Source organism: Schistocerca gregaria, unplaced genomic scaffold (assembly GCF_023897955.1).
Source record: "Schistocerca gregaria isolate iqSchGreg1 unplaced genomic scaffold, iqSchGreg1.2 ptg000362l, whole genome shotgun sequence".
Taxonomy (NCBI): Eukaryota; Metazoa; Arthropoda; class Insecta; order Orthoptera; family Acrididae; genus Schistocerca; species Schistocerca gregaria.
Genome location: NW_026061819.1, coordinates 2,451,506 through 2,523,594, shown reverse-complemented (window position 1 = coordinate 2,523,594; position 72,089 = coordinate 2,451,506).

The following is a 72,089-nucleotide window of genomic DNA, read 5'->3' as shown; positions in this document are numbered from 1 at the left end:
GACAAAAATGTTGCAAGAGTTTGTTTTACATCTTGAGGTTGCTTCCTGACTACCACATCAAATTAATAAACACTGCCAGAGATGAAATAAGTTATATGTGAGATATCCTTAGGGAGATGAATTAAAATACCTATACATGTCAAACATATTTTTATTTCTTTCTGGGTGAAGGCATAGCCGCTTACACTATAATCCAACAACATTGTTAACATCCACTTTCCGCAACAGGCAATAAAGATATAAAAATAGATGATGTATATAAATCAAGAATTTGCTTTTATAAGAGATCAGTAACAAAATAATGGTAAGTGGCCATAAAATTGTAAATCAGCGTCAACATATTACAATGACTTACAAAAAACACTGCGAGTGACAGTAGGGGATAACTTTAATAATGTATTTCAGGATAGTTAGTAATATTCTTTAATGTTCAGAACATACTAACAGTGAAACAACATACTAAACTTAAACAACATATTAAACACAAACAACTTTTTTTTTTACAATTATAACTTTGAAAACTAAATTACAAACAAGTGTTAGGCAATGCTATACATAAATTCGAGATAAAAATGGCTATACTGACAAGGATTCAGATGAGGCATTAAAGAAATGATACACTGGTGTATTTAGCATCCAAATGAATACAGAATTCCATCAAATGAACAATTCAATCATATCATTTAATTTTACTTTATTGTTGCAGCAACATATGTGCACACCAAAAATTTAATGAATAAAGCAGAAATTTGTATTAAGCAGTCTTGCTTCAGGTGGTAATGCAGTCATCATTGCACTGATTAACAATCAACTTATCTAACAGAATAAATAAATAATTACAAATTTACTGTCCAGTGAATAGACTATTATAATAGTTGTTCATGTCATCGACATCGTTATCATCGCCATTAATACTGTTCACTGTGCTGTGTGTTATTTATATAATGTTATAACTTAACTGGGTCAAAGAGCACTTTGTGACACATTTGATGCTGTAGAATTAAATACTCTGAAACCCTTGATGGATGTTCTCAAAAAGAAGTACATGCCACATATGCACAGCCTTTATTGCCACTACTTTAGAGGCAGTCTTGGATAAGGTAGTGGTAAGCTGTCAAGTTACAGTTCACAGTGCCGCAAACGTATGTTGGCTACCCATGTCTTGTGCTGCATAAGAAGGGCTTTGATGCACATACAGATTCATATCCATATAAAATTTGAGAACTGTTGTTCATGGGTGGAGTGAGGATGGGTCTGTGTAGGACCAATTTTCTCTTGGAAAGGAAACTGAAGCCTCTTCACAAGTGACATGTTACCCACTGCACCTGCAAAGGGAGGTACAAAGAACAGGGTGTGGTAGACAGCGTGATAGCAGTACAGATTGATCCAGGAGTCTAAGAAATATGGAATGTCCAGTACAGCTAGGAACAGAGCGTAATCCTGGTGGCTGCACACCTATCAAGAGAAATTCTTGCACCCCAGAGATGGTCATCCACTCAAGAATGTTTTCATCTCCACGCCAGTCCCATTGTAGCACTAGTCCCATCGTCAAATCAGCCCCATCGTAGCACTAGTTATGCTGTTACATCCAGAAACATCATAGAAATGACGTTTCTGATTATCACAGAATGTCATTAGCTCTGATAGTATTGTTAACATGCGAATACAGAGCTCATTTGTTTTACACAAAAGTAGTATTGTTTTGACTTCTCCTATATGATGCATACAAATATAAAGTAACCAAGCAAAACTGAAGCTAACACAGCTAACATTTACAGCATTAAGTATCAGGTACCAGCAAGGCATCTTTACACTTAAAAATGCCTGCAGAAATCAGTGTACAGTATGAAAGGAAAGAATGTCTTTAAACATTAATCTGAATGTTACTAAGTTTACATTTAATTTTGAATATTTTAAGATAATTGTGCATCAACTATTTTAATTATTATCATAAATTATAACTGTCTGTTTGGAATTGTGTTGACCCAAACTTAAGTTTCCTAGCGAACAATAAACATTTACATACATAATGTATAAACAGGTTACTATATAACATGAATAAAAGTACTTACGTAACTAGAAACATTCTAGATTAAGGAATAATCATTATGTCAACATGACAAATTACTATCAAGCAGTTACAACTTTTACAAGCAGCATAATGGCAGATTTCTATAGTGATGTTTGCTACATACAGAATGTAAACATCAAAGGTAATTATAAGTTTAAGGTAGAAGATCAATTTTCAACATTTGGTAAATACAACTTCAGTTATAGCTGAGCAGTCTAAATATGCACATAGTGCAAACTTCACATCATCCTCTGTAAGTCATTCATTTTACATTATTGTTTGCACAACATACTAATATGTAGCATCTCTGTCCCAAATAATCCCACCACAAACCTCATAGTTTGGGCAATTACATAATATCAGACTAAATAACAATATTTTTGGCTTATACAGAACAAAGCAGTTATCTCACAAACAGCTGTATTCACATGATCTGAGTAAATGTCAGTTTTGTCCGACTCATGTTTCAAGATAAACAAAACAACAGCCAGTATTTTCTACAAAGGAATAAAACTGCACCATAAATTTTTTGAATGCATTAAAACCCTAATATTAAAAAAAATGAAGCATACCTCTCAAATAGTTAATACTAAAAAGTCCATGATTATTTATGTAACATCAAGCAGGCATTGAAAAAATTATTATTATTTAATTAGAAATAATGTGAAATTCTGCACCCAGGGTCTGTGATGGGTAATTTCCATACTTCATCCAATTTTGTCATCTTAACATTGTGGTGAGCTGATGACTCTGCTTTTTCAAATGGGCTAAAGAGACAACACAAAGAATACAAGGGGATGCTAAAAGTATTGTCAAGGTACTTAAGACAGCTGAAATGCAGTGCCCAAACTACAAATATTTGCTCACCCAGTGTGTATTTATCCGACACAAACTGTATTTTTTTTTTTACGTAAATTGTAAACTTGTTTGGCAATGTGTATAAAAAATTGTACAAAACACTTCAAAATTAACAGCAGATCATCATCATCTACAACTGTAAAAGATGTTATTGCTGTATGTATGGATTAGTTAATTAAAACACTGTTTCCTCTTTCAATTAACATGACATATGTAATATTTCATAAACATTCTATGGTTGAATAAAGTAACTTACTAATATTTTCTGCACAATTTCGACTTTAAGCCCATAGATGCACACTAAATACTGCAACATAACATAGTACATAAAACCAAAACCATTGGGCTGGATCTCTAAAAACTGAGGAGTACACAGTACTGATTGTGACAATTGCATCAGATTTTATCTTGGTCTGACTGGCAGCAACTTCAAGATATCTTAAATAAAAGGATGCTTTTAGACTAAAAACATTTAACTACATCTGCAACTGCCACTCACATGGCTCAATATAGATACAGCATTTCAAACACTAAAGATAATCTACAAACAAAATATACAACTAACTTATGGAGGAAAATGGGTACCTTAAAATAACTAGAAATATGCATTCACACCTTCAATTCATCTCAGTAAATTCTAAATGAGCAACTACAGCTGGCTAACAAACAATCCTGAAAATGTTCATTGCACTTTTCACACAAATTAAACATGATTGGTCTGTGTTAGGACTCTGAACAAGGGTATCCTTATTCCACTAGCTGCCCAACTTAACATCCATTGAAGAATATTGTCAGGGACCAAAATCAAAACACATGCCATTGCTTCTCGAGAGTAGCCTGATAAATCTTCTTGTTAATTTCTCCTATGACATGCTACAATTAGAGTTCCTCACTTGTAAGAAGTGCACTTTTCTGGACAAAGCATTTTTCTGTTATTTAGATTTGTATCATCCACACATTCTTTACTTAACATACAGTAGATGAGATGTTTCCTTGTTGAGAAATGAGTGATATCGTTGGTCAGTGGATAGACTTTTCACTGTAAGCAAAATCATTACATGTGAAGTACTTGTCAAAGGCTGCAACTGATGAAAAATACTGTGAAGTGTGTGCACAACACAGTGGATTGTTTAGAATAAGTGCATTGTCTATAATTCTTAACTCTTCGTGTGTCATGCTGAAAATGCTTAAGGACCAAAGAAAGCCTAAATGATACCGACAAAACAAATCGAGGGTATGTAAGTATTTCATTTTATATTTTATCAAATACACGTATATTAGCACATTGTTGCAATTACTTAAAAAAAGTAAGTAAATAAAATAAAAACCTGTAGACAGACATAATAGCTTGAGACTGGTAATGGCATTTAAATAAATACTTTTAGAAGTACTCATGGTTGGTTGCATTCTTAATCAACATTTGTTCACAGCTGATGAGTTCAGAAAGATCCAGAATGGATAATAGACCATTAAAATTATATGCTAAGCTGACAACAGCCAATGATTCAACATTACATATTTATAAAAGCATTTCAACCCTCAGAGAAATTTTGAAGTGAAATTATCTATAAAACATGATAAACTGAACTGTACATTTAACTATGTGGGCCCGAATAGTATGGAAACAAATGTGTACCCAGTAACTCAGATCCATAAGGGAATGCATCACATATCCTGTGACTATCTACATACTGCAAATAATAATGGTGTACAGGCATTTTTCCATATTATAAAAAGTTTTTACATCTATTTATCATGTTTTATGTTATTAAATTACAGGAAAATTGAAAATAACTCTGTGGGCAGCTACTGACAGGTTATGTATACAGAGATGCATGCTGAACTGATTACAAAAAATGCATTATTAAATACTTTTTATTGTATGCAGGCCTGCAAGGGACTGCAAGTGCTTTATGTGGATCAACTCAGTTTCATATAAGCATCATTTCATTATTCTGGAAGAAAAAAACATCGGGACAGTGGAAGTTTTATAAAACTTAACGAAACAAACCAGGACCAGAAATGAGAAAAATCAGTAAAAAGTAGTAAATAGTGTTATGATGATGAAACTTTCCAAAATCTTACTAATGTTAACAGTTTAATTCCATTACCCACAGACATTCTTGAATTCATTCACAAATTACTGTAACTATTGTCACTGATAAGCTTATTAAGCAAACGACTTCATTGACATGAATGTTCATAAATATCCAGAAGCTTATTAGCAAGAAAAACAGATATAAAAGACTGAAGGTGACACTGTCAAAAGGGTGCAACAGTAAAGAACTGACTTATTTGTAACTACAGATTCTTTAATTTTTTGTATTTTCATTAAATACGCCACCAGCTTGTTCCCCTATCCAGGCGTTTTGCTATTTCATACTTCAAATATCTGTATCTGTGCTTACAAACATATCAATTCTTTACCATTGGATCGTTTTGACAACTTCACTTTCAGTTCTTTATATCAATTTTTCCCATGGATAATAAGTTTCAGGGCTACTCAAAATTCATGCAGGTTCAAGATCCGTGCCAACATAGTTGAGGGCAAAAGCTAGTGGATATTAAGAGAAGAATTGGAATGCCCAAGCCTTCAGAAATAAGAGTAAATTATTTACAGACAGACACCTTAGTATACAAAGAGGAAGGACAGTGACTTGGATCATTTTAAATTATAGTTGCCAGGAATGGACTTTGTAGAAACAGGAAAAAATATACAGAAGCATTAGGAATGTGAAGTTGCAGAAAATCTGCTACAACATCCTGGGTCGGAAGAAGATATTTTTCCCATTTGGTTGCAGTTGCTGCTCACTGTTAACCCATTGTGATACAGATTTTCTGGACACACAACTTGGTGTTTTTTCAGGCTTTTTCACTTTAAATGTGTTTTTAGTGACACTTTTACATTTCATTACGTCTCTAATAGTTTTACGTCTCTATATCATGCTAATTTTCTTTCAGCCCAAGATGTTCATAAACACTGCCCGGCTAAGAAATTGAAATTCACAGAAAGAAAAGAAATGCCATGGGTTCAGTCGGTATGTGATGTTACTTTAGTGATTACAAAATTGAGTCAGATTTACAAAGAACTTGGCAGTATGAGCTCACTTATCAATATGACATGCACCCAATTGCCCTTCTTGCATACACTTGTTTGTTTGGGAGGGTGTCATAAGGCCACTAGATTCCTTCCTTGGGCAAGCTGGCCTCAAACTGTTGTAATGGTCCACAATATTCTGGATACTGACACTGGGGCAGAGTTTACGTCCAAGCTCGTGCCACATATGCTCTGCAGGGAATATATCTAAGGATTTTGCTGACTATGGGAGCAGCTAATACCATGCATACAATTGATACATACACATGTCACTATGTGGATGAGCACTGTTGTGTTGGAAATAACATCACGATACTGTCATACAAGATGTAACACGAGGATTATCGACATCTGAATGATTGTTGTTCCGTCACAGTTCCCTCAATCACTATCAACTGCAACCTACATTCATAACCATTTGCTGGCCATACTGTGCCTTTCCAAAACATTGGAAGAATGGAATGTCCCCCAAGCTGCCGCCACACGTGCTGACAGTGGTCATCGGGGATAGTGCAGAACCGTGATTCAACACTGAACACAATGTGACACCTCTCATCAGTAGTCTACCCGATGGTGCTCACACCTCTTGTATACCCTCCACCATCAACACTAGTGGCCTTTCTACTTTTGCTGAGAACCACTGCTCTAATTGTTTACATGCCCGCTAATAGTTTGTACTTGTACAAAGTTACACTGTTATGGGTGCTTTATTTCCTTTTTCCAGACACTGCATACGAGGTGTGATCAAAAAGTTACAGGAATTTAATTCTGTCGGCTGTATACATTTTTGTTCTTTTCTTGTTAGTACACGTGTTCCTGATGTACCGTACATATATTTACATCTATTTTCAGTATTTAGTTCATTGTTGACAGTGGAAAAGGAGGTCTTTGTTTTTGAGTGCTCAGAGAATTTTTACTTTCGAAAAAGATGGATCTAAGATTCTAAATAAAATTTTGTTTAAAAATGGAACAAAGTGCAGTATCGCATTGGAAACATCGAATGTGGCTTTTGGCAACTCTACTACGAGTACAAGAGTTTACAAGTGGTACAAATGTTTCAAAGATGGTTGAGAAGATGTTGAAAATGACTACTGCAATTACTGGCGACAATGTGGTAGGAGCGAAGTAAATTGTGGTAACCACAACCAACAGCAAGAATGGCTTGGGCTGTGGATAGGAGCCGCCAGGCAGGGAAGACGCCAGCGGTGGAGCACGCACCACAAGGTAAACACAGGACAAGTCGGACGACAGACCAATGACACCTGACAACAACCAACCGCTACCGACTATAGGCGACACAAGGAGGAAGAGATAAACAACAGAGGCTTGTGGACACCAAACACCAAACGTAAATCCACTCGGAACCAGAGGCAGGCAAATGTCAACAACGAGCAACAATCAGAATGCACTACAACCGAGATAGAAACAAAACCCAGAGCGAGTACCAGACTGGCTGGACTAGGGCAGAGCGGGTCCCTATTACGAAACCGGAGAGAGCGGCTATTGGCCACTGTCTGCATGTGGCTTTCACTGTGACATAGATTAAGGCTTTCTGCCTGAAAGTGAGGAGAGATTTAATTAGGTGAAAAATGAATTAGTTACTTACATTATATCCTTTATTTCTCATCAACTGAGTTTGCACATGTTCCCCATGTGCTAAATATAATGCATAAATATGAATTATGTTCACTGGAAGCTCAGATGTAACTAAAGAAGATCTACGTAGTTAGTGTGTGTGTGTGTGTCTGTGTGTGTGTGTGTGTGTGTGTGTGTGTGTGTGTGTGTGTGTGTGAAGCTTGATTTCAACTTGCAATGGTACAGAATATAAAATACAATGGCCAAGTTGCCCTGCCTTACCACACAGACATAGGACACTCATTTACAGAAGGAAATGGCTTTCACTCAAATCATTTTTCAATGTCGGCCACTGTGGAAGACATGTTCTACAACAAACACATTATTAATGATATGCAGAAAAACCTGCATATTCATTCCAGTGGCAGGAAAATGTATCTCCTGGAGCGGATAGATATACATTTATAAATGAAAAATAACAAAATGTATACCACCAGAAAAAGAATGGTTTACCAGTCACACCTGATTCTACTGACTCTTTTAGACCTTTTGTAAAGTTACAGAATTTTTAATACTGCAGTTTACCACAATAGCATTGTCTGTGTTTTCACGTCGACTAAAGATCTTATTCTTTCCCAAACCCATAACGATTCTCAACTCTCAACTGCTTCAATCCTGTATATGAACATGAGGAATTAGAGCACAGCAGAAAGGCCTTTTGAAGTACATTACTTGACACACATTTCCTCAGACAGGTCCTATAATAATTTAAGTTAAATAGTGACAAAAGTTGGAGACTGTGGCTGAAATTCACGACATTCTAGTTCAATCCCAAGGAAACATGTACGCCAGGTTAGTGCTGTTTCCTCTAAATACACGAGCTACAACAAATACTTTCTCGATGACTAATATTCAGTGTTTTATCAAGAATGAAAACACATGTTACATGAAAGATAGAAAATACTACGAAGCTACTCACACCACAAGCATTAAATCACCTCCTACTCCTCCTTTCACAAGGTACACTTCAGGAGACAAGCACACATTTACACAACATAGGCTTTCACAGCGACTGTTCACATTAGTCAAAACTTCTGGACTGGCTTGTGGGAGGACGGCACAGTCGATGAATAAAATTATTTCTGACATTTCATCTCCGACTGAGGTAGACATCTTAGGATTGGTTGGTTTTTGGGGGTTAAAGAGACCAGACTGCTACGATCATTGGTCCCTTTTTCTAATACCAAAAACACCCACAGAGAATAAGAACAATCAACAAACGAGAGGACAGATGACACAGAATGAGAGAAACTGAGACAAAGACCAGACAAGAAGAACTAAAATCATACGGAGAGTGACGGTGGGTGGCCGACCATAGAAACAGAAAAGGAAAAGACAACCACCGAGAAACACATTAAAAAAAGCAGACTAAAATTGTAGCCCATAGGCCAGAATCAACACAAAAACACACACATTTACATTAAGCGATAAAATCCCCCTGCCCGAATAAAATGCAAAACTAAGTCTGCTATGGAACAGTCATAAGTTAAAAGCGCAGAGAGCATTTCAGCCATCGCAAAAGTCTGCCTGAGCACAGTTAAAAGGGCGCACTCCAACCGAATATGGACCACTGTCAAGGAAGCCCCACAACGACAAAGAGGTGGATCCTCACAACACAGGAAATAACTATGCATCAGTCAGGTGTGGCCAATGCGGAGACGACAAAGGATGACTGAGTCCCTGCGATGGCTCGCATGGATGACCACCACACAGTCATCGTCTCCTTGTTATGACGGAGTTTGTTTTTCATGGGCAGGTTGCGCCAATCACTGTAACATAAATCTAAAACTTTTTGGCGTAATATTGCCCGCAAATCAGTCTCCGGGAGGCTAATTTCCAGAGATGCTTTACTGGTGGCCTCTTTCGCCAGGCAGTCAACAGTTTCATTGCAAGCTATCTCAACATAGCCTGGGTTCCAAACAAAGACAACAGATCCGCCGCAACGGGCAAGATTATGCAGGGACAACTGGATAGCCATCACCAGATGAGAATGAGGGAAACACTGGTCAAGAGCTGGTAAACCGCTCAGGTAATCGCCACAGATTATGAAGGACTCACCTGAGCAGGAGCGGAGATACTCTAGAGCTCGAAAGATGGTGACCACGTCAGCAGTGTAAAAACTGCAGCCAGCCGGTAATGAAACTTGTTCACAATGGTCCACTAGAGTTAGGGCATAACCGACATGACCAGCAACCATCAAACCAACAATGTAGACAATGCCAGAGCCGTGATACGTGGCTAAGATGGAATAAAAGTGGTGGCGCAAGGCCTCCTCAATGGCATCACTTTGTTAGTATGATTAGTACACAAACACAATCATTACATTTCTTTTATGGAGTTTGTTTGTTGGAATGGTTACTACAAAGCCAAAATCATTGCATTTCATTCATTACCCTATGTATGGTTACTACAATCATTACATTTCATCCATTACCTGATGTGACATATTTCTGAGGGAAGAATCATGGCATTTCATCTATCACCCTATGTGAAATATTTATGAGAAAAGCTACAGAAAGGTCCTCCCTCATTTGCGATTGTTTTTTGGTATGGTTACTACAAAGCCAGAATCATCGCATTTCATCTATAACCCTATGTGATGTATTTAGGAGAGAAGGTGCAGAATGCTAAAGACTGATAGTTGGTATGATTAGTACGCAACGCTACGTGAAGTATTTCTGAGAGAAGGTGCAGAAAGCTCCTCCATCACTTTCTTCTGATTGTTGGTATGATTAGTACACAGACACAATCATTGCATTTCATCCATTACCTGATGTGAAGTATTTCTGACGGGAAGCTACAGCAAGCTCCTCCCTCATTTGCGTTTGATTGTTGGTATAGTTACTACAAAGCCAGAATCATCGCATTTCATATATTACCCTATGTGAAATATTACTCAGAAAAGCTACAGTAAGCTCCTCCCTGATTTGTGTTTGTTTGTTGGTATGGTTACTACAAAGATAAAATAATTGCATTTCACCTATTGTCCTATATGAAGTATTTCTGAGAGATGCTGCAAAACCCTCCTCCCTCACTTGCATCTGTTTGTTGGAATAATTAGTACACAGACACAATCCTTATATTTCATCCATTCCCTGATGTGAAGTATTTCTGAGGGAAGCTACAGAAAGCTCCTCCCTCATTTGCGTTTGTTTGTTGGTATGGTTACTAGAAAGCCAGAATCATCGCATTTCATCTATTACAATATGTTATTTATTTCAGAGAGAAGCTGCAGAAAGCTCTTCGTTCACATACATCTGTTTGTTGGTATGATTAGTACGTATACACAAACATTGCATTTCATCCACTACCTGATGTGAAGTATTTCTGAGGGAAGCTAATGAAAGCTCCTCCCTCATTTGCGTTTGATTGTTGGTATGGATACTACAAAGATAGAATCATTGGATTTCATCTATTACCCTATGTGAAATATTTCTCAGAAAAGCTACAGAAAGCTCCTCCCTCATTTGTGTTTGTTTGTTGGTATGGTTACTACAAAGCACGAATAATTGCATTTCATCTATTCCCCTATATGAAGTATTTCAGAGAGAAGCTGCAGAAAGCTACTCCCTCACATGCATCTGATTGTTTGTATGATTAGTACACAGACACAATCATTACATTTTATCCATTACTTAAAGTGAATTATTTCTGATGGAACCTGCAGAAAGCTCCTCCCACACTTGCATCTGTTTGTTGTTAAGATTAGTACACAGACACAATCATTACACTCCATCCAATACCTGACGTGAAATATTTCTGAGGGAAGCTACAGAAAGCTCCTCTCTCAGTTGCGTTTGTTTGTTGGTATGGTTACCACAAAGCCAGAATCATCGCATTTCATTTATTTCCATATAAGAAGTATTTCTGAGGTAAGCTACAGAAAGCTCAAGCGCCATTTGCGTTTGTTTGTTGGTATGGTTATTACAAAGCCAGAATCATCGTATTTCTTTTTTTACCCTATGTGATGTACTTGAGAAAAAAGCTGCAGAAAGCTCCTCCCTCACTTGCATCTGTTCTTTGGAATGATTAGTACAGAGACACAATCATTACATTCATCATTACCTGATGTGAAGTATTTCTGAGGGAGGCTGTAGAAAGCTATTCCCTCACTAGCATCTGTTTGTTGTTCTGATCAGTACACAGACACAATTTTTTCATTTCATCCATTACCTGATGTGAAGTATTTCTGAGGAAAGCTATAGAAATAACCTCCCTTAGTTGCGTTTGTTGGTTGGTATTATTACTACAAAGCCAGAATCATTGCATTCCATCTATTACCCCTTGTGATGTATTTCAGAGAGAGACTGCAGAAATCTCCTCCCTCACTTGCATCTGTTTGTTGGTACGATTAGTACACTGACACAATCATTACATTTCGTCCATTACCTGATGTGAAGTATTTCTGAGGGAAGCTACAGAAAGCTCCTCCCTCAATTTCGTTTGTTTGTTGGAATGGTTACTATAAAGCCAGAATCATCGCATTTCATCTATTATCCAATGTGAAATACTTCTGAGATTAGCTACAGAGTGCTACTCCCTCATTTGCGTTTCTTTGTTGGTATGGTTACAACAAAACCAGAATTATTGCATTATATCCATTACCCTACGTGATGTATCTCGGAGAGAAGATACAGAAAGCTCGTCCCACACTTGCACCTCTTTGTTCTTATGATTAGTACACAGACACAATCATTACATTCCATCCATTACCAGATGTGAAATATATCGGAGGGAAGCTACAGAAAGCACCTCCCTCAATTGTGTTTGTTTGTTGGTCTGGTTATTACAAAGCCAGAATTAACGCATCTCATCTATTACCCTATGTGAAGTATTTCTGAGAATAGCTAAAGAAAGCTACTCATTCATTTGCGTTTGTTTTTGGTATGGTTACTACAAAGCCAGAATCATTGCATTTCATCTATTACCCCATGTGATGTATTTCAGAGAGAAGCTGCAGAATCCTTGTACCTCACTTGCACCTGTGTTTTGTTATGATTAGTACACAGACAAAATCATTACATTTCATCCATAACCTGATGTGAAATATTTCTGAGGGAAGCTACAGAAAGCTCTTCCCTCATTTGCATTTGGATGTTGGTTTGGTTACCACAAAACCAGAATCATTGCATTTCATCTATTACTCTATGTAATGTATTTCATATCAAAGCTGCAGAAAGCTCTTCCCTCACTTGCATCTGTTTATGGTATGATTATTACACAGACACAATCACTGCATTTCCTCCATTACCTGATGTGAAGTATTTCTGAGGGGGGCTACAGGAAGCTCCTAACTCAGTTGTGTTTCTTTGTTGGTATTATTACTACAAATCCAGGATCATCGCATTTCATCCATTACCGGATGTGAAGTATTTCTGAGATAAGCTACAGAAGGCTCAAGCGTCACTTGCGTTTGTTTGTTGGTATGGTTACTACAAAGCCAGAATCATTGCATTTCATCCATTACCCTATGTATTTCAGCCGAGGAAAGCTCCTTAATCACTTGCATCTGTCTGTTGGAATGATTAGTACACAGACACAATCAGTAGATTTCACCCTTTGCTTGATGTGAAATAGTTCAAATGGAAGCTACAGAAAGCTCCTCCATGACTTGCGTTTGTTTGTTGGTGGGGTTACTACGATGCCAGAATCAACACATTTCATCTATTACCCTATGCGATTTATTTCTGAGAATAGCTACAGAAAGCTCCTGTCTTATATGCGTTTGTTTGTTGCTACCGTTACTACAAAGCCAGAATCATTGCATTTCATCCATTGGGATATGTGATGTATTTCAGCGAGGAGCAGCAGAAAGCTCCTCCCTCACTTGCATTTGTTTGTTGGTATTCTTACTACAAAACCAGAATCATTGCATTTCACTTATTACTCTATGTGATGTATTTCAGGGAGAAGTTGCAGAAAACTCTTCCCTCACTTGCATCTGTTTGTTGCTATTATTAGTACACATACACAAACATTAAATTTCATTTACTAGATGATGTGAAGTATGTCTCAGGGATGCTCTCTAAGCAGCTCCCTTATTTGCATTTGTTTGTTGGTATGGTTACTACAAAGCCAGAATCATCACATTTCATCTATTACCATATATGAGGTATTTCAGAGAGGAGCAGCAGAAAGCTCCTAACTCACTTGCTCTGTATGTTGGTATGATTAGTACACGGACACAATCGTTACATTTTATCCATTATCTGATGTGAGGAATTTCTGAGGGAAGCTACAGAAAAGCTCCTCCCTCATTTGCGTTTGTTTGTTGGTACGGTTACTGCGAAGCCAGAAACATTGTGTTTCATCCATTATCCTATGTGATGTATCTCAGAGAGAAGCTGCAGAGGGCTCGTCCCTTAGTTGCAACTGTTTGTTGTTGTGATTAATACACAGACACAATCATTACACTTCATCCATTACTTGATTTGAAATATATCTGAGGGAATCTGCAGAAAGCATCTCCCTCGTTTGCGTTTGTTTGTTGGTATGATTACTACAGAGCCATAAACATCGCATTTCGTCCATTACCCCATGTGATGTATATCAGAGAGAAGCTGCAGTATGCTCTTCCCTCACTTGCATATGTTTATGGCAATATTAGTACACAGACAAAATCATTTCATTTCATCCATTACTGGATGTGAAGTATTTCTGAGGGATGCTGTAAAAGCTCCTCGTAATTTTCGTTTGTTTGTTGGTGGGGTTACTACAAAGCCTGAATCATCGTATTTCATCTATTACCCTATGTGATGTATTTCAGAGGGAAGCTGCAGTAAGCTACTTTCTAACTTGCATCGGTTCGTTGGAATGATTACTACAGAAAGCACCTCCCTCATTTGCGTTTGATTGTTGGTATGGTTACTACGAAGCCAGAACCATCACATTTCATCTATTACCCAATGTGAAGTATTTCTGAAAAAAACTGCAGAAAACTCCTCCCTCATTTGTGTTTCTTTGTTGGTATGGTTACTACAAAGTCAGAATCATTGCATTTCATCTATTACCCCATGTGATGTATTTCAGAGAAAAGCTGCAGAAAGCTCATCCCTCATTTGCTTCTGTTTATGGTATGATTAGTACACAGACACAATCATTGCATTCTATCCATTACCTGATGTGAAATATTTCTGAGGGAAACTACAGAAAGCACAACCCTCATTTGCGTTTCATTGTTGGTATGGTTACTACAGAGCCAGAATCATCGCATTTAATCTATTAACCTATGTGATGAATTTCAGAGAAAAGCTGCAGAAAGCTCATTACTCATTTGCATCTGTTTATGGTATGATGAGTACACAGACACAATCATTACATTTCATCCATTACCTGATGTGAAATATTTCTCAGGGGAGCTACAGAAAGCTCCTCTCTCAGTTGCGTTTGTTTGTTGGTAAGGTTACTACAAATATAGTGTCATCGCATTACATCTATTACCCTATGTGAAATATTTCTAAATAAAACTAAAGGAAGCTCAAGTGTCCTTTGCGTTTGTTTGTTGGTATGGTTACTACAAAGCCAGAATCATCGCAATTCATATATTACTTTATGTGATGTATTTCAGCATGGAGCTGCAGAAACTTCCACCCTCACTTGCATCTGTTTGTTATAATTATTAATACACACACACACTCATTACATAACATCCATTACCTGATGTGAAGTATTTCTGAGGGAAGCTGCAGAAAACTCTTCCCTCACTTGCATCTGTTTATGGTATGATTAGTACACAGACACAATCATTACTTTTCATCCATTACTGGATGTGAAGTATTTATGAGGGAAACTGCAGAAAGCTCATCCCTCACCTACATCTGTTTGTTGATATGATTAGTACACAGACACAATCATTTCATTTCATCCATTACCTGATGTGAAGTATTTCTGAGGGGGGCTACAGCAAGCTCCTCAATCATTTGCGTTTGTTTGTTGGTATTATTACTACAAAGCCAGAATCATCGCATTTCATCTATCACACTATGTGAAGTATTCCTGAGAAAAGCTACAGAAGGCTCAAGTGTCATTTGCGTTTGTTTGTTTTTATGGTTACTACAAAACCAGAATCATCGCATTTCATCCATTATCCTATGTGATGTATCTCAGAGAGAAGCTGAAGAAAGCTTGTGCCTCACTTGCTCCTTTTTTGTTATGATTAGTACACAGACACAATCACTAAATTTCATCCATTACCTGTTGTGAAATATTTCAGAGGGAGGCTACAGAAAGCACAAACCTCATTTGGGTTTCATTTGTTGGTATGGTTACTACAAAGCCAAAATCATCGCATTTCATCTATTACCCCATGTGATGAATTTCTGAGAATAGCTACAGAAAGCTCCCCCCTTATTTGCTTTAGTTTGTTGGTACGGTTATTACAAAGCCAGAATCATCACAATTCATCTATTACTTTATGTGATGTATTTCAGAAAGGATCTGCAGAAAGCTCCTCCCTCACTTGCATTTGTTTGTTATAATGATTAATACACACACACACTCATTACATTACATCCATTACCTGATGTGAAGTATTTCTGCGGGAAGCTGCAGAAAGCACTTCCCTCACTTGCATCTGTTTGTTGTTCTTATCAGTACACAGACACAACCATAACATTTCATCCATTACCTGATGTGAGGTATTTCTGAGGGAATTTACAGAAAGATCTTACCTCAGTTGCATTTGTTGGTTGGTATGGTTACTACAACGCCAGAATCTTTGAATATCATCTATTACTCCATGCGATGTATTTCAGAAAGAGACTGCAGAAATTTTCTCCCTCACTTGCATCTGATTGTTGGTACGATTAGTACACAGACACAATCATTACATTTCATGCATTACCTGATATGAAGTATTTATGAGTGAAATGTGTTTGTTTGTTGGTATGGTTACTACAAATCCAGAATCATCGCATTTCATCTATTACCCTATGTGTAGTATTTCTAAAAAATGCTACAGAAAGCTCAAGTGTCATTTGCGTTTAGTTTGTTGGTATGGTTACTACAAAGCCAGAATCGTTGCATTTCATCTATTACCCTATGTGAAGTATTTCTGAGAATAGATACAAAATGCTCATCCCTCATTTGCCTTAGTTTGTTGGGCTGGTTATTACAAAGCCAGAATCATCTTATTTCATATTTTACCCTATGTGATGTATTTCAGATAGAAGCTGCAGAAAGCTCCTCCCTCATTTGCATCTGTTTGTTGGTATGATTAGTACACAGACACAATGATTACATTTCATCCATTACCTGATGTCAAATAATTCTGAGGGAAGCTACAGAAAACTCCACCCTCATTTGCATTTGTTTGTTAGTATGGCTACTTTAAATCCAGAATCATCACATTTCATCTATTACCCAATGTTAAGTATTTCTAAAGAAATCTACAGAAAGCTCCTCCCTCATTTACGTTTGTTTGATGTTATAGTTACTACAAAGCCAGAATCATTGTATTTCATCCATTACCCTATGTGATTTATTTCAGCTGATGAAAGCTCCTTCCTCACTTGTATCTGTTTGTTGGAATGATTAGTACACAGACACAATCATTACATTTCACCCATTACCTGATGTGAAGTATTTCTGAGGGAAGCTACAGAAAGCTCCTCCGTCATTTGCGTTTGTTTGTTGGTGTGGTTACTACAAAGCCAGAATCATCACATTTCATCTATTACCCTATGTGATGTATTTCAGAGGGAAGCTGCAGAAAGCTCCTCCCTCACTTGCATCTGTTTGTTGGAATGATTACTACACAGACACAATCATTACATTTCATCCATTACCTGATGTGAAATATTTCTGAGGGAAGCTGCAGAAAGCTTATAACACTATTGTCTGCTGCTGCTGAACCATAACCTTAAAGCAGGTTGTGAAGTAAAACAATATTATTAAAGCAATTATGGTATAATGCAACAGAGCAGTGTTACCCTCTGGGAGGAATTTTGTTGTGTTGACCGTGTTGTACCTAACGGAAGTGGCTTATCGGAAATGAAAGTCAGAATTACGGAAATATTTGAACAGTAATAAACAAAATTTTGCCTATCTGCACTGTTTAACAGGTAAAGAAAACGGTCGCCAGCCTAAGTAGGCAAGAGAATGATTAACATTCTCGTTCAAGAAAATAGTTATTAGTAACTTGAATGGATAAACACAACCTATACATTGTCACATGCGAGAGCAGTATACTCTTGACACATTCATGTGGGTACGGTAAGATTGAAACTAACAGTTAAAGCAGCACAAACTATTTGCAAAATTATAACAGATACTGAAACACACTATTACTTTCAGGGCTTACACAAACTGAATGGTCTTTATAACATTATTACTACTAACTGCAGAATCATTAATTGGATATAGGTTAAGTCTCTCTCAGTTAAGTGCGTTACTATTTAAAACGAAAGTTAATTTGAATCCACTTACAGGTTGCTCCTCACTATCATTTGATTAAAGAAATTAAGGTTTTCCTAATTAGTGGTCTTTCTGTTACTTGTTACCAAGCATTAACCCAATATACAAACTGTGGATCCTGTTATATTATTAATAAGCACTTCTAAAACACAGGAGAGACATACACTTAGCAGACTTGAGTATATAATGTTCCACACTGCAGTTTTCCACTTTTACTACATTGACACACAAAATTAACATATATGTAAGATACTGACTCACCTTCTGTGATTTACAACAGGTGGTAATGAGATCATTTACGAAGCAAAACTTTATAAGCCTCAGCCTCACGAACTTTTTAATTTGAAGTTGGCAACAATGCATTAATAAGCAGTATTATTAGGAAAATTACTTTCATTAACTTTCTTTTTCTATGTTCATGAGGCATTAATTAGCAAAAACACTGGTCTTTAATGTTCTTTCAGTAGGGACACTTGGAAATCTCTTTACTTCAAACGGAGAGGAACCTGATAGGTGTTATGGTAAGGAGAAAAATCAAGGTAGGTACATAAACTCAGTTATAAATTACCTTATATTTGAGCACACTAACACATCCATTTAGCTGATCCATCACTGTACATCATTATAGTACTCGATTACAGTGATTGCGCAATGTAGTGGCGACTGCATGTCAGTAGGTGGAATTGCGGGTAGAATTGCTGGACTCTGTCATTTCTTGGTGGCGATGATAGATACAAATTCCAGAATAGTTCCAGCTACTTATCATTTACCTGATGTGAAGTATTTCTGAGGGAAGCTACAGAAAGTTGCACCATCACTTACGTTTGTTTGTTAGTATTGTTACTACAAAGCCAGAATAATCGCACTTCATCTATTACCCTTAGTGAAGTATTTCTAAGAATAGCTACAGAAAGCTTCTCCCTCATTTGCGTTAGTTTGTTGGGATGGTTGTTACAAAGCCAAATTCATCGTATTTCATATTTTACCCTATGTGGTGTATTTCAGATAGAAGCCTCAGAAAGCTTATCTCTCACTTGCATCTGTTTGTTGGTATGATTGGTACACCATCACAATCATTATATTTAATCCATCACCTGATGTGAAGTATTTCTGAGGGAAGCTACAGAAAGCTCCTCAATCATTTGCGTATGTTTGTTGGTATGGTTACTACAAAGGCAGAATCATCAGAATTCATCTATTATCCAATGTAATGTATTTCAGAGAGAAGGTCAGAAAGCTCCTCCCTCACTTGCATATGGTTGTTTTTATGATTAGTACAGAGACACAGTCATTACATTTCATCCATTACCTGATGTGATGTATTTCTGAGGTAAGCTACAGAAAGCTCCTCCCTCATTTGCGTTTGGTTGTTGGTATGGTTACTACAAAGCCAGAATCATTGCATTTCATCTATTACCCTATGTGATGTATTTCAGAGAGAAGCTGCAGAAAGCTCCACCCTCCCTTTAATCTGATTGTTGGTATGGTTAGTACAAAGCCAGAATCATAGCATTTCACCTATTAAACTATGTGAAATATTTCTGAGGAAATCAACAGAAAGCTCCTCCCTCATTTGCGTTTGTTTGTTGGTATGGTTACTACAAAGCCAGAATCATCGCAATTCATCCTATACGTATATGAAGTATTTGTGAGAGAAGCTACAGAAAGCTCCTCACTCATGTGCATCTGTTTGTTGGTATGATTAGTACTCAGACACAATCACTACATTTCATCCATTACCTGATGTGGAGTATTTCTGAGGGATGCTACAGAAAGCTTGCCCATCATTTATGTTTGTTTGTTGGTATGGTTACTAAAAAGCCAGAATCAACGCATTTCATCTATTGCACTATGTGAAATATTTTCAAGAAAAGCTACAGAAAGCTCCTACCTCATTTGGTTTTGTTTTTTGGTATGGTTACTACAAAGCAAGAAACATCGTATTTCATATTTTACCATATGTGATGTATTTCAGACAGATGCTGCAGTAAGCTACTCCCTCACTTGCATTTGTTTGTTGGTATGATTAGTACACAGACACAACAATTATATTTCATTTATTACATGATGTGAAGTATTTCTGAGAGAAGCTACTGAATGCTCCTCCGTCATTTGCGGTTGTTTGTTGGTATGGTTACTACAAAACCAGATTCATTGCATTTCATCAACTACCCTTTGTGATGTATTTCAGAGTGAAGCTGCAGAAAGCTTCTCCTTCACTTGCAACTGTTTGTTGGTATGATTAGTACACAGACACAATCATTACATTTCATCCATTTCCAGATGTGAGGTATATCTGGGGGAAGCTAAAGAAAGCTCCTTCCTCAATTGCATTTGATTGTTGGTATGTCTTCTACCAAGTAAGAATCATTGCATTTCACACAATACCCTACGTGATGTGTTTCACAGAGAAGCTCCAGAAACCTCTTCCCTAATTTGCATCAGTTTGTTGGTATGATTAGTACACAGACACCATCATTACATTCCATCCATTACCTGATGTGGAGTATTTCTGAGGGAAGATGTAGAAAGCTCCTCACTCACTTGCATCTGTTGGCTGGTACGGTCACTACAAGCCAGAAACATCGCGTTTCATCTATTACACAATGTGAAGAATTTCTGAGTGAAACTACAAAAAGCTCCTCCATCACTTGCGTTTGTTTGTTTGTATGGTTACTACAAAGCCAGTATCATCGCAGTTCATCTATTACATTATGTGATGTATTTCAAAGAGAAACTGCAGTTACTTCACCCTCACTTGCATCTGTTTGTTGATATGATTAGAATACAGACTCAATCATTACATATCACACATCACCTGATGTGAAATATTTCTGATGGAAGCTACAGAACATTCCACCCTCTTTTGTGTTTGTTTGTTCTTAAGGTTACTACAAAGCCAGAATCATAGCATTTCATTTTTCACCCAATGTGAAGTATTTCTGAGAGAAGCCGCAGAAAGCTCGTCCCTCACTTACATCTGTTTGTTGGTATGTTTAGTACACACACACAATCAATACATTTCATTTATTCCATGATGTGAAGTATTTCTGAGGGAAGTTACAGAAAGCTCCTCAATCATTTGCATATGTTTGTTGGTATGGTTTCTACAAAGCCAGATTCATCGCAATTCATCTATTACCCTGTGTGAACTATTTCTGAGAATAGCTACAGAAAGCTCCTCCCACATTTGCCTTAGGTTATTGGTATGGTTATTACAAAGGCAGAATCATCGGATTTCATTTTTTACCCTTAATGATGCACTTCAGAGAGAAGCTGCAGAAAGCTCCTCCCTCACATGCATTTGTTTGTTGGTATGATTATCACACAGACACAATCTTTACTTTTCATCCATTAGCTGATGTTGAGTTCTTCTGAGGGATGCTACAGAAAGCTCGCCCCTCATTTACGTTTGTTTGTTGGTATGGTTACTACAAAGCCAGAATCAACACATTTCATCTATTGGACTTCGAGAAATATTTTTGACAAAAGCTACAGAAAGCTTTCTACCACATTTGTGTTTGATTTTTTGTATGGTTACTAGAAAGCAAGAGTCATCGTATTTCATATTTTACCCAATGCGATGTATTTATGACAGATGCTGCAGAAAGCTACAACCTAACTTGCATCTGTTTGTTGGTATGATTAGTACACAGACACAATCATTACATTTCATTCATTACCTTATGTGAAGTATTTCTGAGACAAGCTACAGAAAGCTCCCACCTCATTTTGGTTTGATTGTTGGTATGGTTAATACAAAGCCAGAATAATTGCATTTCATCCATTACTCTTTGTGATGTATTTAAGACAGAGGCTGCAGGAAGATCCTCCCTCATTTGCGTTTGATTGTTGGTATGGTTACTACAAAGCCAGAATCATTGCAATTCATCCATTACCCTCTGTGATGTATTTCAGAGAGAAGCTGCAGAAAGCTCATCCCTCACTTGCATCTGTTTGTTGGTATCATTGGTACACAGACACAATCATTACATTTCATTCATTACCTAATGTGAAGTATTTCTGAGATAAGCTACAGAAAGCTCCCCCCTCATCTGGATTTTGTTTGTCGGTATGGTTACTACCATGCCAGAAACATAGCATTTCATCTACTACCCTATGTGAAGTATTTCTGAGAAAAGCTGCAGGACGCTCCTCCCTCACTTGCATCTGTTTGTTGGTAAGATTACTATACAGACACTGTGGTTACATTTCATCCCTTACCTGATGTGAAATATTTCTGTGGGATGCTACAGAAAGCTCCACCTGCACTTGTGTTTGTTTGTTGGTATGGATACTATAAGCCCAGAATCATCGCATTTCATCTATTACCCTATGTGATGTATTTCTGAGAGAAGCTACAGAAAGATCCTCCCTCACTTGCATCTGTTGTTGGTATGATTAGGACACAGCCACAATTATTACATTTCATCCATTACCTGATGTAAAGTATTTGTGAGGGAAGCTACAGAAAGCTCCTCCCTCATTTGTGTGTGTTTGTTGGTATGGTTACTTCAAATCCAGAATCATCGCATTTCATTTTTACCCTATGTGAAGTATCTCAGTGAGAAGCTGCAGAAAGTTCCACCCTCACTTGCATATGTTTGTTGGTATGATTAGTACACAGACACAATCATTACATTTCATTCATTACCCGATGTGAATTATTTGTGACGGAAGCTACAGAAGCTCCTCCTTCATTTGTGTTTGTTTGTTGGTAAGGTTACTACAAAGCCGGAATCCTTGCATTTCATCTATTACCCTATGTGAAGTATTGCTGAGAAAAGGTACAGAAAGCTCCCACCTCATTTTGGTTTGATTGTTGGTATGGTTACTACAAAGCCACAATAATTGCATTTCATCCATTACCCTTTGTGATGTATTTCAGACAGAGGATGCAGGATTCTCCTAGCTCATTTGATTTTGATTGTTGGTATGGTCACTACAAAGCCAGAATCATTGCATTTCATCCATTACCGTGTGTGATGTTTTTCATAGAAAAAGTACAGAAAACGCCTCCTTCACTTGCATCTGTTTGTTGGTATGATAACTACACAGACACAATTATTATATTTCATTCATTACCTAATGTGAAGTATTTCTGAGGGAAGCTACAGATAGCTCCCCCCTCATTTGGATTTGTTTGTTGGTATGGTTACTACAAAGCCAGAAAAATCGCATTTCATCTACTACGCTATGTGAAGTATTTCTGAGACAAGCTGTAGTATGCCCCTCTCTCACTTGCATCTGTTTGTTCGTAAGATTACAACACAGACACTATGGTTACATTTCATCCCTTACCTGATGTGAAATATTTCTGTGGGATGCTACAGAAAACTCCACCCGCACTTGTGTTTGTTTGTTGGTACGGTTACTGCAAGCCCAGAATCATCGCATTTCATCTATTACCATATGTGAAGTATTTATGAGTGAAGCTGCAGAAAGCTCCTCCCTCACTTGCATCTGTTTGTTGGTATGATTAGTACACAGACACAATCATTACATTTCATCCATTACCTGATGTGAAGTATTTCTGAGGGAGGCTACAGAAAGCTCCACCCTCATTTGTGTTTGTTTGTTGGTATGGTTACTACAAAGCCAGACCCTCGCATTTAATCTATTACCCTATGTGAAGTATTTCTGAGAGAAGCTGCAGGACGCTCCTCCAACTCCTCCCTTGTTTACGTCTCTTTGTTGGTATGGTTACTACAAAGCCTAAATAATCTCATTTCATCCATTAGCATATGTGAAGTATTTCAGAGAGAAGCTGATGAAAGCTCCTCCCTCACTTGCATCTGTTTGTTTGTTTGATTAAACTGACACAATCATTACATTTCATCCATTTCCTGATGTGAAGTAGTTCTGAGGGACGCTACAGAATGCTCCTCCCTCACTTGCATCTGTCAGTTGGTATGATTAGTACACAGACACAATCATTACATTTCATCCATTACCTGATGTGAAGTATTTCTGAGGGAGGCTACACAAAGCTCCACCCTATTTTTGTGTTTGTTTGTTGGTATGGTTACTACAAAGCCAGACCCTCGCATTTAATCTATTACCCTATGTGAAGTATTTCTGAGAGAAGCTGCAGGACGCTCCTCCAACTCCTCCCTTGTTTACGTCTCTTTGTTGGTATGGTTACTACAAAGCCTAAATAATCTCATTTCATCCATTAGCATATGTGAAGTATTTCAGAGAGAAGTTGATGAAAGCTCCTCCCTCACTTGCATCTGTTTGTTGGTTTTATTAAACAGACACAATCATTACATTTCATCCATTTCCTGAAGTGAAGTAGTTCTGAGGGACGCTACAGAATGCTCCTCCCTCACTTGCATCTGTTAGTTGGTATGATTAGTACACAAACACAATTATTACATTTCACCCATTACCTGATATGGAGTATTTCTGAGGGAAGCTACAGAAAGCACCTCCCACATTGTCGTGCATTGGTTGGTAAGTTTACTACTAAGCCAGAATCATTGCATTTCATCTATTACCCTATTTGATGTATTTCAGAGAAAAGCTGCAGAAAGCTCATCCCTCACTTGCATCTGTTTGTTGGTATGATTAGTACACAGACACTATGGTTACTTTTCATCCCTTACCTGATGTGAAATATTTCTGTGGGATGCTACAGAAAGCTCCACCCGCACTTGTGTTTGTTTGTTGGTATGGTTACTACAAGCCCAGAATCATCCCATTTCATCTATTACCCTATGTGAAGTATTTCTGATAGAAGCTGCAGAAAGCTCCTCCCTCACTTGCATCTTTTATTGGTATAATTAGTACACAGACACAATCATTACACTTCATCCATTACCTGGTGTGAAGTATTTCTGATGGAAGCTTCAGAAAGCTCCTCCCTCATTTGCGTTTGATTGTTAGTATGTTTACTACAAAGCCAGAATCATCGCATTTCACCTATTACCCTATGTGAAGTATTTCTGAGTATAGCTACAGAAAGCTCCTCCCTCATTTGCATTAGTTTGTTGGTATGGTTATTACAAAGCCAAAATCATCGGATTTCATTTTTTACCCTATGTGGTGTATTTCAGATAAAAGCTACAGAAAGCTCCTCCCTCACTTGCGTCTCTTTGTTGGTATGGTTAGTACAAAGGCAGAATATTCGCATTCCATCTATTACCCTATTTGAAGTATATCTGAGAGATGTTGCGGAAAGCTCCTCCCTCTCTTGTATCTGTTTGTTGGTATGATTAGTACACAGACCCAATCATGACTTTTCAACTTTTACCTGATGTGAAGTATTTATGAGAGGAGCCGCAGAAGGCTCCTCCCTCATTTGTGTCTCTTTGTTGGTATGCTTACCTTAAAGCCAGAATAATCATTTTCATCCATTACCCTATGTTAAGTATTTCAGAGGGAAGCTGCAGAAAGCTCCTCCCTCATAGGCATCTATCTGTTGTTAGGGTTCCTACATAGCCAGAATCATCGTATTTCATCCATACCTTATGTGAAGCATTTCTGAGAGAAGCTACAGACAGCTCCATGTTCATTTGTGTCTCTTTGTTGGAAGGTTTACTACAGACCGCGAATCATCACATTTCATCCATTATACTATGTGAAGTATTTCAAAGAGAAGCTGGAGAAAGCTGCCCCCTCATACGCGTCTGTTTGTTGGTATGATTACTATGCAGATAGAATGATCACATTTCATCCATTACCTGATATGAAGTTTATCAGAGAAGCTACAGAAAACTCTTCCCTCATATCCGTTTCTTTGATTGGTTACTAGAAAGCCAGAATCATCACATTTTATCCATTACTGTATGTGATGTATTTCTGAGAAGAGCTTTAGAAAGCTCCTCACTCAGAGGCGTCTCTATGTTGATAACGTTACTACAAAGCCAGAATCATCACATTTAGAAAGCTTGTATCCTCTTCTTGTTCAAACTAGTTATCGTCCATGTTTCACTTCCATACATAGCTGCACTCCATACAAATACTTTCAGAAATGACTTCCTGTCACTTAAATCTATACTCGATGTTAACAAATTTATCTTCTTCAGAAATGCCTTCCTTACCATTGCCAGTCTACATATTATATCCTCTCTACTTTGACCATCATCAGTTATTTTGCTTCCCAAATAGCAAAACTCATTTACTACTTTAAGTGTCTCATTTCTAATCTAATTGCCTCAGCATCACCCAACTTAATTCGAGTACATTCCCTCATCCTCATTTTGCTTTTGTTGATATTCATCTTATATACTCCTTTCAAGACACTCTCCATTCTATTCAACTGCTCTTCCAAGTCCTTTGCTGTCTCTGACAGAATTACAATGTCATCGGCAAACCTCAAAGTTTTTATTTCTTCCTCATGGATTTTAATACCTACTCAGAATTTTTATTTTGTTTCCTTTACTGCCTGCTTAATATACAGATTGAATAACATCAGTTAGAGGCTACAACCCTGTCTCACTCCCTTCCCAACTACTGCTTCCCTTTTATGCCCCTCGACTCTTATAACTGCCATCTGGTTTCTGTACAAATCGCAAATAACCTTTCGCTCCCTGTATTTTACCCCTGCCACCTTTAGAATTTGAAAGAGAGTATTCCAATCAACATTGTCAAAAGCTTTCTCTAAGTCTACAAATGCGAGAAACATAGGTTTGCCTTTCCTTAATCTTTCTTCTAAGATAAGTCGTAAGGTCAGTATTGCCTCATGTGTTCCAGTATTTCTACAGAATCCAAACTGATCATCCCTGGGGTCAGCTTCTACTAGTTTTTCCATTCGTCTGTAAAGAAATCGTGTTAGTATTTTGCCGCTGTCGCTTATTAAAGTGATTGTTCGGTAATTTACACATCTGTCAGCACCTGGTTTCTTTGAGATTGGAATTATTATATTCTTCTTGAAGTCTGAGGGTATTTCGCCTGTTTCATACATCTTGCTCACCAGATGATAAGAGTTTTGTCAGGACTGGCTCTCCCAAGTCTGTCAGTAGTTCCAGTGGAATGTTGTCTACTCTGGGGGCCTTGTTTCAACTCAGGTCTTTCAGTGCTCTGTCAAACTCTTCACGCAGTAACGTATCTCCCATTTCATCTTCATCTACATCCTCTTCCTTTTCCATAATATTGTCCTCAATTGCATCACCCTTGTATAGACCCTCTATATACTCATTCTACCTTTCTGCTTTCCCTTCTTTGCTTAGAACTGGGTTTCCATCTGAGCTCTTGATGTTCATACAAGTCGTTCTCTTATCTCCAAAAGTCTCTTTAATTTTCCTGTAGGCAATATCTATCTTACCCCTAGTGAGATAAGCTTCTACATCCTTACATTTGTCCTCTAGCCATCCCTGCTTAGCCATTTTGTACTTCCTGTCGATCTGATTGTTGAGACGTTTGATTTCCTTTTTGCCTGCTTCAGTTATTGCATTTTTATATTTTCTCCTTGCATCAATTAAATTCAATATTTCTTCTGTCACCCAAGGATTTCTAGCAGCCCTCGTATTTTTACCTACTTGATCCTCTGCTGCCTTCACTACTTAATCTCTCAAAGCTAGCCATTCTTCATCTACTGTATTTCTTTCCCCCACTCCTGTCAATTGTTCCCTTATGCTCTCCTTGAAACTCTGTACAAACTCTGGTTCTTTCAGTTTATCCAGGTCCCATCTCCATAAATTCGCACGTTGTTGCAGTTTCTTCAGTTTTAATCTACAGGTCATAACCAATAGATTGTGGTCAGAGTCCACCTCTGCCCCTGGAAATGTCTTACAATTTAAAACTTGATTCCTAAATCTCTGTCTTACCATTATATAATCTATCTGATACCTTTTAGTATCTCCAGGGTTCTTCCATGTATACAACCTTCTTTCATGATTCTTAAACCAAGTGTTAGCTATGATTAAGTTGAAGTCTGTGCAAAATTCTACCAAGCGGCTTCCTCTTTCATTTCTTAGCCCCAATCCATATCCACCTACTATGTTTCGTTCTCTCCCTTTTCCTACACTCGAATTCCAGTCACCCATGACTATTAAATTTTCACCTCTCTTCACTATCTGAATAATTTCTTTTATCTCATCATACATTTCTTCAATTTAGTCATCATCTGCAGAGCTAGTTGGCCTATAAACTTGTACTACTGTAGTAGGTGTCGGATTCGTATCTATCTTGGCCACAATAATGCTATCACTATGCAGTTTGTAGTAGCTTACCCACATTTATATTTTCCTACTCATTATCAAACCTACTCCTGCATTACCTCTATTTGATTTTGTGTTTATAGCCCTGTAGTCACCTGACCAAAAGTCTTGTTCCTCCTGCCACGGAACTTCACCAATTTTCTAACCTACCTGCTAGATTAAGGGATCTGACATTCCATGCTCCGATCCGTAAAACACCAGTTTTCTTTCTCCTGATAATGACATCCTCTTGAGTAGTCCCCGTCTGGAGATCAGATTGGGGGACTATTTTACCTCCGGAATATTTTACCCAAGAGGACCCAATCATCATTTAATCATACAGTAAAGCTGCATGCCCTCAGGAAGTTTCCCCTTGCTTTCAGCCGTTCACAGTACAAGCACAGCAAGGCCGTTTTGGTTATTGTTACAAGGCCAGATCAGTCAATCATCCAGACTGTTGCCCTTGCAGCTACTGAAAAGGCTGCTGCCCCTCTTCAGAAACCACACATTTGTCTGGCCTCTCAACAAATACCCCTTCGTTGTGGTTGCACCTACGGTATGGCTATCTGTATCACAGAGACACGCAAGCCTCCCCACGATTGGGAAGGTCCATTGTTCATGGGGTGTCCATTACACAATGTGAAGTATTTCTGAAAGAAGCTAAAGAAAGCTTTTCCCTCATTTGTGACTGTTTGTTGGTATGATTACTACAGAGGCCAGAATATTCGCATTTCATCTATTACCCCATGTGAAGTATTTCAGAGAGAAGCTGCAGGAAGCTCTCCCCTCATACGTGTACATTTGTTGGTAACGTTACTACAAAGCCAGGATCATCGCAATTCATCCATTACCTTATGTGAAGTAATTCTGAGAGAAGCTACAGAAAGCCCTTCCCTCATTTGCAATTTTTGTTTGTATGATTACTACACAGACAGCATCATCACATTTCATTTATTACCTGATGTGGTGTACATAAGAGAAGCTACAGAAAGCTCCTCCCTCATTTACATCTGTTTGTTGGTATGATTACTACACAGACAGAATCATCACATTTCATCCACTACCTGATGTGAGGTATTTAAAAGAAGCTACAGAAAGCTCGTCCCTCATTTCTGTTTCTTTGTTGGTATGGTTACTACAAAGCCAGAATCATCACATTTCATCCCTTACCCTATGTGAACTATTTCTGAGAGGAGCTGCAGAAAGCTCCTCCCTCAAAGACGTGTCGTTGTTGGTAAGGTTACTACAAAGTCAGAATCATCGCATTTTATCCATTACACTTCGTGAAGTATTTCTGAGAGGAGCTGCAGAATGCGCTTGCCTCATAGGTGTCTCTTTATTGGAGAAGTGACTACAAAGCCAGAATCATCACATTTGGTCCTTTACCCTATGTGAAATTTTTTAAGGGAAGCTACAGAAAGCTCCTCCCTCATTTGCCTCTCTCTGTTCTTCCGGTTACTACAAAGCCAGAATCAATGCATTCCATGCATTACCCTTTGTGAAGCATTTCTGTGAGAAACTGCAGAAGGCTCATCCCCCATTGGCGTCTGTTTGTTGGTATGGTTACTACAAAGCCAGATTCATCGCATTTCATCCATTACACTATGTGAAGTATTTCTGAGAAGAGCTACAGAAAGCTAATCTCTCATTTGCTTCTCTTTGTTAGTAAGGTTACTACAAAGCCAGAATCATTGCATTTTATCCATTACTTTATGTGAAGTATTTCTGAAAGAAGTTACACGGCATCTAAGTGTGAACCCATGTCTATGGTCCTCTGAGTCTTGTGGATGATTAGCAAGAGCTGGGTTTCACATGGCCGTCTTTTTCAAAACAAATGATGATTCCTACAGAGTAGGTTTGTAGTCTCCAGAAAACTCATTATACTCTAACATAATTCGTGTTCCAAAGTTCTACAACTAATCAACATTAGAGATATAGGTCTATAGTTCTGCACATCTGTTCGAAGTCCCTTCTTGAAAATGGGGAAGACCATGCTGTTTTCCAATCCTTTGGAATGCTATGCTCTTCTAGAGACCTACGGTACACTGCTACAAGAAGGGGGCTAAGTTCCATCGCGTGCTCTGTGTAAAATCTAACTGGTATCCCTTCAGGTCCAGTGGGCTTTCCTCTTTTGTGTGATTTTAATTTTTTCTCTATCACTCTGTCGTCTATTTTGGTATCTACCCTTTTGTCATCTGTGGTGTCAGGACATTTTGTTTTGATCCACCTATCGCTTTGACGTAAGACCAAAATTTCTTAAATTTTCTGCCAAGTCAGTACATAGAACATTACTTTTGAATTCATTAAGTGCCTCTCACATAGCCCTCCTCACACTACATTTCACTTCGCATAATTTTTGTTTGTCTGCAAGGCTTTGGATATGTTTATGTTTGTTGTGAAGTTCCCTTTGCTTCCGCAGCAGTTTTCTAACTCGGTTGATGTACCATGGTGGATCTTTTCCATCTCTTACGATCTTGCTTGGCACATACTCATCTAACGCATATTGTACGATGGTTTTGACCTTGTCCACTGATCCTCAACACTATCTGTACTTGAGACAAAACTTTTGTGTTGAGCTGTCAGGTACTCTGTAATCTGCTTTTTGTCAGTTTTGCTAAACAGAAAAATCTTCCTCCCTTTTTTAATTTTTCAATTTATGGCTGAAATCATCGATGCAGTAACTGCTTTATGATTGCTGATTCCCTGTTCTGCATTCACTGTTTCAAATAGTTCAGGTCTTTTTGTCACCAGAAGGTCTAATATGTTATCGCCATGAGTTGGTTCTCTGTTTAACTGCTCAAGGTATTTTTCAGATAAAGCACTTAAAAAAAAATTCACTGGATTCTTTGTCCTTGCCATCCGTTATGAACGTTTGAGTCTCCCAGTCTATATCTGGCAAATTAAAATCTCCACCATGAACTATAACATGGTGGAGAAATCTGCTCAAAATATTTTCCAAATTACCCTTCAGGTGCTCAGCGACAACAGCTGCTGAGCCAGGAGGCCTATAGAGACATCCATAGGACTGTTGCTATTCACAATATACATAAATGACCTTGTGGATGACATCGGAAGTTAACTGAGGCTTTTTGCAGATGATGCTGTGGTGTATTGAGAGGTTGCAACAACGGAAAATTGTACTGAAATGCAGGAGGATCTCCAGCGAATTGACGCATGGTGCAGGAAATGGCAATTCAGTCTCAATGTAGACAAGTGTAATGTGCTGTGAATTCACTGAAAGATAGATCCCTTATCATTTATCTACAAAATAGCAGGTCAGCAACTGGAAGCAGTTAATTCCATAAATTATCTGGGAGTACGCAGTAGGAGTGATTTAAAATGGAATGATCATATAAAGTTGATCGTCAGTAAAGCATATGCCAGACTGAGATACGTTGGAAGAATCCTAAGTAAATGAAATTCGAAAACAAAGGAAGTAGGTTACAGTACGCTTGTTCGCCCACTGCTTGAATACTGCTCAGCAGTGTGGGATCCGTACCAGATAGGGTTGATAGAAGAGATAGGGAAGATCCAACGGAGAGCAGCGCACTTCGTTACAGGATGATTTAGTAATCTCGAAAGGGTTACGGAGATGATAGACAATCTCCAGTGGAAGACTCTGCAGGAGAGACGCTCAGTACTCGGTATGGGCTTTTGTTAAAGTTTCGGGAACATACCTTTACCGAAGAGTCAAGCATTATATTGCTACTTCCTACATATACCTCGCAGAGAGACCATGAGTACAAAATCAGGGATTAGAGCAAAAACAGAAGCATACCGACAATACATCTTTCAATGAACAATACGAGACTGGAATAGGAGGGAGAACGGATAGAAGTACTCAGGGTACCCTCCAAAAACACACAGTCAGGTGTCTTGCGGAGTATGGATGTAGATGTAGATGTAGATGTAGATGTAGATGTAGATGTAGAAGCTGCAGAAAGGTCCTCCATCATTTGTGTCTCTTTGTTCGTATGATTACTACAAAGCCAGAATCATTGCATTTGATCCATTACCATATGTGAATTATTTCTGAAAGAAGCTGCAGAAAGCCCCTCCTGCAGCAGCATATCTATATTGATATGATTACTACAAAGCAAGAATTATTGCATTTCATCCATTACCCTATGCGAATTATTTCTGAAAGGAGTTCCATACAGCTCCTGCTACATCAGTGTCTTTATGGTCGTATATTTAATACAAAGCTAGAATCATCCCATTTCATTCATCACGCTATGTGAATTATTTCTGAAAGAAGTTGCAGAAAGCTCCTCCCACAGCAGCGTCTCTCTGTTGGTATGATTACCACAAAGCCAGAATCAACATATTTCATACATTATCCTATGTGAATTATTGCTGAAAGAACATGCAGAAGGCTTCACTCACAGCACCACCTGTTTCTTGTTATGGTTACTACAAAGCTAGGAACATCGCATATCATCCATTACACTATGTGAATAATTTCTGAATGAAGCAGCAGAAAGTTCCTTCTGCAGTAGTGTCTCCTTGCTTGTATGATTCCTACAAAGCCAGAATCAATGCATTTAATCCATTAGCATATGTGATTTATTTTTGAAAGGACCTGCAAAAAGCTCCTCACATAGCAGCGTCTTTTTGTTCATATGATTACTACAAAGCCAGAATCATTCCATTTCATTCATTACCATATGTGTATTATTTCCGAAAAGAGGTGCAGAAATCTCCTTCCACAGTAGTTTCTCTTTTTTCATCAGATTACTATAAAAACCAGAATCATCAAATTTCATCCATTACACTATGTGAATTATTTCTGAAAGGAGCTGCAGAAAAGCTCCTAGCACAGCAGCATCTTTTTGTTGATATGATTACTACAAAGCCACAATCACGCATTTCATCCATTACCCTATGCAAATTATTTCTGAAAGAAGTTGCAGTCCCTCCTCCAGCAGCAGTGTCTATTTGTTGGTATGATTACCACAAAGCCAGAATCATCGCATTTCATCCATTATCCTATGTGAATTATTTCTGAAAGAAGCTGCAGAAGGCTTCTCCCACCTCACCACCTCTCTGTTGTTATGATTACTACAAAGCTAGAATCATCCTATTTCATCTATTACCCTAAGTGAATTATTTCTGAACAATGCTGCTGAAATCTCCTCCTGCAGCAGCATCTCTTTGTTGCTATGATTACTACAATGCCAGAATCATCGCATTTCATCCATTACCCTATGTGAATTATTTCTCAAAGAAGTTACAGAAAGCGTCTCCCACAGCTGCATCTTTTTCTCCGTATGATTATTACAAAGCCAGAATCATCCAATTTCATCCATTACTGTATGTGGTTATTTTCTAAAAGAAGCTGCAGAAAGCTCCTCCCGCAGCAGCATCTCTTTTTTGGTATCATTACAACAAAGCCATAACCGTCACACTACATCCATAACCGTATCTGATCTATTTCTAAAAGAAGTTGCAGAAAGCTCCTCAGGCAGCAGTGTCACATTGTTCATATGATTACTGCAAAGTGAGAATCATCCCATATCATCCATCATGCTATGTGAATTATTTCTGAAAGAAGTTGCAGAAATCTCCTCCCACAGCACCGTGTCTTTGTTGGTATGATTACTACGAAGCCAGAATCATCTCATTTCATCCTTAAGACTATATGAATTATTTCTCACAGGCAGTGTCAAAAGAACCTCCCACTGCAGCGTCACATTGTTGGTATGATTACTCCAAAACCAGAATCAAAACATTTCATCCATTACACTACGTGCATTTTCTCTGAAAGAAGCTACAGAAAGCTCCACCCATATTTGCGTTACTTTGTTGGTGTCATTACTACAAGACCAGAATCATCAATTTTCATCTATTACCCTATGTGAATTACTTTTGAAAAAAGCTACAAAATGTTCCACCCACAATGGCGTCACTCTGTTGGTATGATTAATACAAATCCTCAATTATCACATTTCATCTGTTACCCTATTTGAATTTTTTTCCGGAAAAAGCTGCAGAAAACACCTCTCACATTTGCGTTGTTTTCTTGGTATGATTACTACAAAGTGAGAATCATTGCATTTCTTTGATTACCCTATGTGAATTATTTCTGAAAGGAGCTGCAGAAAGGTCCTGCCGCAATTGTGTCACTTTGTTGCTATGATTACAACAATGCCAGAATCATTTCATTTCATCCATTACCCTATGAGAATTATTTCTAAATGATGCTACAAAGAGCTCCTCCCACACTTGCGTCACACTACAAAGCCAGAATCATTACATTTCATCAATTACACCATGCGAATTATTTCTGAAAGAAGCTGCAAAAAGCTCCTCCCACATTTGCATCACTTTGTTGGTATGATTACTACAAAGCCAGAATCATCGCATTTCATGCATTTCCATATGTGAATTTTTTTTTTTCAAGAGAATCAGCAGAACGCTCATACCACAGCAGCTTCACATTGTTGGTATGATTACATAAAAGCCAGAATCATTGCATATTATCCATTACACTACCTGAAATATTTCTGAGAGGAGCTGCAGAAAGCTCCACTCACACTACTACACTTTGATCCTACAGTTACTACAAAGACAGAATCATCACATTTCATCCATTGCCCTATGAGTATTATTTCTGAAAGGAACTGCAGGGAGCTCCTACCACACTGCTATCACTTTCATGGTATAGTTACAACAAGGCCAGAATCTTCTGATTTCATCCACTACCATACGTTAATTATTGCTGAAACGAATTGCTTGTAGCTCTGCTCACAGTACTGTAACTTTGTTAGTACAGTTTCTACAAGGCCACATTCATCGCATTTCATCCACAACCCTGTGGAAATTATTTCTGAAAGAAGCTGCAGAAAGATTCTCTCACATTACTATCACATTGTTGGTTCAGTTGTGATCTATTTCTGAAGGAAGCTGCAAAAGCACCTCTCTCAGTACTGTCACATTGTTTGAAATTTTACACGAAGCAATACTACTACTACTAGTACTACGTGATCAGGCCCAGTAGACCACACACATCTACAAGTTACCTCCTCCACTGTATTCTGTCCAATGCTGCTATCTGCCATTCGTCCACATCTATTGACACTTGGATTAAATCTTCATGGGATCCACCACTCCAATGGTTCTTGGGTCTCCCAGGAAGTCTCTTTCCTGTAGGTGTGAAATCCAGGAGCTTCCGAGGCCATCTGTGATCCTCCATCCAAGCTATAATGTCGGCCCACTGCATTTGTTTGGCTTTGAGGGTACCTGCTATGTTGGGCCACTGGTATAGTTCCTCAAGCGCTTCATTGTATCTGATCCTCCATTCCCCAGTATCTGCATCCAGAACTGTACCAAAAATCTTCCGAAGCACTTTTCTCTCAAAAACAAGGAGCTTATGGAAGCCCTGTTTCTGGATACTCCATATCTCACAGCCATATAGAACAAGAGGCTGGATAAAGGTTTTGTACGGTTGAATCTTGAACTGTCTGGAGAGATATTTCTACCAAAGCAGTTGTGCTAGGCTGTGGAAAGATCGGTTTCCTGCTTGTATTCTGGCATTGATCTCTGCATCACATGACGAGTTCACAGTGGAAAGTGCCCCTAGGTATTTGAATTCTTGCACTCTCTTGTAGGAAAGGTCCACAACAAGCAACAAGCATTGCATTTTATTGATAACCCTATGAAGATTATATCTGAAAGAAGCTGACAAAAGCTCCTCTCAAATTACTATTCCTTTGTTGGTATAGTTACAAAAAAGCCACAATCATGGCATTTCATCTTTAACACTATGATAATTATTTCTGGAAGAAGCTCCAGAAAGCTCCTCTCACACTACAATCACTTTCACAGTTAGTTACTACAAAGCCACAGTCGTCTCATTTCAGCCATAACACTATGTGAATTATTTCTGGATGAAGCTGCAGAAAGCTCCTCTCACACTACAATCACTTTCTTGGTGTAGTTACCATAAAGCCAGAATCATCACATTTCATTCATAACACTATGTGAATTATTTCTGAAAGAATCTGCAGTAAGATGCTCTTCCTTAACAATCAATCTGTTCATATAGCTACTACAAAGCAACAATCGTTGCGTTTAATTTGTAACATCATGTGAATTATTTCTGAAAGAAGCCACAGAACGCTCCCCTCAAAATACTATAAACCTTGATGGTGTAGTTACTACAAAGCCACAATTATTGCATTTGATTCATAGCATGCTGTGAAATATTTCTGAAAGAATCTGCAAAAAGTTCCATTCACTCTAGAACCAAAGTGTTGGTATAGTTATTAAAAAGTGACAATCATTGCACTTCACTCATAATGGTATGTGAATTATTTCTGAAAGAAGCTGCAGAAAGCTCACAATACTATCACCTTGTCGGTATAGTAACTACAAAGTCATATCCATCGCATTTTATGCATAAACCTATGTGAATTATTTCTGAAAGACGCTGCACAAAGGTACTCTCACTGTAGAATCATTTTGTTGCTATAGCTACAACAAAACCACATACATGGCATCTCACCCATAACACTATGAGATTTATTTCTTAAAGAAGCTGCAGGAAGATTCCCTCACAATACTATCACTTTGTTGTTATAGTTACTGAAGACATACAACCATTGCATTTAATCCATAACCATATGTGTATTATTTCTGAAAGAAGGTGCAGCAAGCTCCTCTCACTCAAGTATCAATCTGTTGGTATAGCTATTACAAAGCCACAATCATAGCATTTCATCCATAAGCCTATGTGATTTATTCCTGAAAGAAGCCGCAGGAAGCTCCCCTCACAATACTATCACTTTTCCAGTATAATTACTAATGAGCCACAATCATCTCATCTCATTCGTAGTCCTATGTGAATTATTTCCAAAAGAAACTGTAAAAAGCTTTCCGACCAATACCACGGGTTTTGGTACAGTTACTAAAAAGCCACAATCATTGCATTTCATTCATAGTCCTATGTGAATTATTTCTGAAAGGAGCTTCAGAAAACTCACAATACTATCATCCTGTTGGTATAGTTACTACATGGCCACAATCATCACACTTCATCCAAAACCCTATGTGAATTATTTCTGAAAGAAGCTCCAGCAAGCTCCTCTCACTCTATTACACTATGTTGGTATGGTTACTACAAAGCAACAGTCATCCCATTTCATCCATAATCCTAAGTGCTTTATGGGACATAAGCTGCACGAAGCCCCCTCACAATACAATCACTTTGTTGGTTTCCTGAATGAGATTTTCACTCTGCAGCGGAGTGTGCATTGATATGAAACTTCCTGGCAGATTAAAACTGTGTGCCCTACCGAGACTCGAACTCAGAAACTTTGCCTTTTGTGGGCAAGTGCTCTACCATCTGAGCTACCATAGTATGACTTACGCCCGGTCCTCACAGCTTTACTTCTGCCAGTATCTCGGCTCCTACCTTCCAAACTTTACAGATTTTCTCCTGTGAATCTTGCAGAATTAGCACTCCTGAAAGAAAGGATATTGCGGAGACATGGCTTAGCCACAGCCTGGGGGATGTTTCCAGAATGAGATTTTCACTCTGCAGTGTAGTGTGCACTGATATGAAACTTTCTAGCAGATTAAAACTGTTCTGGAAACATCCCCCAGGCTGTGGCTAAGCCATATCTCCGCAGTATCCTTTCTTTCAGGAGTGCTAGTTCTGCAAGGTTCACAGGAGAGCTTCTGTAAAGTTTGGAAGATAGGAGACGAGATACTGGCAGAAGTAAAGCTGTGAGGACCTGTATCTTCATTAGGGTGATCCCCATATGCATCTGCTTCCCACTTACTTACTGTTTTTAGAGTGTCATATGCCTGTAACGCTATCAGGTGGCGTCTGACATCACAGTGGGCAGTGGTCATAATGTTTTGGCTCCTCGGTGTATAGGGGATCTATACAAGGGAGATATAACTGAGGGCAACATCATACAAATAGTAGAAGAGACAGATGAAGGTAACAAGGGAGATATACTGTGAAAAGCATTTGACTGAGCACTGAAGACTCACAGTGAAACAAGGAAACAAGTACCCAGGGGTAGACAACATTCTGTCAAAACTACCGATAGCATTGGGAGAGACAACAATGACAAAATTATTCCATTTGCTGTGCTAGATGTACGAAACAGGTGAAATATCCACAAATTTCACTAAGAATGTATTAATTTCACTTCCAAAGAAATAAGGTGCTGTGAGGTGTGAATATTCCCAAACTGTCAGTTTAGGAATTTGTCGTTGCAGAATACAAACACAAATTCTTATATAAAAGGACCAAAAAGCAGCAGATACTGACTTCATAGAAGATAACTTTGGATTCTGGAGAAATGTAGGACCACATGTGACAATACTGACCCTACAACTTATCTTAGAAGATGCATTCAGGAAAGGCAAACCTATGTTTCTACCATTTGTAGACTTAGAGAAAGCTTTTGACAATGTTGACTGGAATGCTCTTCTTCAAATTATGAAGCAGGGATGAAATACAGGGAGTGAAAGACTATTTAAAATTTTTACAGAACCAGATGGCAGCTATAACAGTTGAGGGGCATGAAAGGGAAGCAGTGGTTGGGGAGCAAGTGACACAGGGTTGTAGCCTATACGTGACGTTATTCGAACTGTATATTTGGCCACCAGTAAAAGAAACAAAAGAAAAGTTCAGAATAGGAATTAAAATACATGGAGAAGAATTAAAAAAACTTTGAGGTTTGCTGACAACATTGTAATTCTGTCAGAGACAGCAAAGGACCTGCAAGAGCAGTTGCACGGAATGGACAGTTCTTGAAAGGAAGATATGATATGAACATAAACAAAAGCAAAAGAAGATAATGGAATGTAGTCAAATTAAATCAGGTGATGTGAGGGAATTAGATTAATGAATGAGACACTTAAAGATGATGATTTTTGCTATTTGGGCAGCAAAATCGCTAATGATGTTCAAGGTAGAGATGATATAAAATCTAGGCAGACAATGGAGAGGAAAGTGTTTCTGAAGAAGAGAAATTTTGGAGCATTGAATATAAACTTAGGTTGTAGAGTAATTGCACTTTATGCAAGACACCTTTGTAGCTTTGTTTTCAGTGAGACATTTTTCAGCACTTTTTTTTGCTATCTTCAGACATGTAGATGTAGATAGTACAGAAAATGCTAAAACAGGTTTGTGTGAAAACACAGCTATGAACATGCCCGAAAAAAAAAGAGAGGGGAAATTTCTCTCTAATTTTCTTAGACACAGAAATAAAGAGAACTGCAATATTCACAACATGGAACTGCAATATTCAAAACATGTTTATAGATTTAGGTGTTACAAAGATTTTTCTGGAAACATTTGTATTGATTGTTGTCATATACGAAGTGAAACATGGATATCAAACAGCTAGACAGGATGAGAATAGAAGCTTCTGAAATGTGGTGCTACAGATGTATACTGAACATAAGGTGGGTGAATGGACTTGGAGAGAAAAGAAATTTCCTACACAATCTGACTAAAAGAAAGGATTAGTGGACAGGATGCATTCTAAGATGTTAACGGATCACTAGTTTAGCACTGGAGAGAAGTGTGGAGCAGTGGCACCACACCAATATCGTATATTAAGATCCACATAAGACTTTTGGTAACTTTATTTTCAAAATTCTGATGATGAAGTTCATACTTTATGCAAAGTCTTACGAGTTAATAGGTATATTTTGAAGGAAAGATCACTTTCAAATTAAAGGGCTATTTTTCCTCTTTTCAGTAAACTTTACTATCTTAACAGATATTGAATATAATAGAGGGAAACATTCCACATGGTAAAAATATACATAAAAAACAAAGATGCTGTGACTCACCAAATGATAAAACACTGGTAGACAGACGTTGCTTCATCTATGGGTTGTGAAAGTTTGAAATTTGTGTGTGTGTTTGTGTATTTTTTATTGTGTCTATCTACCATCACTTTCTCATTTGGTAAGTCACAGCAACTTTCTTTGTTATATGCATTAACAGATATTGATAATTGTTAGTTTAACTTTATCCACATTTGTAGTGCCAGTTATGGACATATTGCTGTGAATTTCCAGGATCTGTTGATACACTTTTGATCATCTGATTTTTCTAATTTCTATTGACACCAGTACTAATGAGCAAGAGTCCTGAATTACAAATTACAGATTTTTCAGTAACTACATTTTAATATGCAAGATGGGTCCCATAATAATAATAATAAGCCCTTGATTTCCAATGCATAGGCATAAATTAGAATTGAACTTTTGAATAGACGCTGCTCATGCAAAGTAACATACTGCTACAAACAAAATATAATGACAATATCCACAGCCAATAAAACTTAGCCTTCTGGCTCACAGGTTTTGTAAATAATAATAAATTAACATAATTCATTAATACCGTAGAACAAATCTGTTTACGGCCTACATTCACTCCACTTTCTTGATTCTGCTGTTAATCTTCTTCAGGTATGGCTTCAGTTTAACTTGGCTGCATTCTAGACCACTCTTGGGAACTATTTGTGTTGCCTCTCCATTCATTTGAGTCAGGCTGAGAGAACTCCTTTTACAATTATGAGCAATAAATATCATTATGTGTGTATTTCAGTTTTGTTTAGTAATATTTGTGTTTACAACAACCATTATTTGCTGTGTTTTACTTAACTGTATGTGAAACAACTTTTGATCACTTCATCTGTATTGTGTGCACATTTACTTTCTGAAGAGATAATAAGTATTGTGCTCCACAGATGTCCATACTAAGTACCTGTCTGCATACATCATTAGAAACTGTAAGAGATCTGGTCATCCCCAACAGGATCTTAAAGACATGATTAAAGATTAGTGAGCTCATAATTTTGAACTTATAAAAGAAACTTCTGGCTATCCATTTTAAGTACGGAACTATCAACAGTAATTTCAGGTGCTGATCCTCTGAAACTGTACAGCTTCTGAACGGCTTGTATCACAACTATTGATGTGACATAACACCTACGGTATATTTTCTATTGTCATCTGGAATGAAGATCCCATTCTATCCATTACAGGGTTTAACCTTACTTGAACCATAATCATGATGATGAACATCTCAATAATTTAGTGGGTTCTGAACCTGAAACATGAAATAGTAGAGGACTACAAATACGACAGTGGGAGCTCATCTTCAGTGCTGTGTGAAAGATCATGCACAAAAATCCTTGTGGGATAGTGTTGCTAACAACTATTGTTTTGATTTAGTTAACTTCAGTGCTAGTAAACAGTCACTATTGCTCAATAGATATTAAAACTGAAAATAAGTAAATTTTTTGAAATATGTAGAATCTGATCACAGATGGAAGAAAATAGAAATAATCTTAAATATATGTTCTTGATTATTAGCATTATTTTCAGAGAGAGATAACAGAAATAAGATTGAGCCCACAGTGTTTTAAATGTTTCAAAGCCAGAAGCTTCTTCAAGGAAATGCACCCAACTGTAGAGCTTTTCTTTGACAGTAGACAATGATAATCCCATTCCTTAATAGAATGTTGATACCTTGCATATTGGCTGCATATTAATAATCATAACAAATCTTCATCAGAGCAAGGAAAACAAACACAAAAGCACACAAGCTCTGGCACCCAAGACCAGACTGCAAGCAGAAGCACATGGTGGGAGAAGCAAACAGGTGGTAGGGAAGGAGGAGAATGGGGCAGGGAGAGATAGTAGGGTAGGGGGACAGTTATGTGCTGCTTGTGGACGGTTACAGGGACAAAGTGGGGAGAGAGTACGGCAGCTAGTTGGAGTCAGGAGATTAGACAGATGTCAGCAGGGGGGTGGGAGGGCCATCAGAAAAGGAGGTAGCTATAAAAACTGTGGGTGCATTACTGGAATTGAGTTCTGGAATGGGAACAAGGAATGGTATAGTTTGGTGGTAGACAGTGACTAATGAAGGTTGAGGGTTACTTAAATGTAAGCTATACTGTAGGGAGAGTTCCCACTAGTGCAATTCAGAAAAGTTGGTGTTGGTGGGAAGAATCCAGAAGGCACAGGTTGTGAAGCAGTCACTGAAATGACAAATGTCATGCTGCGCAGCATGCTCAGAAATTGATTGGCCCAACTGTTTCTTCATCACAGGATTTTGGTTGTCATTCATGTGAACATACATTTTGTCAGTTGCCGTGTCAACATAAAATACAGCTCAGTGGTTGCAGCTTAGCTCTTGGATCACATGACTGGTTTCACAGGTAGCATTGTCTTTGATTGGGCAAGCGATAATTGTGAGTGGACTGGAGTAGGTGGTGGAGGGAGGATGTATGGGACAAGTCTTGCATCTATGTCTATTACAGGGGCATGAGCCATGAGGTAAAGGGCAGCAAGCAGGGGTTGTGTAGTAGTGATATTCTCTAGGTTCAGTGGTCAGTGGAATACTACTGTGGAAGGGATGTAAAAGATAGTGCTTAATACATTCCCCATTCCAGGGTACTATGATATATATTTTTGGTTTGTAAATAAAGCTTCCTTTTCCTTCTGCTAGTTACTTTATTTATCCTATATGTGTTTCGCCTTCTGTTCTAAGGCATCATCAGTGGGATATATAATGATACAATTTTGTTAGCTTTAGATTATTAAACAGTTCACTTTGTAAAAAAAAGTAATTACTTATGATTTGCTAATTTGCTTATCCTCACATCTGGTCTGGAGGTCACACTACCACTTTTATCACTGCCATATAATCACATTTTTGTGTTCTCACCTTCCATACACCATTCACCATATTTCTTCCCTTTCTTTGGTCGACTATTGTTCCTTTGTCACTCAATACATTTATTTCGTCGTACACCGTTTTTCTCAACGTAAATATTGCAACTCTATTATTTGTTTCATCTTCTTTGAGAAATTTACCTATTTGTTGCAAATGTAACGAAGTATATGTTCGAGACTAACTTCTATTTCTGATGTTTATACTGTGTGTGCGTATGATTGAGAGAGAGGGAGGGAGGGGGATAGAGCTGACGAGTTTTAATTTGGGTGGGGGGGGGGCAGTGGAGGGGGGAATACAAGCTATCAGTGAGTGGTTGAAAACTTTGGTGACAGCGACAGCTGATTTGACTTTTCCTTTCAATATTCTGTGGAGGGGCTCATGGATTTTTTGGATTCTATTATTATTATATTGGACTGTATTATTTTATTAATCCTTTTTGCAGATGGTATTCTATTATTTTAAATAATGAATGGCTTGGCATGTGTACTTGGTCATTCAACAGGATTTTCCCTTCTGATTTGGTTTTCTGTATGTGGTAATTTTCTTGCATTATTAGGAGGTGTTGTTTTACTGTCGATTAAAATTATTTTATGTCATTGTCTCTAGTGGTTGGTTTGTGGTCATTTTCTCTTAGGCATTCTGCAAATGTGATGTGGTTTGTCCCATATTTCCAAACTCTCATGTGTTTTTTTATCTGACATCAGATGTTCCCCTGTTTGCTCTATGTAACTGCCTTCACAAGTGTTACACTGTAGCTGATATATACTTGCTTTCTGGTATATGTCTCTGTTATTAGTCAGTTTTGGGGTGTATTTTTGCATAGAACTGTCTGTTGTGTCTGCTATGTTTATTCCTTGTCTCTTGAAAATGTTGGTGATTTGATAGGTGAGTTTGCGTTCGTATGTCATTGTGTACCATCTATTGTTTTCTTTCAACTTTTTCTGATTATCCTGTGCAGTTGTTATGGGACTACATGTTTGTGTTTGGTTCTGTTGTGTTGTTGTCTGTGGTTTGGAGCTTTCTGCTTTTATTTTACTTTTAATTTTGTTGTTAAGCTTTGTTACTGTGTTACTGTTGTAACCATTATTTTGTGCCTCCTGCATCATTATGTCCCATTCTTTTTGGTAGCCTTCTTTGGCAAGTGGTACTGTGTTGAGTCTATGGAGCATGTGTTGAAGTGCTGTTTGCTTTTGTGTGTGCGGGTGGTTAGAGGACTGAGGAATCATATTGTCTGTTGCTGTGGGTTTACGGTAAATTTCAAACATATGCTTATGGTTCTGTTTTTTTATTGTTATATCCAGGAAGTTAATTTGGTTGTTCTGTTCTCTTTCAATTGTGAATTTTATATTTTTATGGATCTTGCTGATGTCAGTATGTAGTTTTTCAATTTAACTTTGTGGTATATTTGTTAAGCAAAGGATGTCATCCATGTATCTGAACCACTATAATATGTTGTATTCTTTTGCTAATATTTTTGTGAAAATGATCTGTTAAATGTGGTTTACCAAAATATCTGCTAAGGCTTCTGAAACTGGGGACCCAATTGGTAATCCATCTTCTTCTAAATAATATTCATTACTGAATTTGAAGTAATTTTGTTGTGTTATGAGCTTTATTAGTGTGTATATTTCCTTAATCTGTTCATCAGGAAGGTGACTATAAGTTTTCAGGTACTTATCTGTAATTTCTATTACTTCTGGTACTCCTGGCTGGTGTGACCAAGCCATTCTAGGCACATCAGTCAGGAACTGCGCAGCCACTAAGGTTGCAATTTCGAATCCTGCCTCTGGCATGACAGTGTGTGTGTTGTCCTTAGGTTAGTTAGGTTTAAGTAGTTCTAAGATCTAAGGGACTGACGACTTCAGATGTTAAGTCCCATAGTGCTCAGAGCCATTTGAACCATTTCTGGTACTGGTATGTTGCAATACATGATTTCTGTAACAAATGAAAAGAGGGTTATATTTTTTGTTCATTGTGTTTGCTGTGTAGTGTTTTTAATGGTTCTGTCTTCTTGTACTTTGAAATTTTCAGACAGAAATTTTAACATGTATCCTGCAAGCTCTGAAGTGGGGGGAGTTTCTGAAATCCAGTATTGGCCTCACAGAAGATTCGGTTTGTGGATTTTTGGTTGGCTTTGGAGAACCAGCGCAGTGGGACTGATCTATGACAACTTTCTTTTCTCTATGTTATCCAATATGATGTCAATATTTTTCAGAGTGTGTTTTCTTTTTTTTTTTTTTTTACTTTTGTCTTTAATCTGAATGTCATGTCTGATTTTAAATTTGTAATGCTATTTTGTAAAATGAATTCTTGTGTTTTTTCAATGTATTGTTCTTTGTGTATCAGTAATATTGTGGTCTCCTTGTCTCCTTTTAAAATGTTGTTGTTGTTGTTGTTGTTGTTGTTGTTGTTGTTGATGTGGTCTTCAGTCCTGAGACTGGTTTGATGCAGCTCTCCATGCTACTCTATCCTGTGAAAGCTTCTTCATCTCCCAGTACCTACTGCAACCTACATCCTTCTGAATCTGCTGAGTGTATTCTTCTCTTGGTCTCCCTCTATGATTTTTACCCTCCATGCTGCCCTCCAATACTACATTGGTGATCCCTTGATGCCTCAGAACATGTCCTACCAACCGATCCCTTCTTCTAGTCAAGTTGTGCCACAAACTTCTCTTCTCCCCAATCCTGTTCAATACCTCCTCATTAGTTACGTGATCTACCCATCTAATCTTCAGCATTCTTCTCTAGCACCACATTTCGAAAGCTTCTATTCTCTTCTTGTCCAAACCAGTTATCATCCATGTTTCACTTCCATACATGGCTACACTTCATACAAATTCTTTCAGGAAAGAGTTCCTGACACTTAAATCTATACTCGATGTTAACAAATTTCTCTTCTTTATAAACGCTTTCCTTGCCATTGCTAGTCTACATTTTATATCCTCTCTACTTCAACCATCATCAGTTATTTTGCTCCCCAAATAGCAAAACTCATTTACTACTTTAAGTGTCTCATTTCCTAATCTAATTCCTTCAGCATCACCTGACTTTATTTGACTACATTCCTTTATCCTCATTTTGCTTTTGTTGATGTTCATCTTATATCCTCGTTTCAAGCCACTATCCATTCCATTCAACTGCTCTTCCAAGTCCTTTGCTGACTCTGACAGAATTACAATGTCATAGGCGTACCTCAAAGTTTTTATTTCTTCCCCATGGATTTTAATACCTACTCTGAATTTTTCTTTTGTTTCCTTTACTTCTTGCTCAATATACAGATTGAATAACATCAGTGAGAGGCTACAACCCTGTCTCACTCCCTTCCCAACCACTGCTTCCCTTTTATGCCCCTCGACTCTTATGACTGCCATCTGGTTTCTGTACAAATTGCAAATAGCCTTTCGCTCCCTGTATTTTACCCCTGCCACCTTTAGAATTTGAAAGAGAGTATTCCAATCAACATAGTCAAAAGCTTTCTCTAAGTCTACAAATGCTAGAAACATAGGTTTGCCTTTCCTTAATCTTTCTTCTAAGATAAGTCGTAAGGTCAGTATTGCCTCATGTGTTCCAGTATTTCTATGGAATCCAAACTGATCTCCCAGAGGTCAGCTTCTACTAGTTTTTCCATTCGTCTGTAAAACATTCATGTTAGTATTTTGCAGCTGTCACTTATTAAACTGATTGTTTGGTAATTTTCTCATCTGTCAACACCTGCTTTCTTTGGGATTGGAATTATTATTTTAAAATGATAACATTTTGTTTTTGTAGTTTTCTCCTAAATTTTCCTAGTGTTGCAGATCTGAGTTTTTGTTGTTTTGTGTTGTTGCATTTTTATGCTGGTTATTATATTCTGGATTTCTTTTTTTACTAGTTCTCTAGTTAATCCAATGCTGACACTGCTATTTTCATTCCTATCATCCCTTGTCAAAACACTTTATGCTTCTATAATTAGATTTCATAAGTAACCTTCATCTATTTCTGAATTTAGATTGTATTTTCATCCTTTCTCCAACAGCTGTCTTTCTTTACTGTTTAACTGTGTGTCTGTAAGGTTCACTAATCTTGGGTAGAATTTGTGTGTGTGAGTAAAGGTAATATGTTGTAACTGGAGTTTTTTGAGTAGGTTGATCTTTCTTCTATTAACTGTTTCTATTCTTTGTGCAGCAGTTTTTGTAAGCTTTTCGACCCTGTTGACCAGATGGGAGAAAACTTTCATATTATTTATGGTGTCTGTGAGTTGTAAATATGTTTTATACAACTCGTAATTTAACTCTTGTTTTTTAGAGTCTAGGGATTTTATCTCGTATTTTAACCATATTTTCTGAGCAGAATGCATTGCTTTTTGGGTGGTGGTTGAACTGTTTTTAATTTTTACATTGAATATTTAGGTACCAGATTGTTACATTTGCATATGTTGAATTTTGTGTGTTGTATGGTTTTATGGATGTTCAGATGATTCTTCTGAATTTCTGGTATGGGCCATGTGGAAATGCCTGGCATGGTATGAATAACAAGTCTGTTTGTGTGGCCATCCTCTGCAGCAAGCATATAAAAATTTGTTTTGTAAATAAAGCTGCCTTACCCTGCTGCTAGTTACTTTATTTATCCCATACACTTTTCACCTTCTCCTGTTCTAAGGTATCATCAGTGGGATTTATAACGATACAGTTGTGTTAGTTTCATATTATTAAACAGTTAAATTCACATTTTGGTGATTTGCATTTTCTCACAACTGCCTATCATACAAGTTCATGGCCAGGGATAATGACGTGTCCTGGGGTCCACTGATAAACCACGGAATGGCTCCCAAGCAGGCGACGTGGAAACTGCTTCATGAGATAGGCATTCTCTGAAGCTGACCTACATTCTGTCTACACCATGGGGTTTTCTGGCTTTGGGAGAGGGAATGGCATAACAGCACACATAACAAACTGCATGTCGTTAAGGAGGCTATGAATGTGTGGAAGTCTTCCAGGCAGGCCTCTCCCAGGGAATCAGTCATCCTCTTCCGGCTCTGCATTGACTATATGAGGCTAATGCATGGTTAACTACTCTGTAGCGAGAAGCCACCTAAGTGTCGATGTGGCTTCCAAATGACAGTTGTTCACCTCTTGCTGGACTACTCACATTTAACCGCTCTGTGACAGACTTTCAACTTTCCCACCAACCTGCCTTCGGTGTTGGACACAATGACTCCACAGCAGCTTTAGTTCTACATTTTATCCGTGAGAGTGGGTTTTATACTTCTATATAGGGTTTAGTGTATCCTTTGACCCTCTGTGTCCTCCAGCCTAGTGCTTTACGGTTGAGTTTTTAATGTGTTGCAGAGTCACTGGCTTTCCCTTTCTATTCTCGTGCTTGCCAGCCACTGTAATCTGCTTTCATGTTTTACTCTCTTCTGTTGTTTCCTTGTCCTCTTTTGTTCCTTTTAGTGTTCATAGTGTGCCCTTCATTCTTATGGCTTTTCCTTTCTTTCTGTTTTGTGTTACACATTTAATCCGTTTTATTCTCACTCTTGTGGCATTGCTTTTTAGGAACATTGGTGAGGCAGATGGTGTGATAGCTGTCCACATCAAGTGCGTTTTTACACAATCTCACCATAGCCGGTTGAAGATGATGATTATATGTCACTTGTAGTCAGATGAGATATGTTTAATCACCTGGCTGTGGATGCGGTCAGGCCCAGGAACTGTGTCGGTGCAATGTGCAAGAGCACTGAAAAGCTTCCACTTTGTAAATGGGGCGTTATAGGATTCACCACAGCATGTAGTGCATTAGAGTACATTACCTTTCAGCCACCGTTCCAGTGTGCGAAACCTTGGGGGGTGATTATCCAATGCAGTGCCCGGCAAAGTGCCCGGAAATCGCATTTGTGTTGGTACATAACTCGCCATTTAAGGTAACACCAGGGACAGCCATTGAGGCTTGGTACCCAAAGAGACATTTGATCTTTTTCCAGACTTGGGAAGACATGTGGCCTCCAATGGTGGAGACTTATCTCTCCCAACACCACTCCTTCTGTTGCTCGATAAGGTAGCGAACACTGGCACAGAGCCATTTAAAGACTATGATGTGCTCCAGGGAAGGGTGCCACTTACGGACTGTAAAGCTTGCAGACACTCTTCAATTGCCTGAACGATTTGCGGTGACCACCAAGTGACTGCCTTACTCCTTGGGCAACCTAAAGAGCGAGGGATTCCGTTTTCTGTGACATAAACAATTGTGCTAGTCATCTGCTCAACCATCACATCGATATTACAATGTAGGGGAGATTCAGCGGTGACAGCTAAGGTGAAAGTTACCCAGTTAGCCTTGTTCAAAGCCCATCTGGGCAGGCATCTGTGTGCCTGATGCTGGGGCACTGCCAGGAAGATGGGGAAGTGCTCACTACCACACAGGTAGTCATGTCTTCTTCAGTGGATGGATGGGAGATGTTCTGGGCTGCAGATTGATACGTCAATGGCTTAGTAACTCCCATGAGCCACACTGAAACATGTGGCGGCCCCAGTATTTAAGAGTCATAGGTCAAATTGCAACAGTAAATTTCGACAACTCTGCCTCGCCCAGTAACTATGGTACCACCCCACAAGGGGTTATGGGCATTAAAATCATCCCGAAGAAGGAAAGGTTTAGGCAGTTTATCAATTAGTGCAGCTAATACATTCAGGGGTACTACACCATCTAGATGAAGATATACATTTCAGACAGTTATTTCCTGCATCATCTTTATTCTGACAGCCACAGCTTCAAGAGAGTTTTGAAGGGGCACATGTTCACTACAGACTGAGTTTAGAACATAAACGCAAACTCCACCTGTCAATCGATTATAGTCACTGTAGTTGCTGTAATATGCCTTATAGTCACGGAGGGCAGGGAACCAGGTTACCTGGAGGGCAATGCAGATGGCAGGTTTAAACCTCAACAGTTGCTGTAGCTCAGCCAGGCAGTGGATAAAACCACCACAGTTGCACTGGAAGATGACATCGTGAGACTGGGAAGGCACGGAAAATTCAGTGAAGCACTGTATGGCTCACAGTCACCTGCTTCCACTGATTTATTGCCTGAATAGTCTATATCCATCATGTGAGAGGATCTGGCAAGATCTACACTCCTGGAAATGGAAAAAAGAACACATTGACACCGGTGTGTCAGACCCACCATACTTGCTCCGGACACTGCGAGAGGGCTGTACAAGCAATGATCACATGCACGGCACAGCGGACACACCAGGAACCGCGGTGTTGGCCGTTGAATGGCACTAGCTGCACAGCAGTTGTGCATCGCCGCCGTCAGTGTCAGCCAGTTTGCCGTGGCATACGGAGCTCCATCGCAGTCTTTAACACTGGTAGCATGCCGCGACAGCGTGGACGTGAACCGTATGTGCAGTTAATGGACTTTGAGCGAGGGCATATAGTGGGCATGCGGGAGGCCGGGTGGACGTACCGCCGAATTGCTCAACACGTGGGGCGTGAGGTCTCCACAGTACATCGATGTTGTCGCCAGTGGTCGGCGGAAGGTGCACGTGCCCGTCGACCTGGGACCGGACCGCAGCAACGCACGGATGCACGCCAAGACTGTAGGATCCTACGCAGTGACGTAGGGGACCGCACCGCCACTTGCCAGCAAATTAGGGACACTGTTGCTCCTGGGGTATCGGCGAGGACCATTCGCAACCGTCTCCATGAAGCTGGGCTACGGTCCCGCACACCGTTAGGCCGTCTTCCGCTCACGCCCCAACATCGTGCATCCCGCCTCCTGTGGTGTCACGACAGGCGTGAATGGGGGACGAATGGAGACGTGTCGTCTTCAGCGATGAGAGTTGCTTCTGCCTTGGTGCCAATGATGGTCGTATGCGTGTTTGGCGCCGTGCAGGTGAGCGCCAAAATCAGGACTGCATACAACCGAGGCACACAGGGCCAACACCCAGCATCATGGTGTGGGGAGCAATCTCCTACACTGGCCGTACACCTCAAGTGATCGTCGAGGGGACACTGAATAGTGCACAGTACATCCAAACCGTCATCGAACCCATCGTTCTACCATTCCTAGACCGGCAAGGGAACTTGCTGTTCCAACAGGACAATGCACATCCACATGTATCCCGTGCCACCCAACGTGCTCTAGAAGGTGTAAGTCAACTACCCTGGCCAGCAAGATCTTCGGATCTGTCCCCCAATGAGCATGTTTGGGACTGGATGAAGCGTCGTCTCACGCGGTCTGCACGTCCGGCACGAACACTGGTCCAACTGAGGCGCCAGGTGGAAATGGCATGGCAAGCCGTTCCACAGGACTACATCCAGCATCTCTACGATCGTCTGCATGGGAGAATAGCAGCCTGCATTGCTGCGAAAGGTGGATATACACTGTACTAGTGCCGACATTGTACATGCTCTGTTGCCTGTGTCTATGTGCCTGTGGTTCTGTCAGTGTGATCATATGATGTATCTGACAACAAGAATGTGTCAATAAAGTTTCCCCTTCCTATGACAATGAATTCAAGGTATTCTTATTTCAATTTCCAGGAGTGTAGGTACTTAGCAGGTGCCCAAATCTCCACCCCACCCTCAGCTGCAGAGCCTGTAGGTAGCAGTGGTGTGGGTGCGACCGCAATTTCTTTGGTCTTAGCGGTTTTCGTTTTGGATTTCTCTCACTGCTCCTTGGGTTTCCCTGGCTGGGAGGACTTCACTGGCTCAGTCTCCAGGACTGAGGATGAGCGTGACGTCCTACAACCAGCTGCTTTTTTGCTCTTTGGCCACTGGCAGGTGTCTTGTTTCCCACTAGAAGCTACCTAGGAATGGAGTGACCCAAGGGACCACTTCCTAGGGAGAGAAGCTGAAGAACACTTACGCTTCTCCAGCTCCAGCCATGATTGTTGCGCAATGATGGTGGCGGCGGGGGGCGGCGGGGGGGGGGGGGCAGTGTGGTGTTGCTCCTCAAGTAGGTGGTGCAGGATCAACAGGGATGGAAATGCTCTCCAACATCAAGGGGGCAGGTGAGTCTACCAGCTCTGAGAGTTGACCTGGGTTGGCAGAGCTCATGGTGTCAGAACTGTTGTAGTGGTGGTGTAAGACTATGTCATACACACAGGATGCAGGTGTTCAAATTTTCTCTTATCCTCAGTGTAGGTCATTCATTCCAGGGTCTTGTACTCCATGATTCTCCTTTCTTTCTGGAGAATCCTGCAGTCAGGTGAGCAAGGTGAATGGTGCTCTCTGCAGTTGACACAGGTGGAAGGCAGTGCACATGGAGTATTGGGATGTGATGGGCATCCAAAATCTTGGTTTGTGACACTGGAAGTAGTGAGGGAAAACATATTGCTGAATTTCCAGCACTTCAAGCACCGAGTTGGGGGGTGGATACAGGGCCTTACATCACACCAGTAGACCATCACCTTGACCTTCTCGAACAATGTATCACCCTCAAAGGCCAATATGAAGGCACCGCTGGCAACCTCATTATCCTTCCGACCCCGGTGGACATGCTGGACGAAATTTACACCTCGTCACTCTAAATTGGCCAGCAGCTCAATTTCGGACTGCAAAAGAATGTCTCTATGAAATGTGATACCCTGGACCACATTTAGGCTCTTACTTGTTGTACTGTTGTGTGTTGAATTGTGCTTGTGATCGCTTAGAGACTGCTGGTGTTTCACCACCAGCAAGAGGTGATGGACTGCGCTTCATCGTTTGTCATCCACCCTGATGCCGCCCACTCTGACCAGGGGCCCTCCCAACAGGCGCCACCTGATAGGATGGCCTTTGCTGGGAGTCCTGATGCCTCAGGAGGATGGGCATCTACCCCTTGGCATATGCAGGGAGTTAACAGTGCAGTCATCAGCAGCACAATGCCTGTGTGGTTATGGGTCTAAAGATCTTAATTCACGAAGAACACGATGGACCTTTTAAGGCTCCCTTCTCCAGTTGGCTCATTCTTTTGGAAATGTTTGAAGAATGGAAGTCAAACCCTACAGGGGGCCATCACATAAAGGCTGAAACAAGTGAAACTCCTTTTAGTCACCTTGTACGACAGGCAGGAATACCCCGGACCTGCAGGGGAGAAGGAGAATATGATATGGTTGCTCCAGTCCTGATTGTGCTACCATGTCATGAGTGGAATGCTGCACCTTTGGGAGGTGGTGGGTGACTGGAGCAATAAGGCACGGGGATGTGTTGTTGTACGAAGCTGGGAAGGTAATAACAGTGTGTGAAGGCCTCAGTGAGATCCTCAGCATATTTTCAGAGGAACTGCTCATCACTACTGATGCAACAGCCATGGATGACTAGGCTGTATGGAAGGGACTTCTTGGTATAGAAAGTGTTGCAGCTGTGAAAGTGTTCTAGAAACTAGAACTGAGATCCAGACATTTTTATTAATTAGACTGCGCATCTTATGTGGTGAGAAAAAGTCAATAATTGTATCTGGGGACTTTATAATGTCAATATGTTGGTACACAGTGCAAATAAAATTCCGTTCCTTAACTTTCTATGTAGTTTCAACTTTTATTCTAATACACACATCAAAAAAGTTTTGCATAACCTCATTCCCTAGAGTTGGAGAGTACAGAACCTGTACAGAAAATTGGAATAGAAATCAACATAAACAACATTTCTGCCCTTTTTATTGCTCATAAAAACCACACACTGCATGTTGTACCACTATACAGTGATACCTTCACAGGTAGGGGGTCCAGATTTCTGTATACACTGGTACCTCTAATACCCAATAGCACATCCACTTGCATTGATGCATGCCTGTATTTGTCATGGCATACCATCCACAAGTTCATCAAGGCACTGTTGGTCCAGATTGTCACAGTCCTCAACGGCGATTTGGCATAGATCCCCAAGAGTGGTTGGCGGGTCATGTTATCCATAAACAGCCATTTTCAATAAATCCCAGACAAGTTTGATGGGTTCTGTCTGGAGAGCATGCTGGCCACTCTAGTTAAACAATATAATTATCCCGAAGGAAGTCATTCTTGGGGGTATGAATTCTCGTCCACAACAATTAATGCCTCACGAATATGCTGCCGATATCATTGCGCTATTGGTTGGAGAATGGCATTCATGTATCATGCAGCCATTATGATGCCTTCCATGACCAGCAGCAACATACATCAGCCCCACATAATGAAACTACACCTGCTGTACAGTGTGTCTTAGGTGTTCAGCTTCACCGTGTTGCCTCTAAACACGTCTCCAACGATTGTGTGGTTGAAGGCATATATGATACTCATTAGTGAAGAGAATGTGATGCCAATCCTGAGTGGTCTGTTCAGCATGTTGTTGGACCCATCTGTAAGACACTGCATGTTGTCATGGTTGCAAAAATGAACCTCACCATGGATGTCAGGAGTGGAGCTGCCCATCATACAGCCTGTGGTGCACAGTTTGAGTCATAACACGACATCCTGTGGCTCCACAAAAAGCATTATTCTGGCATTGCTGTCAGGGTTCCTATGAGCCATAATCCATAGCTAGCAGTCATCCACTGCAGTTGTAGCCCTTGGGTGGCTTGAGTGAGGATTGTCATCAGGAGTTCCTGTATCTCTGTAGGTCCTCTATGTTTGAACATTATCACTTTGGTTCACTTCGAGATGCCTGGACACTTCCCCTGTGGAGAGACCTTCCTAGCACAAAGTAACTAAGTGGATGTGTTCAAACCACAGTATTGGCCATCTAGGCATGGCTGAACTTCAGACAACATGAGCTGTCTACCTCCTTCCAGGTGGAATGACTCGAACTTATTGGCTGTCGGAGCCCCTCCGTCTAATAGGTGCTGCTCATGCATGGTTGTTTACATCTTCGGGTGGGTTTAGTGACATCTCTTAACAGTCAAAGGGACTGTGTCTGTAATACAATATAAACAGTCAACATCTATCTTCAGGAGTTCTTGGAACTGGGATGATGCAAAACTTTTCCGGCATGTGTATAAATATCCCAGCTATGCTAACAAACTCTTCAAAAAGTTTCATAGACAATACATCTTCAAATCTAGAAACCTCAGATTTAGAAGTAAGGAACATTGACCTAGGCTTATCTGACCACAATGCACTCATTACAGTTCTCACACTTCCCGTAAATACAACAATAGTACATCATAGGTACAAAAGAATTTTCTCCCCTGAAAACTGCCACCAGTTTACTACCACACTGACTGACCAATCCTCAGCATACGTATTGTCACAAACAAATACAAATGACATGTTCTCTCTTTCCATGATAGATCTGGAAATGTGCTGTCTATAAAGATTCATGAAAGTCCACTCACATACACTTACAAAAACACACTGAGAAACTTCTACACTGAAGTGAAAATTTTTTCTGTCACTAAAAAAGAAAAAAAAGTATGAAACTGCAAATGTAAGTGTATAAAAAGGATAATTAATGTAGCATACATATTACATAATTATAGATTGGTAAGGGAGTCAGACAATGAATCAAGCAGAACATGGTAAATAGTTAAAGAGAACTGGGAAAAGCAGTAAGGAACAGGAGACTATACTTATATCTGGAGATAACAATCAACTAAAAAAAGAAGCATTGCTCAATTACATTATTAACTACTTTCTAAGTGTACTTGAGAAACTAAGCATGAACTTTAACAAACAAAAGTAAAAACCAGCACCAAAGTAGGCATCAGTAGGAGAATAAGTTCCAAGTTCCACTAATGAATATGAAATGTGGAAGTAATTAATAGTCTGAGGCCAAAAATGTCTGCAGAAATGGATAAAGTGCAAGTGTCACAAATAAAAAAGTTGCGCCACAAATTTTGTAGCCACAGGTACATACTGCCAATTTCTCATTCAGTGAAGGTGTGTTCACACAGAGGATGAAAATTTCTAAGGTTAGAACTCTGTTCAAAAATGGGTATTCATGCTAGGTAGAAAACTGCAGACGTATGTCCCTCCTTCAATCTCTTTCATAAATCTTTAGGAAGTTGATGAAAATCAGGATCATAAGCTATCTCGACACCTCCAATCTTCTGAATTGTAATCAACACAGCTTTCATACAGGTTATAACACAGGAGCCATACAAGCCTCATGAAGGAGCCAGAAGGAATTTCGACCATAACAAAAGTGTTGTAGCAATCAACCAAGATCTTATCAATGCCTTTGATACAGTAAACCACTAAATACTCCATGAGAAACTGGAAGCTATAGCATCAAAGATATTGGCAAGGAACTAACTTAATCCTATCTACAACATAGAACACAGGTTTTGGAACTCACAGGGTCTCAAAACAGGCAAAAAATAAAGTGGCTATCAGATGCTAAGAGGGTGGCAAAAGGTGTCCTGTAGGGTACTGTTCATGGCCCCACCTATAATTTCTTATCTATATAATTGACATTAAAAGCCCAAACAGTTTGTCAAAAATGATGTTATTTGCAGACCATACAACCATAATTTGGTGATGATGGAAAATCCTTATCTATTACTGCTGAAAAAGTTGTGAAATGCGTGCTGCAGCAGTTTCTTCCTAATAAGTTAACATTTAATTTAAATAAAATAAATTAGCTACAGTACAGTAAAGGAAATGAGAAGTATATCCTCCAGTTTTTATTGAGTGCCCACGAAATAGAGAAAGTAAAGTTTACAGAATTATTGGGCATGCACACTGACCATGTCTTCAGCTGGAAAAGCCATTGCATTTACATATCCCAAAAACTCAATTCTGCATGTTTTGCACCGAGCATAATTTATGGAATTTGTTACAAACAATGTACAACGTTACTGTATTTTGCTTATTTCCAGTCTGCTGTATCTTATAGAAGAATGTTCTGAGGTGTCAAAAAACCTCACTTGCAGATACTTTGAAATGACAGGAAAATGTCATTAAAATTATTAAATAAAGCTCTCCACAAACACACTGCAAGCCCTTATTCATGCATTTAATAATACTTACAGTACCATTGTTGTTCATATTCAAAAGTATGTCTGATAGAAGTACACACACAAGTAATTTACATATGAATTCAGATTTACAGAAGTACAACACACGTCAGTAAGAATCTGCATGTAGAAAGAGCTATAAAAACAAAAACTCAAAACAGGTTGAGCCATTATGGAATAAAGCTGTATAACACACTGTCAATTTAGATCAAGGGAATTATGGATGACAAAAAATTTGTCAGAAATAAAACTTAAGTATTAAATTAATGTATCTATATCATGGATGAGTATTTTGAATTCCTTGATGACTAATAACCACTTGTTTTCTTTTCATTGTCATTCAAACATGCTGTTCTGATTGTAAATATTAAATATTGTTTGTATATTCTTGTTTCTTGAAGTGTACTGCTTGTATGTCAGAATTGTTATAGGGCACATCTAATACCAATCCATTAGTCCATTATGAAATTTTTTAAACACATTGTATAATGTTAATTTCATATTAGTTATATTAACATCTAGAATTGTGATGTATGTATGCTGTATCTCATTATGACAATACCTACATCATGTATGTGATGCAAAGGATACTATGGTGAACAGTAATTACTTACTTAAATCTGAACACACTTTTCTTTTTGTAAATAATAAAGAAAAAACACAAACTAGGAAATGATCAGAAAGTAATTATATGTACAAATTAACTTGGAATGTCAATGTAAAATGACTTTCTCCACATCATTACAATCTGTCATGCAAAATTGTCCATGGAATGTGTAACTAACTAACTTTATAATGGGTCACTGATGAAGATGGAGTAGTTTCTTCTTTTATTTCTTTGATACACTAATAATAACACACAAATGGTAAAAACATTAAGCCGTTTTCAAGATTTTTAGTGTTATTGTTGTTGTTGTTGTTGTTGTTGTTGTGATCTTCAGTCCTGAGACTGGTTTGATGCAGCTCTCCATGCAACTCTATCCTGTGCAAGCTTCTTCATCTCCCAGTACATACTGTAGCCTACATCCTTCTGAATCTGCTTAGTGTATTAATCTCTAGGTCTCCCTCTATGATTTTTACCCTCCACACTGCCCTCCAATACTAAATTGGTGATCCCTTGATGCCTAAGTACATGTCCTACCAACCAATCCCTACTTCAAGTCAAGCTGTGCCACAAACTCCTCTTCTCTCCAATTCTACACAATACCTCCCCATTAGTAATGTGATCTACCCATCTAATCTTCAGCATTTTTCTGTAGCACCAAATTTTGAAAGCTTCTATTCTCTTCTTGTCCAACTATTTATCATCCATGTTTCACTTTCATACATAGCTACACTCCATACAAATACTTTCAGAAACGACTCCCTGTGTTCCAGCCAACATTGTCAAAAGCTTTTTCCAAGTCTAGAAATGCTATAAACACAGGTTTGCCTTTTCTTAATCTAGCTTCTAAGATAAGTCATAGGGTCAGTGTTGCTGCACGTGTTCCAATATTTCTACGGAATCCGAACTGATCTTCCCCGAGGTCAGCTTCTACCAGTTTTTCCATTCATCCGTAAAGAATTCTCGTTAGTATTTTGCACCTGTGACTTATTGAACTTATAGTTCGGTAATTTTCACATCTGTCAACACCTGCTTTCTTTGGGATTGGAATTATTATATTCTTCTTGAAGTCTGAGGGTATTTCACCTGTCTCATACATTTTGCTCACCAGATGGTAGAGTTTTGTCAGGACTGGCTCTCCTAAGGCTGTCAGTAGTTCTAATGCAATGTTGCCAACTCCCAGGGCCTTGTTTCAACTTAGGTCTTTCAGTGCTCTGTCAAACTCTTCGCGCAGCATCATATCTCTCACTTCATCTCAGCATTTTAAGTGTTATATAGGGACAAAATGGAAGAATCTGATGTCTTGGTTCAGTTACACGTAATATTTTTTGAGTGTTTTATCTACCAATGGGAAAATGCTCCTCTCTAAACACAAATAAGTGTATATGCTCCTTTTTAAATAATTGACTGAAAAATCTGATTCTAGCTGCCTCATCCTACTTTACACAGCACCTTCCCAAAAATTTACCAAAACTTTTGGTACACAAATATACTTGTTCTCTTCTCACTAATATGTCACTCATACCCCTCACAGCGGCTTGCCCATTCTCACTCATTCACTACTACTATTACTACTACTACCACTACTAGTAGTACTAGTAGTAGTAGTAGTAGTATTTCCTCTTGCTGTCACTGTCTCTGCCTTGCTCTATCTTACTGCTACTATCTGTTTCACTCCTTCCTACTGCTGCTGTATCTTCTCACTGACACACTGTCTCTCTTCTTTTTCGCCATTGTCACAGACTCAGTGTTGCATAATCATTGGTTCTCACCTACTTCCACATCCCAATTTTCTACATTCCTCTCCAACCATGGAGAAAAGTTCGCATGGTGCCTGTTGTATTAAATTCCGATGCAATTTCTATCTTTCATCAACACTCTGAAGGTACACCGATTACATAATGCCTCCAGTTGTGCTTTGGAAACTACTGTTAGTCTTCCAGGGAACGATCAAAGCGTAGACAGTTTGAGACATTACTCCCATGGAGAAAAGTCCCCATGTTGCCTGTTGTATTCAATGCTGATGCAATTTCTGTGTTCCATCAACACTCTGAATGTCCAAAGATTACTGAATGCCTCCAGATGTGCTTCGGAAACTACTACTGGTTTTCCAGGGAACGATCAAAGCGTAGACAGTTTGAGACATTACTCCCATAGAGAAAAATCTAGTGCCTGTTGTATTCAATCCCGATGAAATTTCTGTGTTTCATCAACACTCTGAAGGTCCACAGATTACATAATGACTCCAGATGTGCTTCGGAAACTACTACTGGTCTTCCAGGGAACGATCAGAGCGTAGACAGTTTGAGACATTACTCCCATGGAGAAAAGTCCGCATGGTGCCTGTTGTTTTCAATGCCGATGCAATTTCTGTGTTTCATCAACACTCTGAATGTCCAACGATTACTGAATGCGTCCAGATGTCCTTTGGAAACTACTACTGGTCTTCCAGGGAACGATCAAGCCGTAGACAGTTTGAGATATTACTCCCATGGAGAAAAGTCCGCATGGTACCTGTTGTATTCAATCCCGATGCAATTTCTGTGTGTCATCAACACTCTGAAGGTCCAAAGATTGCAGAGTGCCTCCAGATGTGCTTCGGAAACTACTACTAGTCTTCCAGGGAACTATGTAAATCCAGACAGTTTGAGACTTTACTCCCACAGAGGAACATCCGCATGGTGCCTGTTGTATTCAATCCCGATGCACTTTCTTAGTTTCATGAACACTGTGAAGGTCCACAGATTTCAGAATGCCTCCAGATGTGCTTCGGAAACTATTGCTGGTCTTTCAGTGAACGATCAGAGCGTAGACAGTTTGAGACATTACTCCCATGGAGAAAAGTCCGCATGGTGCCTGTTGTTTTCAATGCCGATGCAATTTCTGTGTTTCATCAACACTCTGAATGTCCAACGATTACTGAATGCGTCCAGATGTCCTTTGGAAACTACTACTGGTCTTCCAGGGAACGATCAAGCCGTAGACAGTTTGAGATATTACTCCCATGGAGAAAAGTCCGCATGGTACCTGTTGTATTCAATCCCGATGCAATTTCTGTGTGTCATCAACACTCTGAAGGTCCAAAGATTGCAGAGTGCCTCCAGATGTGCTTCGGAAACTACTACTAGTCTTCCAGGGAACTATGTAAATCCAGACAGTTTGAGACTTTACTCCCACAGAGGAACATCCGCATGGTGCCTGTTGTATTCAATCCCGATGCACTTTCTTAGTTTCATGAACACTGTGAAGGTCCACAGATTTCAGAATGCCTCCAGATGTGCTTCGGAAACTATTGCTGGTCTTTCAGTGAACGATCAAAGCGTAGACAGTTTGAGACATTACTCCCATGGAGAAAAGTCCGCATGGTGCCTGTTGTTTACAATGCCGATGCAATTTCTGTGTTTCATCAACACTCTGAATGTCCAACGATTACTGAATGCGTCCAGATGTCCTTTGGAAAATACTACTGGTCTTCCAGGGAACGATCAAGCCGTAGACAGTTTGAGATATTACTCCCATGGAGAAAAGTCCGCATGGTACCTGTTGTATTCAATCCCGATGCAATTTCTGTGTGTCATCAACACTCTGAAGGTCCAAAGATTACAGAGTGCCTCCAGATGTGCTTCAGAAACTACTACTAGTCTTCCAGGGAACTATGTAAATCCAGACAGTTTGAGACTTTACTCCCACGGAGGAACAGCCGCATGGTGCCTGTTGTATTCAATCCCGATGCACTTTCTGTGTTTCATGAACACTCTGAAGGTCCACAGATTTCAGAATGCCTCCAGATGTGCTTCGGAAACTATTGCTGGTCTTTCAGTAAACGATCAAAGCGTAGACAGTTTGAGACATTACTAACATGGAGAAAAGTCCGCATGGTGCCTGTTGTATTTAATCCCGATGCACTTTCTGTGATTCATGAACACTCTGAAGGTCCACAGATTACAGAATGCCTCCACATGTGCTTCGGAATCTATGACAGGTCTCCCAGGAATAGATCAAAGCGTAAACAGTTTGAGACATTACTCCCATGGAGGAAAGTCTGCATGGTGCCTGTTGTATTCAATCCCGATGCAATTTCTGTGTTTCGTCAACACTCTGAATGCCCAAAGATTCCTGAATGCATCCAGATTTGCATCGGAAACTACTACTGGTCTCCCAGGAATCGGTCAAAGCGTAGACGTTTGAGACATTACTCCCATGGAGAAAATTCCGCATGGTGAATGGTGTATTCCATCACGATGCAATTGTTTGTTTCACCAACACTCTGAAGGTCCACAGATTATATAATGCCTCCACATGTGCTTCGGAAACTAGTACTGGTCCTCCAGTGAAATATCTAAGCGTAGACAGTTTCAGAAATTCCTCCCATGGAGAAACGTTCGCCTGGTGCCTGTTGTATTCAATCCCTTATCAATTTCTGTGTTTCATCAAACCTCTGAAGGTCCAAAGATTACTGAATGCCTCCATATGTGCTTTGGAAACTACTACTGGTTCTTCCAGGGAACGATCAAAGTGTAGACAGTTTGAAACATTACTTCCATGACGCCTGTTGTATTCAATCCCGATGCAATTTCTGTGTTTCTTCAACAATCTGAATGTCCGCAGATTAAAGAATGGCTCCAGATGTGCTTCTGAATCTATGACTGGTCTCCCAGGAACGATCAAACCGGAGACAATTTGAGACATTACTCCCAAGGAGAAAAGTACGCATGGTGCGTGTTGTATTCAATGCCGATTCAATTTCTGTGTTTCATCAACACTCTGAATGTCCAAAGATTACTGAAAGCCTCCAGATATGCTTTGGAAACTACTACTGGTCTTCCAGGGTACGATCAAAGCGTAGACTGTTTGAGACATTACTCCCATGGAGAAAAGTCCGCATGGTACCTGTTGTATTCAATCCCGATGCAATTTCTGTGTTTCATCAACACACTGTAGGTCCAAAGATTGCAGAGTGCCTCCAGGTGTGATTCGGAAAATACTACTGGTCTTCCAGGGAACGATGTAAACCTAGACAGTTTGAGACATTACTCCCATGGAGAAACATCCGCATGGTGCCTGTTGTATTCAATGGCGATGCACTTTCTGAGTTTCATGAACACTCTGAAGATCCACAGATTACAGAATGAATCCAGATGTGCTTCGAAAACTACTACTGTTCTTCCAGGGAACGATCAAAGCGTAGACAGATTGAGACATTTCTCCCATGGAGAAAAGTCCGCATGGTGAATGTTGTATTCCATCACGATGCAATTTCTTTGTTTCACCAACACTCTGAAGGTCCACTGATTACAGAATGCCTCCAGATGTACTTCGGAAACTACTACTGGTCTTCCTGGGAACGATCAAAGCATAGACAGTTTGAGCATTAGTTCCATGGAGAAAATTCCGCATGTTGAATGTTGTATACCATCTCGATGAAATTTCTGTGTTTCACCAACACTCTGAAGGTCCACAGATTATAGAATGCCTCCAGATTTGCTTCGGGAAACTACTACTTGTCTTCCAGGTAACGATCAAAGCGTAGACAGTTTGAGACATTACTCCCATGGAGAAAACTCCGCATGGTGCATATTGAACTCAATCCCGATGCAATTTTTTGTTTCATCAACACTCTGAAAGTCCACAAATTACAGAATGCCTAAAGATGGGCTTCGGAAACTACTACTGGTCTATCAGGAATCGATCAAAGCGTAAACACTTTGAGACAATACTGCCATGGAGAAAAGTCCGCATGGTGGCTGTTGTATTCAATCGCGATGCAATTTCTGTGTTTCATCAACACTCCGAAGGTCCACAGATTACAAACTGCCTCCAGATGTGCTTCGGAAACTACAATTGGTATTCCAGGGAATGATCAAAGCGTTGACAATTTAGGACATTTCTCCCATGGGGAAAAGTCCGCATGTTGTATGTTGTATTCCATCACGATGCAATTTCTTTGTTTCACCAACACTCTGAAGGTCCACTGATTACAGAATGCCTCCAGATGTACTTCGGAAACTACTAATGGTCTTCCTGGGAAAGATCAAAACATAGACAGTTTGAGATATTACTCCCATGGAGAAAATTCCGCATGGTGAAGGTTGTACACCATCTCGATGCAATTTCTGTGTTTCACCAACACTCTGAAGGCCCACAGATTATAGAATGCCTCCGGATTTGCTTGGGAAACTACTACTTGTCTTCCAGGGAACGATCAAAGCGTAGGAAGTTTGAGACATGCCTCCCATGGAGAAAGATCCGCATGGTCACTGTTGTATTCAATCCCGATGAAATCTCTGTGTTTCATCAACACTCTGAAGGTCCACAGATTACAGAATGCCTCCAGATGTGCTTCGGAAACTACTACTAGTCTTCCAGGGAACGATCAAAGCGAAGACAGTATGAGACATTACTCCCATGGAGAAAAGCCCGAATGGTGCCTGTTGTATACAATCTCGATGCAATTTTTGTGTTTCATCAACACTCTGAAAATCCAGAGAATACAAACTGCCCCAGATATGCTTCGGAAACTACTATTGGTCTGCCAGGGAACGATCATATCGTAGACAGTTTGAAACATTACACCTATGGAGAAAAGTCCGCATGGTGAATGTTGTATTAAATCCCGATGCAATTTCTATGTTTCATCAAGACTCTGAAGGTCCACAGATTACGATTTGCCTACACATGTGCTTCGGAAACTACTAAGGTCTTCCATGGAACGATCAAAGCGTTGACAGTTTAGGACATTACTCCCATGGAGAATAGTCCGCATTGTGCCTGTTGTATTCAATCCCGTTGCAATTTTTGTGTTTCATCAACACTCTGAAGGACCACAGATTACAGTGTGCCTCCAGATGTAATTCAGAAATTGCTGCTGGTCTTCCTGGGAGCGATCAAAGTGTAGACAGTTTGAGACAATACTCCCATTGAGAAAAGTCCGCTTGGTTACTGTTGGATTCAATCCCGATGCAATTTCTGTGTTTCACCAACACTCTGAAGGTCCAAAGATTACTTAATGCCCCCAGTTGTGCTTTGGAAACTACTAGTGGTCTTCCAGGGAACGATCAAAGCGTAGACAATTTCAGACACTACTCCCGTGGAGAAAAGTAGGCATGGTGTCTGTTGTATTCAATCCCGATGCAATTTCTGTGTTTCATCAACACTCTGAAGGTCCACAGATTACAGAATGCTACCAGATGTGCTTCGGATATTGCTACAGGTCTTCCTGGGAACGTTCAAAGCGTAGACAGTTTGAGACAATACTCCCATTGAGAAAAGTCCGCTTGGTTACTGTTGGATTCAATCCCGATGCAATTTCTGTGTTTCACCTACACCCTGAAGGTCCAAAGATTACAGAATGCTTCCAGATGTGCTTCGGAAATTGCTACAGGTCTTCCAATGAACGATCTAAGCGTAGACACTTGATACGTTACTCCCATAGAGTAACGTCCGCATGGTGCCTGTTGTATTCAATCCCGATGCAATTTCTGAGTTTTATCAACACTCTGAAGGTCCACAGATTACTGAATGCCTCCAGACGTGCTTCGGAATATACTACAGGTCTCTCAGGAATCGATCAAAGCGTAGACAGTTTGAGACATTACTCCCATGGTGAAAAGTCCGCACGGTCCCTGTTGTATTCAATCTCGATGCAATTTCTGTGTATCATCAACACTCTGAGGGTCCACAGATTACAGAATGCCTCCAGATGTGCTTCAGAAATTGCTACTGGTCTTCCAGGGAACGATCAAAGAGTAGACAGATTCAGAAGTTACTCCCATTGAGAAAAGTCCGCATGGTGCCTGTTGTATTCACCCCGATGTAATTTTAGTGTATCATCATCACTCTGAAGGTCCCCACATTACAGAATGTCTCCAGATGGTCTTCGGAAACCACTACTGGTCTCCCAGGAATCGATCAAAGCGTAGACAGTTTGAGACATTACTAATGAGGCGAAAAGTCCACATGGTGCTTGTTGTATTCAGTCCCGGTGCAATGTTTGTGTTTCATCAACACTTTGAAGGTCCACAGATTACAGAATGCCTCCAGATGGGCTTCGGAAACCACTACTGGTCTCCCAGGAATCGATCAAATCGTAGACAGTTTGAGACATTACTCCCATGGAGAAAAGTCCGCATGGTGCCTGTTGTATTCAATCCCGATGCAATTTCTGTGTTTCATCAACACTCTGAAAGTCCACAGATTACAGGATGCCTCCAGATGTGCTTCGAAAACTACTACTTGTCTTCCAGGGAACGATGTAAACGTAGAGAGATTGAGACATTACTCCCATGGAGAAACGTCTGCATATAGCCTGTTGTATTCAATCCCGATGCAATTTCTGTGTTTCATGAACACTCTGATGTTGCACAGATTACAGAATTCCTCCAGATGTGCTTCGGAGACTACCACTGGTCTTCCAGGGAACGATCAAGGCGTAGACACTTCGAGACATTACTCCCACGGAGAGAAGTCCACGTGGTGAATGTTGTATTCCTTTACTTTGCAATTTCTGTGTTTCACCAACACTCTGAAGGTCCACAGATTATAGAATGCCTTGAGATGGGCTTCGGAAACTACTACTGGTCTTCCAGGGAACAAACTAACCGTAGACAGATAAAGAAATTACTCCAATGGAGAAACGTCCGCATGGTGCCTGTTGTATTCAATCCCGATGCAATCTTTGTGTTTCATCAACACTCTGAAGGTCCAAAGATTACAGAATGCCTCCAGATGGGCTTCGGAAACCACTACTGGTCTCCCAGGAATCGATCAAAGCGTAGAAAGTTTGATACATTACTCCCATGAAGATAAGCCGCATGGTGCATCTTGTATTCAATCCCAATGCAATTTCTATGTTTCATCAACACTCTGAAGGTCCACAGATTACAAACAGCCTAAAGATATGCTTGGGAAACTACTATTGTTCATCCAGGTAACGATCAAAGCGTACATAGTTCGAGACATTACTGCCATGGAGAAAAGTCCTCATGGTGCCTGTTGTATTCAATCCCGATGCAGTTTTTGTGTTTCATCAACACTCTGAAGGTCCACAGATTACAGAATGCCTCCGGATGGGCTTCGGAAACCACTACTGGTCTCCCAGGAATCGATCAAATCGTAGACAGTTTGAGACATTACTCCCATGGAGAAAACTCCGCATGGTGCCAGTTGTATTCAATCCCGATGCAATTTCTGTGTTCCATCAACACTCTGAAGGTCCACAGATTATAGAATGCCTTGAGATGGGCTTCGGAAACTACTACTGGTCTTCCAGGGAACAAACTAACTGTAGACAGTTAAAGAAATTACTCCAATGGAGAAACGTCCGCATGGTGCCTGTTGTATTCAATCCCGATGCAATTTCTGTGTTCCATCAACACACTGAAGGTCCACAGATTACACAAAGCTTCCAGATATGCTTCGGAAACTACTACTGGTCTTCCAGGGAACTATAAAAGCGTAGACAGTTTGAGACCTTACTCCCATAGAAAAAAGTTCGCATGGTGAATGCTGTATTCAATCACGATGCAATTTCTGTGTTTCACCTTCACTCTTAAGGTCCACAGATTATAGAATGCCTCCAGATTTGCTTCGGAAACTACTACTGGTCTTCCAGGGAACGGTCATTGCGTAGGCAGTTTGAGACGTGACTTCATGGAGAAAAGTCCGCATGGTGCCTGTTGTATTCAATCCCGACGCAATCTTTGTGTTTCATCAACACTCTGAAGGTCCAAAGATTACAGAATGCCTCCAGATGGGCTTCGGAAACCACTACTGGTCTCCCAGGAATCGATCAAATCGTAGACAGTTTGAGATATTACTCACATGGTGAAACGTCCGCATGGTGACTATTGTATTCAAACCCGATGCAATTTTTGTGTATCATCAACACTCTGAAGGTCCAAAGATTACGAATGCCTCCAGATGGGCTTCGGAAAACACTACTGGTCTCCCAGGAATCGATCAAAGCGTAGAAAGTTTGAGACATTACTCCCATGAAGATAAGCCGCATGGTGCCTCTTGTATTCAATCCCGATGCAATTTCTATGTTTCATCAACACTCTGAAGTTCCACAGATTACAAACAGCCTCCAGATATGCTTGGGAAACTACTATTGTTCTTCCAGGGAACGATCAAAGCGTACACAGTTTGAGACATTACTCCCATTGAGAAAAGTCCACATGGTGCCTGTTGTATTCAATCCCGATGCAATTTTTGTGTTTCATCAACACTCTGAAGATCAAAAGATTACAGAATGCCTCCAGATGGGCTTCGGAAACCACTACTGGTCTCCCAGAAATCAATCAAATCGTAGACAGTTTGAGACATTACTCCCATGGAGAAAAGTCCGCATGAGGCATGTTGTATTCAATCCCGATGCAATATCTGTGTTTCATCAACACTCTTAAGGTCCAAAGAATACTGAATGCCTCCAGTTGTGCTTTGTAAACAACTACTGGTCTTCCAGGGAACGATCAAAGCGTAGACAGTTTGAGACATTACTCCCTTCCAGAAAAGTCCGCAAGGTGAATATCTTATTCCATCACGATGCAATTTCTGTGCTTCATCATCACTCTGAAGCTCCACTGAGTACAGAATGCCTCCAAATGTGTTTCGGAAACTACTGCTGGTCTTCCAGGGAACGATCAAAGCGTAGACACTTAGAGACATTACTCGCATGGAGAAAAGTCCTCATGGTGCCTGTTGTATTCAATCAGAATACAATTTTAATATTTCAACAACATTCTGAAAGGAAGGTCCACAGATTACAGAGTTCCTGCAGATGTACTCCGGAATCTGCTACTGGTCTTCCAGGGAACGATCAAAGCGTAGACAGTTTGAGACATTAGTCCTATGGAGAAAATTTCGCATGGTGCCTGTTGTATTCAATCTCGATACAATTTCTGTGATCCATCAACACTCTGAAGGTCCACAATTACAAACTGCCTCCAGATGTGCTTCAGAAACCACTACTGGTCTCCAAGGAATCGATCAAAGCGCAGACAGTTTGAGACATTACTCCCAAGGAGAAAAGTTCGCATGGTGAATGTTGTATTCCATTTCGGTGCAACTTCTGTGTTTCATCAACACTCTGAAGGTCCACAGATTACAAACTGCCTCCAGATGTGCTTCGGAAACTACTATTGGTCTGCTAGGGAGCGATCAAAGCGTGGAGAGTTTGAGACATTACTCCCATGGGGAAAAGTCCGCATGGTGCCTGTTGTATTCAATCGCGATGCAATTTCTGTGTTTTCATCGACACCTTTCTTTGGTGAATTTGGACATGAGCTAGGAACTTAAGATTTTGCATGAAAGGAGGACTATTAGCCGCGTTGCACTGCAGATTGTGAAAAGTGTTCATATGTAGTAAAAACCAGAGAAATCCGTCCGTATTCGTCATTTGATATCGAATCGACTTAAAACCAGATCGTCACATTGTCCGCTCTTCTTTCTGAAACGGTTACATTTATCGTCTGCAATGCAATGTCACGTGCTACGGTATGCGGAGACTCTAGAAGCACCACAGTAGAACACAGAAGAAGCTTCTAAGTTGATCTAATAGCCAGTAAGAAGCAGTACAATTCGAGTTTTAGTTATCGGTTATTGACTTTTTACCCTTCTTTGGTGCTTTTGTACATGAGCTAGGACCTTAACATTTTGCATGAAAGGAGGACTAGCAGCTGCGTTGCACGGGAAAATGTGAAAAGTGTTGATATGTACTAAAAACCTGAGAAATCCGTGCGTTCTCGTCATTTGTTATCGAATCGACTTAAAGCCAGATCGCCACATTGGCCGCAATTCTCTTTGAAACGGTTACATTTATTGTCTGAAAAGCTATGTCGCGTGCTGCGGTATGCGAAGACACTAAAAGCACCGTAGGAGAACACAGAAGAAGCTTCCAAGTTTATGTAATAGCCAGTAAGAAGCAGTACTACTCAAGTTTTAGTAATGGATTATTGACTTTTTAGCAGGCTTTGTTGCCTTGGAAATGAGCTAAGACCTTAAGATATTGCATGAAAGGAGGACTAGCAGCCGCGTTGCACGGAAGAATGTGAAAGGTGTTCATATGTAGAAAAACCTGAGAAATCCGTCCGTTCTCGTCATTTGTTGTCGAATCGAGTAAAAGTCAGAACGTCACATTCGACGCTATTCTCTCTGAAAATGTTAAATTTATCGTCTGAAAAGCTATGTCGCGTGCTGCGGTATGCGGAGACACTAAAAGCTGCATGGTAGAACACAGATGAAGCTTCTAAGTTGATGTAATAGCCTGTAAGAAACATTACAATTCATATTTTAGTTATCGATTATTGATTTTTTTACCATTCTTTGGTGCTTTGGACACGAACTAGGACCTTAATATTTTGCATGAAAGGTGGACTAGCAGCCGTGTTGCACGGGAGAATGTGATAAGTGTTCATATGTAGCAAAAACCTGAGAAACCCGTCCGTTTCCGTCATTTGTTATCGAATCGACTTAAAGCCACATCGCCACATTGGCTGCAATTCTCTTTGAAATGGTTACATTTATTGTCTGAAAAGCTATATCGCGTGCTGCGGTATGCGAAAACTCTAAAAGCACCATAGGAGAACACAGAAGAAGCTTCTAAGTTGATGTAATAGCCAGTAAGAAGCAGTACAATTCAAGTTTTAGCTATCGATTATGACTTTTTACCCTTCTTTGGTGCCTTGGATATGAGCTAGGACCTTAAGATTTCACATGAAAGGAGGACTAGCAGGTGCGTTGCACGGGAGAATGTGAAAAGTGTTCATATGTAGAAAAAACCTGAGAAACCCGTCCGTTCTCGTCATTTGTTCTCGAATCGACTAAAAGCCAGATCGCCACATTGGATGCTATTCTCTCTGACACGGTTAAATTTATTGTCTGAAAAGCTATGTCGCGTGCTGCGGTATGCGGAGACACTAAAAGCTCCATGGTAGAACACAGAAGAAGCTTCTAATTTGATGTAATAGCCAGTAAGAAGCAGTACAATTCAAGTTTTAGTAATCGATTATTGACTTTTTACCCTTCTTTGGAGCCTTGGACTAGAGCTAGGATCTTAAGATTTTGCATGAAAAAATTACTAGCAGCCGCGTTGCACGGAAGAATGTGAAAAGTGTTAATATGTAGTAAAAACATGAGAAACCCGTCCGTTTAAGTCGTTTGTTATCGAATCGACTTAAAGCCAGATCAACACATTGGCCGCTGTTCCCTATGAAACGGTTACATTTATCGTCTGCAACGCTATGTCGCATTCTGCGGTATGCGGTGACACTAAAAGCGTCATAGTAGAACTAAGAAGAAACTTCTAAATTGATGTTATAGCCAGTAAGAAGCAGTACAATTCATGTTTTAGTAATCGATAATTGAGATTTTACCCTTCTTTGGTGCCTTGGACATGATCTAGGATCTTAAGATTTTGTATGAAAGGATTCCTGGCAGCCGCGTTGCACGGGAGAATGTGAAATGTATTCATATGTAGTAAAAACCTGAGAATTCCGTCCGTTTTCGTCATTTGTTATCGAATCGACTTAAACCCAGATCGTCACAATCGCCGCTCCTCTCTCTGAAACGGTTACATTTATCGTCTGCAAAGGTATGTCACGTGCGGCGTAATTCGGAGACACCAAAAGCACCATATTAGAACACAGAAGAAGCTTCTACGTTGATGTAATAGCCAGTAAGAAGCAGTACAATTCAAGTTTTAGCTATGGATTATTCACTTTTTACGCTTCTTTGGTGCCTTGGACATGAGGTAGGACCTTAAGAATTTGCATGTAAGGAAGACTAGCAGCCGCGTTGCACGCGAGAATGTGAAAAGTGTTCGTATGTAGTAAAAACCGGAGAAATCTGTCCGTTTTCGTCATTTGTTATCGGATCAACTTAAAGCCAGATCGTCACATTGGCCACTATTCTCTCTGAAACAGTTACATTTATCGTCTGCAAAGTTATGTCGCGTGCTGCGGAATGCGGAGACACTAAAATCGTCATTGTAGAACACTGAAGAAGCTTCTAAGGTGATGTAATTGCCAGTAAGAAGCAGTACAATTCAAGTTTTTGCTATCGATTATTGACTTTTTAGCCTACCTTGGTGCCTTGGACATGAGCTAGGACCTTAAGATTTTGCGTGAGAGGCGTACTAGCAGCCGCGTCGCACGGGAGAATGTGAAAAGTGTTCATATGTAGTAAAAACCTGAAAAATCCGTCCATTTTCTTCCTTTGTTATCGAATCGACTTAAAGCCAGATATTCACATTGACCGCTCTTCTCTCTGAAACGGTTACATTTGTCGTCTGCCAAGCTATGTCGCGTGCTGAGGTATGCGGTGACACTAAAAGCACCATAGTAGAACACAGAAGAAGCTTCTAAGTTTATGTAATAGCCAGTAAGAAGCAGCACAATTCAAGTTTTGCTATCGATAATGGACTTTTTACCCTTCTTTGGTGCCTTGGACGTGAGATAAGACCTTAAGATTTTGCATGAGAGGAGGACTAGCAGCCGCGTTGCACGAGAGAATGTCAAAACTGGTCATATGTAGCAAAAACCTGAAAAATCCGTCCGTTATCCTCCTTTGTTATCGAATCGACGTAAAGCCAGATCTTCACATTGACCGTTCTTCTCTCTGAAACGGTTACATTTATAGTCTGCAAAGCTATGTCGCGTTCTG